Source organism: Setaria viridis, chromosome 5 (assembly GCF_005286985.2).
Source record: "Setaria viridis chromosome 5, Setaria_viridis_v4.0, whole genome shotgun sequence".
NCBI classification, from domain to species: domain Eukaryota; kingdom Viridiplantae; phylum Streptophyta; class Magnoliopsida; order Poales; family Poaceae; genus Setaria; species Setaria viridis.
Window position 1 is genome coordinate 2,442,502 of NC_048267.2, and position 69,568 is coordinate 2,512,069.

Sequence of the window (69,568 nt, forward strand, 5' to 3'; positions counted from 1 at the left end):
AACCTTGGTTTGCACTATAAGAGAAGTACCACCTATAGCTTCGACAACATTTTTGAGCCATCTAATTGGGTTGATAAGCTACATTGTATGGAAGTAAATTTAGAATTTATTCATGTGTAGTAAAAAATCAATTAAAAGAGGAAAAGAATATTACTATGTTGGGAACTCATCCGCTCCTTGGATCGCCTGTTGACAAGTCAATGGCGCCATTAGGGAAGTGAAGTCCTGGATGACTAGCGAGAGGGTCCTCGAATATGTACTGTCTCCTGCCACCTCCACGGCCGCCACCACCACGGTGGCCACCTTCACGACTACCACCTGTCGTTCATACATCTATGGACCCACCATAAGGTTTGGACAGTCTTAGATACGGGGTTGTACATCAAGACGTGTCAGACATGGAGATTACGGTGCAGTACGACGTGGTCTACGTGGAGGAAAAGGACTAGTCGAGGATTAGGAAACTACTCATAGCAAATAGAGTAGGACACCCTAGTCGAATCCGACTAATATTCTTTAAAACAACCGACCTGTAACCCTACCTCCGGCAATATAAGGTGAGGTAGGGACCCCTCCAAACAAGTTCAATCAATACAACACAACCAACACACAGGACGTAGGGTATTACGCGACATAAGTGGCCCGAACCTGTCTAAATTGTGTGTTCGAGTTCACCGTCGAGTTCCTGATCTCGGCGAGCCCCACGCATAAAACACTACCTCGGGTACCCCCTCGGTATGTTCCCAGGTCTAAACACCGACACCACCACCACTTCCACTTGCCATAGTTAGCTAAAACTATCCAAATAAAATTGTAATCAGATAGATTATTTCACAAATATCAACTTCAACGATAATTTAGGCAAGATAGATTTTTCCACAAAAATCAACTTCAATGGTTGTCCAAAATAATGGAAGAAATTTACAATTGTTGGTTTACAAAATAATGGAAGAAATTTACCCGGCAGCGGGTAGGCAGCGGCCCGGCGGGGAGGCGGCGACGCTCGGGGAGGAGGCTGTCTGGCCCCGAGGTGGTGGAGAGGAGGGGAGGAGGCGCGTCTCGTGCTGCATGGCCCGACGGTGGAGAGGCGGCATGGGGAGGTGCTATGACAGGAAAGGCGACGCTATGGCCCGACGGTGGAGGCGGTGGAGCCCACAAGCAAGGGGAGTGGCACCGGTGTGGGGAAGGGAGGGGGGAAATTTTGGCAGCCTATCGGCGTCCCATGGGTTTCTCCAAAAAGTTAGCTAACTCCCTGCAGGCATTACCATATATAGGGTGCCATTAGCAGGCATGGGTGACGCCACCACCCGCCGCTGGAAATGATTTCCAGGGGCGGGTGATGGCATCACCTGCCCCTGGAAATCATTTCTCCATTTTTGTTTTTCTTTTGAAATGTATTTTTGAGCTATTAAATGATCTCAAATGCAAAAGTTGTCAACTACAAAGTTTAATGTCTCATTGAGCTCTGCAATTTTGATATAAAGTTTATATTCATCCGAGATAAACTGTAAAAGTTTGTATTCAAAAATTATATCCACTAAACACATTCACATCTACTCACATATATACTCATACATTCAACTTCAAAAGTTATTGTGCTTCTCAAATGAAAAACATATATGCCAACTTCAAAAGTGTTAGGTAATTTATTCACTTACATGACATAATTGGTTCAAAGTACATGAGATAATTGATTCAAACTACATATTACATGAGTTAAATAGACTCAAAATAGCTATATATATTATGCGGTAACAATTCTTGATTCTTTGTCCTTGCGTGCCCAGATCATTTCATCTTTCTTTATACTTGCTTCTAAAATCATCTTTGGTGGTTGGTCTATGAAGAGGTTCATTTTATTGTACTGATTATATTCTTATTATATTCTTCAACGTCTTCGACACCATCAACTCCTAAGATTTCTTGTTTTCCAGGGACTACAACATGCTTTATCTTTTTTGCAGAATCAACAACATACATAACCTATGCGACCTATGAAGCAAGTACCCAAGGGTCATATTTGTGACCAACATTATTGAGGTCAACAATTGTGAGCTCATAGCCGTCCACTTCAACACCTTTTGGGTGTTTGACCCAACGGCACCGAAAGACCGAGATCTGCATACTGGAACCATAGTGGACTTCCCATATATCATCTATGACACCATAATATGTGGTACTTTAGCGGGTTCTCTTGTCTAAGGCCTCAAGATGAACACCACTATTCTGAGACACAGTCTTCTTGTCCTTCGCGGCAGTATAAAATAGATATCCATTAATTCATAACCTTGCCATAACATGACCTGGCTAGATGGGCCAACTGCCAATCTTTTGATCGTTTGATTTTCCATAGTTTCCCTATCCGGTAGATTTAGGTCTTTCAACCATGTGGTCAAACGATGCTTTTACTTTCTCATGATCCAATCTTCTGAGCGGCCCTTACTTTGAGTGCGAATCACACTCAAGTGTTGACAGACTAAAGATGACATTATTGTGAGGTGTTGCATGATGCTATAATCGGCTTGTTGCACATCTTTGAAGTCGTTGTCGATGAAGGTTTTCCTCCCTACTGTGCTGATGCCTTCCAACCTCCCCATAAATTGTGGAACAGGCAAACCAACTCGTACTTTACCCTTTAGGTAACCTAGGAAAGAGTCAATGATTTCCTCTGTATTGTATCCCTCTATCATGGATCCCTGGGGATAAGCACGATTCAGAACATACCGGTTGAGAACTGACATGAAACGCTCATACGTCCACATTTCGTATAGGTAAAATGGAACCAGTGCCCTCGTCAACACCATCATCTCCATCGGGCCACCACCATCATCATCGCCGCCACCCTCATCAAAACAATCGTAAGCGTCAAACATTCTATCAAACTCGACATCTTCCATGATTTCGTTGAGCGGATTCTGAGGGGGTGCTTTCTCACCATGATATGTCCAGATCATAGTCTTCAATGAAACCTCGAACCATTACATACGATCTTATTATAGTTGTCTCCCCAAATACTCTCATGTTCTTGCAGGTTTTGCACGGACAAGCCACCATCTTTGTCTTCTGAACCATTGCATTATTCTCCGCACCTTTAATGAATTTGTTAAGTTCTCCACGAAAATAGGCATCTATTCTTCGTTCTTGGTACATCCATGTCCTATCCATCTCTCTGAACAGAAAAAAAAATTACACCATATATATACAATTACACACATGTAGTATTTCCTAATAAACAAATAAAAATATAGAAATCTTGAAAAAAATGAAAAACAATTATTCATCATCCATGTCAACTTGTTTTATCCCACACAATCTTGAAAAAAAATAAAAATTATATCATGCATGGGTTAATATAGAAAAAAATCGTCTCCTCTCTACTCCATGGATATCTAGGAAATTCATCATTCATGAATGAGGTTAAAACATCAAAGTTGAGCACAAATGATTAGTTAATCTTGTTCTCCTACCTAAATAACCTAACTTCATCTAAAAGTTTGAGGTAAATGGAGCTCCAAATGGCTAATCCACACCTTGGAGAACTAGATCTATCTAGAGGTATATGGAACTCCATTTGAGCCTAAAACATATGCAATAAGCTTCAAAAAGATAAGGAAATAGCATCAACTTACCTCCTATAAGCTCCAACTCCAAGGAAACAAAGTTGAAAACCTTCCCCCACCTTTTTCGCTTTTTTTTTATTTTTGGGCAACACCTCCCCCGAGCAGTGAGTGTGCTGTCGGGAGGAGGAAGAAGCCCAGCTGACTATTTTGTCGCTCATTTCCAGGGGCGGGTCGTCCCGTGGCCCGCCCCTGGAGAACCATTTGCAGGGGCGGGTGATGGCGTCACCCGCCCCTGCAAATGGGGGCTATTTCCATGGGCGGGTGTGGAAAGATCATTTCCGGGAGCGGGTGCTGCCATCTCCCGCCTCTGAAAATTGCCACCATTTGCAGGGGCGGGTGACGCCATCGCCCACCCCTGCAAATGGTTCTCTAGAGGCGGGCCATATGCTACAGTGCCGCTCCCGTTTTATAGGTGTGGGTGGCAATTTCGTCCGTCCTTAGAAAAAAATGTGACGCCTCTACAAATCGTTTTGTAGTAGTGTGATTCTGCAGCTAATTAGGGTGTGCTCACGAGTCATGACACTTTCTTACGTGTACTCTCATGACTACTCAGCAGGCATGGCATAGAGATTGGTTTAGCTAGCTAGCTCAAATCTTTTTCCCTGTCGCGTCGTTTGTGATCCCCTGGCGTAACAAGATTGGCTTCCTGGGATTCTGCATGGATGGATACAGTACACACGTACGTACGTGCATGTGGGCTAAAATTCCCCGAGTAGGAAAAAAGTATCAATAACATATAGCGCTGGTTGATAGGGACAGCCATCTCCTGCTAGTTATTAAGTGGAGTACTGACGTGTGCCTACAATTAGCTCCACACTGGAGTGATTGGCACTGCACGACAATCTGGTACGGTTACCTTACTACTTTTACTGGGACCACATGACAGATTTTGCATTCGATTTTGCTAAATCAGATAAAGAAAACTACTATTCTTTTTTCCCACCAGTGTATTGAGTATGGATATTCTGTCACATCTTTACATATCCATGTGTACACACCGGGTAGCATTTTAATTTGGGTTCGGGCAATGGATTCACACTTCACACCTCACCAGTCTCAAGCTTCATAGGAAGGTGACCTGGGTGTGCACGTGGTGGCAATGTGCCTTGTGTCCTAATAAAAAAACTTAAGTGTCGGATTGTCGTGGTATATACTAAGTCACGATGATTATTTGCATTATCTCTTTTATTTGGTGCCTCCTTTTATACTTTCTTATCATTCTAATTAATTTGATCCTTTGTCTATGCTTAAACTATACTTAGCTGCTATATGTATGTGATCTTGGCGACTCTTGCCGCGCCCGCCCCATCTCTCTAAATCCGCTAAGTCCATCACTACGCCATATTGGCGGGGTTCGAATTCCCATCCATACACCGCTAGGAGCCCTTCCCATCGCGCATGCCGAGCCGCAGCACAGCACCTCTCACCCCTCCAACGCCCCCCACCCCCCCGGGATCTATGTCGCCACCTTTTTGTTCTTCCAGATCTCGTCCCCCATTTCTTCATATGCTGCCTTAACGGTGTGTGGCATCTTTTGCCGCTGCCTCCATGGCGAGGGGCATGAGGGGCCGGCCTCCGGCTGTGGGCCCTTGGGCTTCGCTGCTGCTACCGGATCTGGAGGCCTCCACCACAGGGTCCGTTGCTGGGTGGTGCCACTGCTTCGGGCGGCCTACGCCCTAACGGCAGCTTGCTATGGCTGGCCCCTTCAAGATCCATGCGCCCCATGCACAGGCCCTGGAGCACGTGGGCCCTGCCTGTGGGTGCGTGTGTGCCCTCAATCTAACCTGGCAGCCTCACCTGCGCTAGTTCTGGAGTCTGGTTGCAGCCTCCAGATCTTGGTTTGAGCTGCTCTAGAGACCTCCCCTATTCTTTCCTGACCAATTCTACACATCCTGGGCACGGCTGTGCTTCGGTCATGGGGGGAGGGCCGGCCATGGCTTGGTGATGTCTTGGTCTCTGGGCGCCAACAGTCGTGTAGCGAGAGCACCGCACCCGGTGTGCGGGGAGGTGCTTCACATTCGCTTGACGTTGGATTTTGGGTGCCATTTGTCGTGCAACAAACTAGAGTGCCATGCTCGGTGCATGGGGAGGTGCTTCTCCTTCGCATGGCTTCGTCGATCTCCATCGTGGCTTGACCATGTATTGTTGTCTTTAATTCCTGCTTCATTCTCGTTTTCTTCACTTGGTTGCGAGTGGTGTCTATTTTTTTTGCAGCACACCCCTTTGGAGCTTCCTTCCCCCGGAGTGCGTCGAGGTGCGCTAAATTGGTTGGCATCTTGGGAAAGCTTTGGCTTAGTGCGGCCGTTCACCATCAACCACATGTCTTGGTTCTGCTTAGTCTCCCGGTACATGGCTATGAAAGTGTTTCGGATCAAGTTTAATACTTGCCCATTTGTTAGCCTCTCTTGCTATGTTTTGGGTTGCCTAGGTGCCTGGTGTTGTTCGTGAAGAGGGTGTCTTTGTTTGGTGACTAGACGGTGGTACTACTCGACAATCGACTGGAGTCCCATATTTGGAGCATGTATTGCTCGACCCCATTAGGCTCTAATTTGTTGGATGTGGTTTCTTTTGGCGTGTGTTTTATGCTGCGATTATAATCCCTTCTAGCTCCCTTCCCCACTTTCTTTCAATACGTATCCTGGTCACCGTACTCGTTATTGAGAACGGTTGCCTGATCTTGTAATTCTGATTTGATAAAATGAATATGTTCAGGTGGGATTTCTTAGCTCCCATTGACTCTTCAAAACAAATCCATATCTTTCTGAAAGTGCATATCTTGTGCTTGAAAACACAACCAGGCATATCACGTGGAACATTCCTCGTGCTATCCAACTAGTCATCATGGAGATCTGCCTCAGGAAATCATCACCATATTTATGCATGCAGATGGGAAGCCAATCCGACTGGAGGCATTTTTTCAGCAGAGTTCTAGAGTAGATCGTTTGAACACATAAGTAGCTTCTTGTTGGGGAGCACCTTCCGGCACTGCCAGCACATGATCTTCCCATCGTAAGCGGGCTAACAGCATGGGTTCCTAGAATGGGTGACCACATGGATTGGAACATCTCCTGCCAAAATCTTGGAACATCCGGTGGTTATAGAGACCATTCTGGAAGTAATCTATGGCATCACGCTCCGTGATGTCCATGATTGTGACCTTCTTGTCAAAGAAACGATGTAGGTAACTGCGCAGGGTCTCGCTTTGTTGTTGTTTGACTTGAGTCAAGTCGATCCTGTTGCCAGGACGCTGCATTGCTCCTGCGAAGTTGTTGGTGAACGCCACCTTGAGATCCTTCCACATGTCGATGGAGTTCTTTTCTAATGACTCGAGGCATATAAGTTACATCGTCTCCATGCAAATGGGGAAGTAGATGACCTTGGTGTCGTCATTCCTCCTGCCGCCTGTACTGACAGTGTGTAGCACCGCAGCCATTGGACTGGGTCCTGCTTGCCATCGTACTTGGTGATGCTCGGAGGTTTGAATTTCTCGGGTAGAATTGTCCTCCTTACTCATCTTGAGAAGGTGGGGAACCCATCAGAATCCTCTCCTAGGTACTCGACTTCTTGCTTACGCTCGCGGCAGTGTCCATCAATGATTGTACGGGCGTCGCGGCCGGTGTTGATCTTGTGATGAAGATCCTATACTAGGTGTTCAGGCTCTGGGTTGGGCCCACGGTGGCCATGGCCTTCCAAGGGTCCCAGTTTGGCGACTCCAGTTTCACTTGGTCTGGATAGAGTACACCTATGGCTATTGCCATGCTGGGATGGGGTGTGTGGAACTGAATGTATTGGGTTTTGCTGATCGAGTTGTTCGTACGCGCGCTCCGCCAGCTCAGCCAATTGCTTGGTGTACTTGTCTTGTGGCATTGCACGGGTAATAAGGTCAATAGATGCGATGGTGGCAAGAGGAGTACGATGTTGACGCGATTGAACTTCTTCAAACACGTGATCCAAGTTCATGATTGGCAAGTTAGCTGCAAGGCGGCAGTGGCGCTCTGCTCTTGCAGAATTTCTTGCTCGTCGTCGAGTTCTTTGAGCTTCAGTTTCTTCTCCGACAACGTTGATGGTGAGCTCATCCTGCGAGACATCATCCGGGTGATGCTCATGCCGCTGATTTCTCTCTGGTTGCTGTTCCTCTTTGCCTTCTTGTGCAGCAATGAGAGCGAAGAGTTTTCATTATGGAGAATAGCTTCCCGAAGTTGACGTGATGACCTCCATGGAGCCACCTTCTTCATAGATGGGCGACAGAGGAGTTCTCTGTTGGTACGGGAGGGTATCAAGGTAGGCAATAAGGCATGAGTCGTCTTTCTTAGCGAGAGCAGGTGGTTTAATGTTGGGCCAGTAGACGAATCTGCCTTGTGGAGTTGATGTGATTACCAGGCCCTACTGCGGACCTGATAAAGGGGTCTCCTCGCCCGAGTCCGAGTAGTAGTTGGGGTCTTCAATTATATCCATGTCAGATTGTGATCTGGACATGGTAGCTTGGTAAATAGCACCCATGTTTCGGAGTCCGAACGGGAGTCGACTTGGGTCGTAGTCCGATTCGCACGTTGGCTTAAACACCGGCTCGTGAAAACCAGTCTGACTAGTGGGAGAAGTCGAGTTGTACTCGGACTTGTCCACCCAGCCTCTGACTAAGTCAGAAATTAAAAATTCGCCAAATTTCTTGAAAAGATCCTCCAGAGCTTGACGCTAGAGCTTCATGGCGTGCAACTTCTTCTCCGAGGCCGGCGCAATGTGGCGGTGGAAGTTTCCAGCATCGTTTATGACACAAACCTAGGAGCCGAAGATGAACGTCGCGCCCGCTTCGAACACGACGATCGGCTTGATGATGACTTGGGCCATCGAGTTCGACAATGGATTCTTAGCGAGATCCCCTACCTGACGCGCCAACTGTCGATGTTTAAACCTGGCAACCTACTGGGGGGTGCCCGAGGTAGTGTTTAGTGCGTGGGGCTCGCCGAGATTAGGAACTCGAAGGTGAACTCGAACACATGATTTAGACAGGTTCGGGCCGCTAGATTGCGTAATACCCTACGTCCTGTATGTTAGTTGGATTGAATTGCTTTGGAGGGGGTCCCTGGCTTGCCTTATACTGTTGGGGTAAGGGTTACAAGTCAGTTGTTTACAAGAATACTAGTCGGTTTCGACTAGATGAGTCCTACTCTAATTGCTACAAGTAGTTTCCTAATCCTCGACTAGTTCATGTTCTGCTACGTAGACTACACTATCCTGCACCGTAGCCTCCATATCTGACACGTCTCGGTGTCCAGCCCTGTATCTAGAACTGTCCAAACCTTTTGATGGGTCCATAGATGTATGTACGACAATGCTGGAAGGTGATGATGATTGACTATATTTTGTTGTCATGGAAAAGAAGTACCTAGCCACCTAGGATTGGGAATACCACGCGCGAGTGGTGTTTTCTACCCTCGTGCATTATTCCTTTAATGGGGACATCTAGGAGCCGATACTCTGAGAGACAGGCATGTTGAAGAATAATATCATCCTATTCAAATACAACAAATGAGGTTTTGTAACTAGAGATGGCACAATGGGTACCCAAAACCGTACGAGTTTCTACACTAGGGCATAGGCGTGGATTAGTTTTTCTACCCATAGGTCTATTAATGTGGAAAAAATCAGATCCATCGGAACCCGTGAACCCATGGGTTATTTAGACCCCGTCATATACCCAAAAATAAGCCCGTCTTCTCATCCCACACTTCAATTTAGATGGCCCAAGCCCAACTCATATATGTATGTGCTGCCACTGCATATCGTGAATTGAATTGTTGAACAATGAACTTGGTAGCTTAAGAGCTATGTCATATGCACTAATGCCACTAATCTATGAATCGATGTGCTACGTGGACATGTGGTATTATGTTGGATAACTCTCATGTCTTGTCTTGCTATATTTCTGTTGATTTACATCAAATGTTGCTTGCATAGATGTTGAACTATGAATATATACGTGTACATAACTGTTGCTTTCAGTTGCCTACTTTGTTGGGCACGGTCGACCCGTGGGTGTCTATTAACCCGATGGACATAGGTTTGAGCATAAGACTGAACTTTTGAGAGGTCATGAGTTTTTTAATTATTGTATATTCGTGGGCATGGGTATGGGTTGGCAAAACCCAACGAGTTTGTCCATTGCCATCTCTAGTCCTAACACGCGAGCATGCCCATGCATATGGTGTCCATGCTAATAACCTATGGGAAAACCACATATGCAAATTATGCCACAGAACAAATGGTCATACTAGATGTACCAAGCACGCAGAAGCAGTGGGGTAGTTGAAGATGGTCCCACGATCCAAATTATGCGGGTTCTCAGAAACTGGAATTTGAGGGACGGAAGATGGTTCCTGGCTTCTTGCCTAGGCCACCAGAGTTATGTATACGCTTGAAGATAAGTATAGTGTGTATATGTAGCGATCTTGAGAAATTAATTTGTGTAACACCGCAATCTCCATTCTTTTATTAATTTGGCAAATTAATAATTGTGTTCTTTTATTGTATGGTTCATATCAAGGAAAGTGTTTGCAAATGCATGTTCAATGGCTCTATTGTCCATTTTGACCATACCACGGGGTAAAGAAAAATCAAACAGTTTATAAACTAATCTACAAAATCAAACAACACTTAGGGTCTCTTTGGCAAGGCTTCAGCTCCTCTGGAAACTGCTCCGGCTCTGATTCCTCTGGTGGAGCGGCTTCTCTGGTGGAGCTGAAGCCGTTTTGGAAAACGTTTGGGAAAACGGCTTCACCATGTTTTTCATGAATGGATTGAAGATGTCAAATATCAAATATGCTCCTTGGTATATGACTTGGTTGTTAAGCTGAATTGTATGTTTCCCTTCAGTTTATAATTTTAGTTCATGTAAATTAAAAAAATAAATAGAAATATTTCTTAACTAATGATCAGTACTTAATAGTAGAGTGGTTTTTACAAGAGATGAGGCATAATCCTCTTATAAACCATACAAGCCAACATACATGCTCATGATGATCTAGAAAGAAAGATCCCCTTGCAAGGTCATCACGAAATCTATCCATTGCCCACTAATTAGATTTTGAAGTTGATGTATCACCTGCATTTTGGGAAGGAAGATGTCTTGCATATCTTGATTCTATAGAATTCATGTGAACAGATGACTCAAGACCATATGTACTCACTAGCAAATCATGCAACTGGTAGAATAGGTGTGGATCCATCCTGAACATCTTGTGGCTTTGTCCTGGAGTGTTAAGTTTTTTCATAGTCCAACCAAAGCCACTCTGTGCTGGAGTTCTAGTCTAATTTTTGTCATGGTATGTCATGAAATATTTGGAGGCAAGAACAGCAGTCATAAATTGAATATTTTGAGCACCCCTTAACAATGCAAGAGTTTTTACAATCCAGCCATCACCATCAAAAGCACTATCATCAGTCTCATGCGAAGAATTATCAGATATGTGCATGAGGCAAACAACAATCAATAAAGTAGTACCATTATTACAAGTCAAAATAGTAGCATTGGAAAGTTATGCAGAGCCTACAAATTATTACAAGCCATTAAAATAGTACCATTGGAAGCAACAAATAAATAACATCCAAAAATAAAAAGTCCTAATTGGAAGGATACACTAGCTGCCAAGACAAATGGAATGGAATTCTATACTTAGGCACATAAATTCTAGTCATCCACTCATACTTTCTAGTTACCAATCAAATCTCTCTTCAGATGTGTCCAACATCATGAACATCTCTCTTTCAGCCTTTTTGGTAAAAACGAGGCATGCAATGATTGTTCATTTGTTCCTGGAACAGCACCACAGTCAAAGCCATGACATCCTGGATCGAACAACCAGATTTGTCCTCCCTCAGTTGTTCGCTCATTCATCTCCACAATCATGCCCATTTGTTCTTGAAATCAATGACCTGCACTTGTCTTAGGTTTCTTTCCCTTGTTGTTATCAACCCCTCTACCTCTCTTCCCTCTCCCACTTGCAGGTGTCACCTCCTCCGGTTCACTATCATCATCATTGTCAGCTTCATCTTCATCATCAAGGTTAATGGGAGAAGTACCACAAGATAGATTTGTTTGAGCAGGTCCTACACCACTAGAAGCACACCAATTATTGTCACCGGTGTTACAAAGATCTTTGAACATGATTCCCAAGGTTTTCTAATTTTGGAGCCCTCTGTTCTTGAATCTGGTACATCTCTTTATTTTATGTAATGTGATAAATAATTTTTAGTATAAAAACAAAGCATGCATCAAGACAATGGATAATTGCTAGCATGAAAAATAACTTGCACTTATTGCTGCCATTTCCTTCCACCAAGTATGTGACATAACAATATTCTTTCCTGTTTCATCCCATCCTATGCCAGTCCCCTTATTGGTCAGTTGCTTCCAAATTTCATAATCAGTTTTCAAGTTATCCCATTTGTTCTTGAACTATTTTCTAGTATACATAATACCAGTCCTCTCCTGTAATCTTTGTATCACATTCTTGTAACTGGTCTTATTCAAATGAGTGTTTGAACGATTTCCTTTTTAAACTTCATCTGTAAAAATCTCATAGACTATTCTAGTGTTCTCATCGCACCAAGCGGCATCTTTGTTGCCAACAAAATCAGTACCATAAGCACCAAACATCAAGTAGCCTACACATTCCAAGCATACTAGAAATTCCATTTTCACACAGAGATGTACGACACGACTCAGCGAATTGCTAGCATGACAAGTATTTCTTACCTTGGATCAGCATTGTTGATATCGATGATTGTAGGGGCAACAGGGACCAGCACTTGTGGCCTAGGTGCCCAGCCACCACGTCCTCCTCCACGATGAGCCAGGGCTCCTCGAACTGGCACCCTTACCTCTCTTTCCTCCTTTGCCTTGGTGTTCTGGTTCCCAGCCAACGCCAGCGTCGGCGCCGACACCAAGATGCTTGAGAGCCAATCTGGCTCGAGAGCCGCGGCCGCTCGCTGCTCCACCACTCCGGCAATACTCCGCTGCCCGCCATGGTCGTCCCTCCGGGAAGCACACCGGTGCCCACACCACAAGGGGCGCCACCGGGCCATGCTCCTACGCCCACGGTCAAGGCAGCCGCCGGACCGCTGGCCCATGAGCCGCTGTCCTGGTGAGCTGCTACCTGGCCGGCCGCCTGCGAAGCCTCGCCTTGGCTGGCCGCCGCCGGTCCGCCCGACCGTAGGGTGCTATCTGGCCCAGATGCAGAGGCTCTAGCGCCCCCAATCCTTGGATCGAGCTCAGCCATGGTGGATCCGCTGTTTTCACCACTGGGAGTGGCCTCCCTGCGTGCGACTGGCGTCGGGCGCTAGAGAGGATTGAAGGCGCTGCCGCCGTTTCTGCGAGAGAGGCAAGTCGTGGTACAGAGAGGATGCCAGTTGGAGATCACATGGCTGTGAAGTTTATGGGCAGTTCCGTAACCATCCAGGCGGGCCTGAGGGAGGAGCCGCATCGGAGCTACAATTTCTGGCTCCGTCTCCCCAGTAGAAAAAAATAAATGGCTTCTCAAGATCTTCTCCTTGGGAGCCATTTTCTTTGAAACGGCTTCTCAAGATCTTCTCCTTGGGAGCCATTTTCTTTGAAGCTCTTTGGCGCAGCTTCATCTAAAATGGCTCCAAGAGCCATTCGCACAGCCCTGCCAAAGGTGCTCTTAGAACTAACTTATCCTTAACCTTTGCACATATCCTTTGCACCAGTGCAATGGAAACCAATAATATAGGCCAAGAATACCACAAAAGCTCATCATGATGATCTAACTTTTAATTGCAGCTGCAAAACACGCGTTAGTCATAATGACATATCATTAATCATGAAAAACCGAATTAGGAGCCTCTATGCTCTTTCAAGAATGATTTTACCAAAAGATACCCTTTAAACATGTTAATTTGCTGGTGGACAGCGTACTCATAGTGAAGCTGGTGGTAACACAACCGGTTTATAACAAAAACCTGGAGAGAATGTTACTTTCACTCCCAGATTCAGGACAGATAGCGATGCGGGTGGGGCGGGTTGCGGACAACCGCGAAGTCATCACACTAGCCGCAACTTAATTAGACGGGTTTGTGACTGTCCACAACTTCAACCTTGCCGCTAGCATGCGTCTCGTGGACTTGATGGCCGATATATATAAACCCGCATGACCCGCATAATAATTAGCTTACCTGCCTGCTACTGCCTGTCTGCCTCGCTAACTGCCATGCATGCAAACCGATTAGCAATGCAAGGCAGCAGGGAGTTGAAGCTAGCAAGCAATTTCGATTGGAAATCAATCTCGCATTGGTGGCAGGTGGCGGAGGAATAAGCTAGCAGCCTCGAGAATAGACATGACGAGCGCAGTTGCCAAAAAAATTGAAGCTGCGGCTTGTCGCGGGTTTCCGCGGGTTTGCTTTATTGTCCGCTGGACTTAGGTTCACTAAAGTTTGATCCATATCACATCGAATATTTAGATACTAATTAGATACTAATTAGGAGTATTAAACATAGACTAATTACAAAATCAATTGCACAGATGGAGGTTAATTCGCGATATGAATCTATTAAGCCTAATTAGTCCATGATTTGACAATGTGTTGCTACAGTAACCATTTGCTAATGATAGATTAATTAGGCTTAATAGATTCGTCTCGTGAATTAGCCTCCATCTGTGTAATTACTTTTATAATTAACTCATGTTTAGTCCTCCTAATTAGCCTCTGAAGATTCGATGTGATACGGACTAAACTTTAGCTCAAGGATCCACACACCCCTTAGCATGTGCGCAAACGTGACCACAAGGGAGTTGCAATTGCGCCACATGCACTGCAAAGCGCAATTTGGCCACATGCGCTGCAAAGCGCAATTTGCCGGGGTGGCCAACCGGGTCAGCCTCTCCAACAGCCTATCTAAACTCATTTGCTATACCTAAAAACTACCAAAAGTCTAAAAAATCTACTCCAACAGATTTGCTATATGGATTGCTATTCCTAAAATTTTTAGACTATGATTTAAATTTCTCTCTCCTTAACCTAAATATACCAATCCAACTCTTGGATTGCTATATTTTCTCCTCTCACGTGGGAAGGTCAACCGCACCTCTAGGGACTTTTCCGACCAGCGCCTGCCGCCGCACACTCCGCCAACTGTGCCACCACCGGCTGCCGGACCTTGCCGCCAAGCTTGCCCCGCCGGTCCTCACCATCATCGCCTCCAATTTGGCCCCGCCACCGGACTTCTCTGCCTCAGATTTGGCCCTGCCAGCGGACTTTGCCGCCGCCGGCGTTGGTGCTCACGGATCTCGATTCGAGGACCCTGAAGCTTGAGGGCGGCGGCCATCCTCCTCACCGCCTCTCACCTCCTTCCCAGGCGCACGCGAAGAACTCCGCCGGCGTAGCCACGGGGTGGGCAGGCGACCAGCGGGCTGAGCTGCAACGGCTCGGCGGTGTGAGAGCGGGCCGGTGCGAGGAGAGCGGCGGGACGGCGCGGTGAGAGCGGCTGCACGGGGAGGAGCATAGGGTGGCGGTGGCTGGAAGCAAAGAGCGATGGGGAAGGATAATGATATGTGGCTGGGGAGGAAGAGGATAAGGAGAGGAGAAACTGATTTTGCAAATTAGCCCCCAGAAAAAGATTTTGTTTGTGGATTAGTCCTTAGGTGAAATATAGGTCACCAATTTTAGATATGCTGTTGGAGAGGGCAACTTTGAAATACCTAAATTTTTCTCTCCTATACCCAAAACTGATTTTAGATCACCAGTTTTACGTATGCTATTAGAGATGCTCTAAGAAGCCGCCCCGCCAGTATCCTAGGACAGACAATGATACCCATGTATGTCACTCCTCAACGCATAGTCCATGTTTTCTCAAAAAATAGTCCATATTTTAATTTTTTGGTTGTGAAGGAAATTTACTAACCGGTCGCTTTACACTAAAACAACGTAGCGGTCGTCCATGTGATGATTTACTTTTTGCTAGATCTTTTTTAAGAAAAAACTCACTTTTATTGACCAAGTATAAACCTTTGGACTATTGACCGAGTATTAACCTTTGTCCAATGCCACATTAGGATTGTCCTAAGTCAAACCTATCAACTTTAACCAAATTTATAGAAAAATACAACAACAACTATACTAATTTGACGAAACAAATTAGGTATTATAGATATTGTTGTATTTTTCTATAAATTTGGTCAAAAAACAAATCTAACCTGACATGTAAAAAAGTTGCAGAGGTAGTACTCAACGTCGTCGGAGAAGTGACAAAGATACTAGGGCTGTTTCACTTAAACCGTGGCAAAAAAAATATATAAATCCAAGCTGGAGACAAGTGTACGAGCAAAGGCTCGTTGAAAACGCGTCGTATAGATACGTACATGTGGGCAACTGGGGCATGCATGCATACGTACAAGGACGGCCAGCTAGCAACCACGCAAGGAACCAAAAAAAAAATCAAGCGACGGCGACCCTCCGCGACTTTATTCGCCTACAGTGACGCGCCTCACATCGTCGTCGTCGTCGTCTTCCTCCTCCCGTCCGTCCGTCGTCCTCTTCGCCCTTCGCCTCCGGCGACGATCATTACATTCACATTCACACCCATGCACCTCGACCACGCAAACAAATTCATTTATATATATGTATATATAATATGATCCGATCAAGCGAAGATTAATTGATTAGCCACTTGCTTAGCGGAGGATTAATGCGGGATGGCGATCCGCCCGCGCGGGATCCTCGGGCCAATAGTTGTCACGCACACGGCACACACAGCTAGCCCAGCTGCGCGCGCCGCGGTCCCCGCCGGAGCTAGCTTTTCTGATTTTCTCCGGCCGGGGGCGTCGCTGTTCGCTGGCCGCCACGGCCCGAGACGGCCGCATACGATACGAGGCCGAGGCCGGCCGTGGGGGCGGATTGGGCGCGCGCGTGCCCTGCCGACGGCGTCGCCACCGCCGATTGGCCGGAGCGTGGCGCCGAGGCGGATCCGTGCGGTCCTGTTTCCGGTGGCTTTTAGGGGTGGTGGCGTGAGGACGGAGCTGTAGGTACTGTTGCTATCGGTCCGTGCTCCTCTGCCCCCACACTTCCAGTACGCGCCATGTGTGTGTGGACCGTGACGGCGTCTGATCGCCATTAACGCTTGATTATTAAGTCTGGCTAGAGATATTATCGACTGATTCATGGTACGTAGGTAATGGTCTGCTAGTTTGAGGTCCCGTGGTGACGTTAAAACATGGGGATGCGAAAAAATCACCAGAATAAGCTAAGGGGCTAAACTCATGCAGTTTTTTGTATTAAGGTCGACTCAATTTTGTGAGAAAAATAGGTGGCAATGTCTGGAAATGATCTATTACTTGTGTTGAGTTAGCTACGTGCAAAAAAAAGAAGAAGCTAAAGTTACCTCCACGCAAAGAAAAGTCCACCCTTCCATTCCATCTAGAATAACTGGAGTTTATATTACAGGTTCCAGACTCTGTTTTTCCTTCAAAACGATCCGATTCCGAGGTCTTTGTTCAAGCTAAATTTAATAGCAAAAAAGTTGAAGAAAAATAATTGCATTTCCCATTTTTACCCCCGCCCCCCCCCCCCCCCAAAAAAAAAACAAAAAAAAAACCTGTGCACCTTTAGAGTCAGTTTAGACGCTAGGAACCAAAATGCTAGCTGATCACAGTAACGGCTGGCTTAATCATTGAAGGTATACGTTGGGGAGGGGTGGGCCCACGAGCAGGACCCCACAAAGATGCCTCGATTGTCAAACCAGCTTTTCCCGTGACCACCACCTTCCAATAGGGGGCCTGCAGGTGGCCTCATTTCTTTTCTCACCCAGTCTATTTATTGTAAGCGCACCTTTAATAATTGACACCCCCTAAATAAACGGGATCCAAGGCGGAAATGATAAATAAAACAAAAGAGCAGAAAAAATTAGAGAAATAATGCAGGTTCTTTCCGTGCAGATATTCTGTTGATTCAATTGTTTCCGATACATGCATCTGGAGCAAGGGGGAAAGGGAACTCATAGAAAATCGCGATAATGAGTGATGGGTAAGTTCACGAATGACTCAAAACCTCCAATTAAAGGGATGCATTGTCAGAATAATGAGCGATTTTCTGCACATCGGTTTTTCCATAATTGTGTGAAGTGGTGACCCTGACAACACTAAAGCACTCAAATCTTCGGGAACACACACGCGTCGCATTTCTACTTGCTCGCTCTGGCAAACTCAAAAGACCATAGAGCCCCAGAAAATCTTGACAAGAGAACAACGGAAGCTTCTGAGCATCAGGAAAAGCCGACTTGTACAGATGATCACCCCGATTATAAAACGTTCAATCAACGATAATCGATTCTGCTTGTTTAATCGCAACAGTATCCACAGGCACATGGGCACTATGAGGATGCCATTGCATCTTCCAATCATCGTGTCATGAATCAAGGCATTTCTTTTAGCAGACAAGCAATGGAGGATAACAAATAAAATGCTAGGGTTTGCCACCTCATTGAGACTATTATACCCCCAGTGTTCTGTCTCCGAACAAAGACAGCGTATGGAAGTTTTCGCACCAGAACCATAAAAAATCCAACAACCAATATACCTCTCTATACTCACCAGACCAAGGTTTACAGAACTTGTGCATGTTGCAGTTGCGCTTCGCTCTGCGTCAGAACACGGCCAATGAAGAAAGCATACCACAGCCGAGGCAATCATCTGTACAGAAGGTCTGATTCTCTCTGACTGATTGCGAACTTCTTCAGAGGTGCCAGCATGCTTTTTCTTTGGATTGGAGCAAAGATTTCTGATTGGAGCCTGGAGGTCCTAAAGAAAATTTGCATTGCTGGCTTGCGGAGACAGAAAAGGAAGATGCTCTCTGTCCTGGAATGCAAATATTTGATGCCGCCTGTTGATGATTGATGGAAGGTTTCTCTGGGTAAGAAATGATCTGGTGGCTTTCCTGCGAAATAAGCATGAAGGATGATACTTATGTCAGGCTCAACATATTAGAAGATAAGAGAGATTAAGAGTATGCAAACATGTGTATATACTGAAATCCTAGTATATATGTTCTGATGAGGGTAAGTCTCCCAGTCCAGCTGTGTACCTTTCCCTGCATGGAATACATGTGACGCAGAGGTTGCCGGGGAAAAAGTTCATAGTAGCAGTGACAGACTAGCAGCTCTCCAGGTCACATTCATTCACTACAGGAGAAAAAACATCAATCCTTTTCCGAATCATGTAACTTTGACAAACCTCTTTTACAACTGACTTGAGTACAAAGTAACAATACTTCTTGATCTAGGAAGGATGAACCATCCAGAGTTTCTTATAATAGTTTGTGGTAATGACAACGCAGTAATAGCATATCAGGGACAAGTGGAGGTACAGACCCTGAAGCCCACCGACGGTTGAAGGGGCATAGATTCTAGGGGCTGATAGGACATAAGGACACACACGCTTACAGAGAAGCAACAAAGGGAAGGGCTAAGAGCCTGAGGCTCCCACAACCACCAGCTTTAAAAGAAGGGGGGCAATTGGGGAGGGAGGCCTGCAAAGAAAAGGAGAAGAGTGCCCTTAAGCCTACCAGTGCCTTCCTCCAAATCCTGATATTAGTAGCCACTAGTTGCTGCCGTTCTCCCACAAGCTCTACTCTATCAGACACCACTATATGAGCCCATATAAGCAGTTCATCCACAATAATCCCACCCTTGAACCACAAATTGTTGAGAGGTGCTCTTAGAACCAGAGGATTACCTGTGAAGAATTCTGTGCTGCTCCTCAAGGTGTGTGCAGATTGCAGAGCTCAGCTTCAGCTTCTGCATTGCTTTCAATGGGGAAGCACTCCTGCTGTTACAAGCAGAAGCTGAGGAAGGGGCTCTGGTCTCCTGAGGAAGACGAGAAGCTCATGAACCACATAACCAAGCATGGGCATGGCTGCTGGAGCACTGTTCCAAAGCTTGCAGGTACAATCAAAATCCTGCACACTTTATTCTTCTCAATTATCCATTCCCACTGTTTCCTATTCATCTCCAAGGCCACTTCTTCTCCCAATCTTCTCATACCTGCCCAATTAATGATTGCAGGGCTTCAAAGGTGTGGCAAGAGCTGCAGGCTGAGGTGGATAAATTACCTGAGGCCTGACCTTAAAAGAGGTGCATTCTCTCAGGAGGAGGAAGACCTTATCATTGAACTTCATGCTGTCTTGGGCAACAGGTAAATTTAATCCCAAATCACACTGTCAGAATTTTGCACCTATTGCTTCAAAGCAAGCTTTCCTTAACTATGCCTTTTTCACGTAAATGAACAGGTGGTCTCAGATTGCAACACGGTTGCCTGGAAGAACTGATAACGAGATCAAGAATCTCTGGAATTCAAGCATCAAGAAGAAGCTCCGGCAGAAAGGCATCGACCCCAACACCCACAAGCCCCTTGCTGAGGTTGATCGCAAAATAGCTCCAACAATCAGTACTGAGAGAACCTCCGAGTCCAGCGATATTGACCCTTCAAGTGGTGGTGCACTTGGCAACTTGAGCCATCTCCTCAGTGAGACAGCACAATCACCAGAGCTGCTGCCAGTGCTCGGTAAGCATCGCAAAGAAACTACTAGTTTGGCACATCTAAGGGTGCCATCGAAGGAGCTATTCCTTGACCAGCTTGTTTCTGGTAATGATAACCTCCCCAGCTGCCGCTCAACAGGCCCAATTCCAAATTTCCCTTTCCAGCAGTTGATGTGTTACAGCAATGAATTTGGCGGCAAGCATGGAGGCAGCACGAATCCACTCTGGTTTAACCAGAATGAGTCAAGCTGCAGCACCATTTCCACTGTGATGCCACCAGTTTCGCCATCAACTCTCTCAACATCAACAGGACTCAATAGGTCACCGGACAATCCACACTCTGGAGGTACTGGCATTCAGAGTAACCAATTCTACTGGGACACCACTAATCCTAGCAGCAGTAGCAATAAAGGAAGCAGTGGAAGCAATAGCTTGGGATTTGAGCTGCAAAGCACAAGCTCAATTCTGGAGAATAGTATCTTCCCATGGACAGATTTATCGCCAGATAAAAATAGCCACCTAGAGGAAGAACTCAAGTGGCCTGACCTGCTCCATGGAACCTTCACAGATACACCAGCAACCATTCAGAATCTTAGCCAATCACTGTATGAAGATGTGGTCAAAGCCGAGAACCAATTCAACATGGAGGGCCTCTGTGCAGCTTGGTCTCAAAATTTGCAGCCACAGCAACATCTGCAGGTAGCATCAGATTTGTATGACAAGGATTTGCAGAGAATGTCCTTGTCTTTCGAGAATATCTAGGCAACATGTTTCAGCATGCATGGAACAGAACAATAGCAGAAAGCTGAGTTAATGAAGCCTAGAAAACACAACATTTCTTCACAGATTTATTTGCAGGCTATGTGGAGGTGTTTGCGTAGGTACATTCTTATGATGATACAGAGATCAACAATGATAACTGTTCATCAGTTAAAGATACTGCAGTACATGAAAAAAAGGAGACAAAGTATGAATTTATATTACAGCATAATGTATAGCCTAGAGAAAAGTATGTCTCGAAGTTTACTTTCCTTTCACTTAAAGTTGCTGTCTTTATCTGTACATGCATGCAGCTCGACTTTTTGTATACGTGAGTCATGGTTGATCTTTTTCTACCAAATAAATGAGGCAAGGATGTGGAACACTGCATTTGTTGGTAGCTCTTAGGAACTATACAAGCAATATTAGATTATTTTTTCAACTGTGACATCTGACATGCATGAGACGCAAAATTCCTGAACGCAAAATGCCTAAGCATGAGACGCATATTCATGGGGCAGGACTAAAGCTATATTGACCTTAGTGCTACTTTTCACTCACCTTTTTCTTTCATTGATCACCTTTTGCAAAAGAGAATCTGGAGCTAGCTGATCACTTTCCACTTGCATACTAAATGGAAAAGGACTGATTGATTTGGTGTTGTCCAAAGAGGCAAAATCCCCAAGGGTAAAAAACAGATACGCATTAAAGAAAATGAGGAAATTTCTCACCACATTGCCATACAAAGTAGATGGATGGACTAGGATAATCTCTCTTACAGGGATGTCTTCTTAAACTAGAAGGTACGGAGGGAGAGGAATCAGCAAGTTATTGAGAATAAGTAGGCAACTGTTTCCATAGTGTTCAGTCCACTAAATACAAAGACAACTTACAGAGAGAAGTGGGATCTGCTATAATTAATTAGGCTACTCAGGAGTTGAATTTACACTTCTTGCTTAAAAAAAAATACAGTTTTCAGGTCTCTTACTTTCTTTTCCCTGCCTAACTCAGGTGCTGTACACTCATATCTACTTCTAATTCAGAATTGCAACTCACCTGCCTGTTTAGGCGTATTTCTAAGTAATTTGATGAGACAGACATTTACTACACAAGGGGGCTAGGCATTTTAGTGCAGAACATTGTCTTGCCTTTTAGTCATTTAAAATGCAAGCATTCACACTAGGCAATAGTTAAATGATTCAATGATGGGGAAATCTTAGAAAATCTGATTAAGAAACAGAAAAGGAAGATAAAACCTCATTCAAGTTAGAAAGGGATGGCTAATGATGATGCTTTGACTGTTACAATTGAGGGACTACCATGTCCGACCAAGCATAGATCATTCTCTAATTTGGTTTTGCCTTCCTACTAGGCTAAGCTTGATTGTATAGATCTAGGCCAAGGTTAGACCAATACTAAAGATGGTTTATTTTCAACATATTTCAACTTTGTTCGCAACTTTCGATCCTTGGCTTCCCACAACCAGCTTCAGATGTTAGAGATTTTCTTTCACATGGTACCAAAAGATAAGGATTCAATCTATTGACGACATAAAGTAAACTGACATTACAGAGTTGACAAATGCAATGGAACTAATAATACCAACAAGTTTCTTTAAAAATAAACAAGTAGGTCAACACTGGAAACTAATTAAACCCAATGGTTATAAAATGCAGCAACCAAAATTCAAAAGCCTACACATCTTCTCACAAAAACAAAAAAAGAGATAACTATAAATGAATAGCTAGCTTCTGGTAAGAAGTTCATGCAATGCAAAAGTTTCCCAATCTAGCATGAATAAGGGAATGTGTACTTAATTTCTATTTTACGAGGTACCTCCATAAATGTGATGTTAAAGATGAGGATACGATATTGCAGCTTATAATATTGAATTGTTGAAGGTATCAGCATGTTTAGAGAAGATTTGGTCAGTGCGAGAGGGAAAATCACATGAAAGGAAATAAGTGGAAATGGGAGAGCACCAAGAGAATGGCGATATTATGTAATAGTTAGTACTCCGTACTGTAATAGAGACCACCTATCATCATCTTTAACAGAGGAAAGATGAAACAAGGGGATGCCCAAAATCACAAGGTTACACATTTGATAGAACTCCAATGGGTGTAGTTATGTAGCAAATGTTAGATTTCAAATGGAAAACATAGTTCGTGTGCTATTGGGTGGTGCGAATCGAATGGGTGGACAGTTTCTAAATGGAGCCTGGATAATAAATGTCAAAATAATCACTGTAATTCAAATGGAAAGTGATAGCGCCCCAGCCTTCTGCCGTTTGCTTCTCAAGCTGGTGGTACAGCGCAAGCAAAGGACTTCGCAAAGACTTCGGAAAAGAGCTCAACTCCCTCATCTTCCTAGTTGCTTGGGAGATTTGGAAACATCGGAATGATTGTGTGTTCAATGGCGCTAGCCTGAGTGTGGCGCTGGTCTTGCAAACAGTGGCAAATGAAAGTGCTATGTGGTGTGAGGCTGGTGCCAGGGGACTCTATGACTTGCTCCCAAGGTTGCTCATCGTGGGTACTTAGTCATAACCTCGGGTGATCTGGTCATGTGCTTCTGGTTGTATGTGGTACTCTTCATCTAGTTTCCTATCAGGGAGTGTGTGGGTGTTTGTGTTTTGAATTATGTCTGGGAGATCACATTTATGCCCTCTCCCTTATACCTTCTTTTTCCCTTGTTAATGAAATGATGCGCAGCTCTCCTGCATGTTTGAGAAAAAAATAGAATATGGTTTCTTGAATTTAGAAATAATTCATGAATCAACTAGGCATAATCAACCATGGGTAGTTGGGTACAAACTTGTTTTGGGAGAATAATTAACTTGTCTCACAAACATATCTTATTTTCGTCATAAGACAGTAAAGTGAGCCTATCTGCAGTTCTGCACATCACTGTGTCAAGACTACAGAGTTAGATATAATTAGCAAGAAATAAGGGGGACATTGAAAAGGATGTCTTCCTGCATGCTCAGTTGTGTCTTAACATTTATTCCACTCTTTCTCTTTTTTGACATGAGCATGACGACGGTATCACGAGAGCATGAGAAAGCAGAATCATTCCTTATATGTTAGAACTTAGACAGCAAGCATTGCCTAGAACAGAACAGCTACAAACTAACTAGAGTCTGCAGTTTAACGCTATACAATAAATGCCACTTCGGCTCAACTATAAATAATCCCATGAATCGATAGAGGTAGCTATTGCTTAATGCAAGTTCCTAGTGATGTCTATAACTTTACATGATCGTATTTAGATGCCTTCATAAGGTTAGCATCAATCTCTTTGTATATACCAATTGGAGTCATGAGAGTTAAACTATTGGTGATAGTTCAATAAACCACATTGAGGAGAAAAACTCAGTAGCCAACACCAGCAGTTTAACACGCTGAAATTCTCCAGTAAATTTCTCACAGGTAGAACCATAAGTAGCTGCTTGGTAAAACAAAAGTACTAAAGGTGAGCTCATATCAGCAACAGTTGCAGTTGTCTGTTGGCAGTGTAACACACCACTTATGAAAAGAGATATAGCTGAACAGGTACGGACAACCAATAAAAACAAGTGACAGCTAACACATTATTACACCCATTACGGCCCATGATAGAACACAACTAACAAGTATTAACAAGGTGCTGATAACATCACAACACACACACACACACAAAAAAAAAGATGGCAATGATGAAACAATTGAAATTGTAGCAAGAAATATGGGAGAGGCATAACAAATCTCCAGCAACTTGTTACTTCAAACTTCAACTTTGTTACTACAGTCTACAGGCACCTGACTTCATCTGTACAGTGATTTTACAGTTCTGCTCTGTAAATATTTTGTTTTTAAAATTTCTGAAATTTGGTGATCCTAAGGCGTAAGGTCTCAATGCTTTGACTTATTCTTTTTCCCCTATAACAGATTAAATCACACGTTTTTGCTTTACTAATCTTCAAAGTTTTCCACTTTAAAGAAAATATCCATTTCGTGTCAAAATAAAACAGCCAAGCTGAAAAGCAAATTTTTACTCATCTTCAAAGTGTAAACTTTCAAAAGTTCGCTTACAACTAAGGATTTCCAGTTTTATAGCAGGCAATGATGAATCTGAAAATCTGCAAGCCTTCTACTGGGAAATTTCAGCAGGGCGGAATGTTTCCAGTTATGTTCCTCAGAAACGAGCTCATCAACTTCACCCAGCCCAAATTAATTTGCAAGCCAACTTTTGGACAAAGTTTGAGACAAGACATATCAATGTGGTCACAATCAACATTGAACATATTCAGGAACCATTATGTTGTCTTTTTTAAGGTGGTTTCAGCGGCTTGTCAACCAAAAACCTGAATAAAATGCAGATTCAGGAACTGCTATTTTGACATGTAAGACGACGGACAATTGGTGATTGACAACTCACTTGATATGACAGGAAGGCCCAGGAAAAGCTGGGGCAAGAGGTAGATGCAGACCTTCAAATAAAACATCTGAATACATAAGTCATAACTCGCAACATTTGTAGTAGGAATGTTCAGAAAATAAAACATCGTATCTGTAAAAAAACAACTCTCCAAAAACGATAAGAGTCCAACTGTTTGAGGAGAACTGGGAGAGAACACGCGCAGTTTCGTCCATACCTGAAGGACTCGCAAAGCCAAGCCGAAGTCAGGGTGTACAAAAGCAACAGCTCATACACAGATGCTTAGTTTTTGATGATGGGTTCGATACTTCTGCCCTAATTCATTTGGCATAGGTGTACAGTACAACCATTTTGGTTCCTGAGCATTGCTAGAAAAAAAAAGAACACCGAGGAAGAGGTAAATACTGAATACAGACACAGACACCCAACCTTCAAGTTACTGTTGCCCAAGTGATTAGCTGAAAAAGGTGATGTGGGCAAGCAATGGCGGGCAACTCGAATGGCACCGCGAGTGGGGTGATTTTGCATGGCGTCGGGACTCGGATAAACTGGCTCTGGCTTCTGGAATGAATCAATCCAATCGGCATCAAAGTCGCGCATCGAACTATCGAAGGGTTCAGGGTTTTTGTGCAAAGGATGCAATGCGGAATGCGAGGAGCGGAAGGAAGGGAGAGGGCGGCGCTCACCTCGGATGAACCAACCCCCAATGGCCGGGGCTGGTGCCTCGGAGCCGAACTGGCGGGGAGTCGGAGAGGACGAGGAAGAGAGGCAGGTTGGGGAAGTGGGGACACGGGGGTTGGCACTTGGCAGCTTTTGTTCGTCGCGGCGCTGCCGGCGCTGCTGGTGGAGCCGAGGCGAGGTCCTCCGGGCCGGCGGCATCGCTTTTGCGCCTCTACGGCCCGCTCCGTGACAGCCCAGAGGCAGCCCGGTTTCTTTCGATCCGCTACCGGCCTGTTGTCTCCGAAACCGGCTGGGTCGGGCCTCACCGACGAGCCATTAAAGAAAGAGTTGGCTATCGGCGAACGGGCTGATTTCCCCCGTAGTAGCGGCGAGCGAAATGGGAGGCGGTGTGGTTTTTTGCTCTGCGTGCACGCTTTGCTGGCTCGCCGCGCCGCCAGTAACCACGGCGGCCGGCATTGCCTTCCGGTGACGCCTGTTAGTCCGTTACTTCTCCCAAAAGATCTGATGAAGAGATGGAGAATCTTGCGTGCCGCGGACTCGCGTTAGTGATGGCCAAAATGTGAACGGCACTCGGGACAGGAAGGAAACATGCAAGCCAACAAAGGGTAGGCACTGATGGATCAAGGGCACGATTAGCATCTACCAAACGGGGCTCGACCACCACTAGTTAGGAAAAATAAACATTGCATGCCTTTGATGCAGAATCATTAGGAGATCGACCCAGCATTTCCTGGCTCTCGCTCTACGGGCGGCCTCCCACCATTCTGAAAAAGAAAAAAAAGGGAAAAAGCACAAGAAACAATTAAAAAAAGTCGAAGTCGGCCAGCATAACCTGGCATTTAATAGTTTTGAAATTTTCTCGCGCAGACCGGTGGCAGTTCCACTCGTTCCCACGTAGCACTCCCCGCAAAATTTCCCAACCCACCCGCTGATCGGAAAAGCAAAGCCCCGAACAGATATCACATTCTTCCGGATTTCAAACCTCCTCGACGAATAGCTAGCCATTTTTCAATGCACGGCATGCGTCGCACTTCGAGTATTATTTCTACACGACTATTTCCTCACGAATATATACTAGACCTCATCAGTGCAGCAGTTAGCTACATTATTGGCTCCGATCCGGGAGAGATCCGAGATGTACAAAACTACAACACGGTGCCGCCGCCGCAACGGAAGATATGGTATAGAAAAAGCAGCGGCTCCGTCCATGCCGATGTGTCGGCGTCGGGATCGTATGAACCTATCGTCAAGAGCTCAAGCAGCAGAGGGCGGCACGGCGTGGCTCTCGGGGCTCGCACGCGCACCTTAGCTTCGTTCAATTCGATTCACAGCAGCTCCCATGGCTCTACCCAATAAGCCCAAGCAAGCGTACGTCACCGCCCGTTTTGAATTAATCAATCATCGTGCAATGGCTTTGTACAGCGACTGCATTAATCGCGAGACGCGAAAACCGTACCAGAAATACCTAATAATCGCCGGGGCTACCCCTAGCGGGAAGTTTCATGGAGTTTCATTCCCATTAATTAGCATGTCATATAGGATTTTTTGATGACATAACATTAAAAGGAGAGAGATGATACCAATTTCATCTAGATGAAACCACCCGTGCACGGATACAACTCTATATGAGTCATGAAACTAAATGTTTATTAGAAGTTTTTGAGACCGGATTTTGGCTGGCAAAATCTTATAGAAGATGACAAGTCTAATTGGAGGGGTCAACCAACAAAGCTGATAGAGCCAATAAAGTTGCAGTACGTATTGGTAGAGTTCTAGTGTAAAGATGGGCTTCATCTGATTGGTCCGCAAGAAAAGAATATTTAAATAAGGGAAGGTTAGCAAGGAAGGACCAGCATGTGTGGGCAAAGGTGATCTATACTATAAGGATTCAAAACTTTTAAAAACAGCGACTGCATTAATCGCGAGACGGGAAAACCGTACCAGAAATACCTAATAATCGCACGTGCAAAGTACTTAGGCTACTCCAATTTCATGGAGTTTCATTCCCATTAATTAGCATGTCACGTAGGATTTTTTGATGACATAGTATTTAATTTAAGAAGAGAGAGAAGATACCAGTTTCATCTAGATGAAACCACCTGTACACGGATACCAACTCTATATGAGTCATGAAACTAAATGTTTATTAGGAGTTTTTGACCCCGGATTTTGACCAGCAAAATCTTATAGAAGATGACAAGTCTAATTGGAGGGGGTCAACCGACAAAGCTGATAGAGCCGATAAAGTTGCAGTGTGTGTTGGTAGAGTTCTAGTGTAAAGATGAGCTTCATGTGATTGGTCGGCCAGAAAAGAATATTTAAATAAGGGAAGGTTAGTGAAGGGCCAGCACGTGTGGGCAAAGGTGATCTATATTCAAAACTTTTAAAAACACTTGGCGCTTAAAAAATTTCTCTCTACCCCTCACATTGGTCCCATTTGCCAGGCTCTAGGGAGGGTAGAGGAGCTGCGAACCCATCAAAATTGATAGAAGGAAAATGAGTCCGCCAAAAAACGAAAAGTTTTCACACCGCCGCGTCCTGCTTACCCGCCGACGTACCCACGTCGCCCAAGAAGGCAAGAATTCTCCATGGAACCTTCAATCAATTGGCAATCATCAATCGAGCAGACAGTAAAAAGGAAAGTCTCGCGATCTCCGAACCAGTCAATCGGCAATAGTCGATCAAGCCAGCGTAAAAACGAAAGTCTCGCGATCTCCAAACCAGTTGCGATTGCGTTCTCCCATCATCCCCTCCCTCTTCAGTGTTCCCATCGTGATAGTCTTTGGCGGATGGAAGAACAAGCCCTCGACAGATCGCAGAGAGTAACAACTCCAAGTCTCGCGTAGACGGCGGCGAGGCCATAATCTCCAAGCTGTTCAGCCCGGCGTGTTCATCACCAAGGTGGCCGGCCTGCGCATATCTGCTCGTTTGGTTCAGTTGTCTCACGTGAGTCTCCGTGTGTTTTATGTATGCATATTGATTTTATTTACAAGGCCTAAGCAGCTCGTGATGGATAAACGCGTTCCGCTCGTGCTCTTTCTTTACTTTTGCGAAGACGGCGAGCTTGTAAGTACCGTCACCCTGTTATTACGATCTCTATCTGAACTTTCTAAGTTAAGTCTTATATTCTGATGTTCGATCGTGTGACTAGTTATCGAGTTAATTTAGATCAAGTAGAACTTTCTAGACTTTATCCAATATTCTGCTTGTCTTCAACATTGCTCATAGTTATCGAGTTGTTTGGTTTTATTAAGTTATATCGTTTCGATCTCTTAGTTTCATCAAGCGCTTATAGTTATCGAACTGCTTAGATCCGATTAGGTTGTCTTTATCGGCTTCTTGATCTTTTTTAAGCGTTTACCAGTTATCTGATCGTATCGGCTGGTAGACTCTGCATGCCTTTTTTGCTTTATATATGCTAGGTCCGATAGATCTTTACCTCTGCCCCTCGTATTGCTAACCGTCAGGCCTTTGACACCAGCATGCTACCATTGAGAGTCAATGTTTCGGACAGATTTTATTCGTATCTCACAGAAGCATGATGATATCATTGAGCCGATAGGGGCGCATGCGAGGCCTTACTGCCGTGAGCCTGCAGGTCGAAGTTAATGTCCTCTTACCGTGTTACCTTATCTAAGTTCAATTACACGGTCATGACATTGATTAGACTTTGTTACCTTAATAGGCTTGTAAGCGATAGGCAAGAGGTCTTTGGTGATTATACTCTAGTCTTTTATATTGTCAGACTGAGGTTAATGCCCTCTCATTCGTGTTGCCCTGTTTAAGTTCAATACACTTATCAAGACATTAATTATTAATTAAGATATGTTAATGTATCTCGCTTGTGTACAGTCAGCATCAGCTGGTCCTTGTTGCTATATTCTAATCTTTTAAGTTGGTAGATTGATGTCAATATCCTCTCATTCGTGTTACATTGTCTAAGTTCAATTACACTTACCAAGACATTGACTAGATCTATTAACCTACCTGATGCGCGCATGGTTAACAAGAGCTCCTTTTTATGGTTGTTGTTTTATAATACTTCTATCTTAGCTCGTCAGCTCATACAGCCGATGGCGCATGCCATTAATATTTTATTTATTTACACCTTAACGGTGTTTATTCAAAGAATGCCTGAACGCCTACCTATGATCTCGAAGGCTTCGCGCGCCTATCGGCTCATGAATTTTACGTTTGTCTTGTCAATTGCAGGTCAAATTGACTGGCACGCCACGCACCTACGAGAGCTGATTTGGAGCCTGCACTGGAGTTAAGTAGATCTCCCAGTTCCTCCGTGTTGTTCAACGAGCAAGCCTGAAGCCTAAATTTTACGTCAACAGGAATATGAAACTACACCATGAAATTTTGTATTGGGAGAGGTAGTTTCAAACACTATTTCATTTTCTTGTTGTTTGTGTGGCTATCAAAATGAAATCCGCATTTCTAGGAGTGTAGGTTGTTGCTAGGTTAGCAATGCTCCACATCTCTCGCAGGCAAGAACAATAATCACAGGCTAACGACGATTGCTCGAGATCGTGCAGCAACTACTAATCGTTGAAATTTGAAAACACCAAGGCCTAACTTTCATATCTTTATCTTCTTCTTTTCTGTACTCTGATGATCACTCGTACGCATTTGGTTCACTCGTTGCCGTTGATGGTACAGCACCACACCAGCTGGTGGGACTGACAAGATCTTCCCAAAACCCTAATTAAACTCCAGATAATCCATTCCAAGCTTCGTTTGCGTTCGAAAAGGCCACCCTTCGCTTTCGCCGCGGGAGCGTCCACGCGGCAGGCGCCGACCGGCCCGACCCCGCACCTCCGCCCGGGGGCCTCGGCCACACAGCCCGGGCATTGACCTGGCCAGGTCCAGGGCGGCGCCACCTGTCGCGGTGGGGCCCGGCTGCCGGCCTCCGACAGGGACGCCTGCCCGCTTGGCGCGCCCGTCGCCGGGCCACGTCGGCGGCGACAGCCGGCCCCGCTCTCAGCCTCAACGCGGCCCGCACGTACTATGCGCTGCAGGGGTTCTGTACTTCTGTTCCTTCTTCGCCAATCCTTATCGAGACCGGTATTTTAATCAAGTTCTCTTAATAATCTCTGAGATTTTTTTTGAAAAAGTTCAAATTACTTCCTCCAGTATAACCAAAGTCTGGATAGCTCTCTAAAATATTTATTGGTTCAATTTAATGTCATTTGGTTCAATTTACCCTCTAAACGCAATTTATCTTTTTTATTTTCCATGCACAAGTGGATTCTTAAGTTCAAATTAAGACATTATAAGATATTTTAGAAAAATATATCATAATTTTTTTATTATTTTGATAGGGTAGGATATTTAATAATAAAATTTATCCCTGAGATACAAAATTATATAAAAATAATGATAAAAAATCCATAACATATTTTTTAATATAGATTGTGATGTCCACTACCACCCTTCCAAGTATCAAATTAAAATTCAGCTTGTATGGAGAAACAAAAATGAAAAATTGTGTTATGGGGTAGGTTGAACCAAATGGTATAGTTTAAGGGGTAAATTGAACCAAAATATTTTTTTAGAAGCAGGGAAAGAGAGTTCATGAGTTATGACGTCTGAGTTAGCCTTTCTGGGGCTTTACTATCCTTATTATTTCCTGCGGTGTAAGGAAATACTTTGGCTGTTTCCAGAAGCAATTTGTTTGCACTCGTGCAGTAACGACAAAAGAGACGTCGGGTTTTACTTTACCCTGTTCAGAGGGGTACTTAACAGATGTTAGCATATGTGTCGTCTGTGCAAACTTTTTAGAATTAATATGGCGGGCATGTGTGGTTGATGCCTTAACGGCAAGCTGTAGAAGAAACAAAAACTTGGGTTATTAGCTTAATTTGAGCTAGCTTTGTGCTGCCGAGTGCGCCACGAGTACCCAGCTGATTTTTTTAGAACATGTGCGTGTGTGAAAAAAAGGACATGGCAAGATTTACTCGGTACTCTCATATATTTAAAGTGAGGCCGTAAACGCATGACTTGTATATATGGTACAAATCCGTTTGCTTCTTTCCCCTTTAATTTTTTTAATACTTGTGATGCTCCATCGATCATTCATTCATGCACAATTTGTTGTATACCATGGGTTTGTGCGTAACCAAAAGCTAGAGTTTCCACGGGCGCTTGAAAAATCTAGAGGTCGTACTAATGAAAACTACTCGTCAAGGGATTTATTTGACAATCATCCCCTGATCCAGAATTTCCAATAATGTAGTATATGCGTGCCGTCCTGCGGTGTGCCGTACCCTTCGTCAATTCGTGTGGTAACATCTGATCGTTACCCTTGCAAGTTGCAATACACTACCACTCCAGAAATCCCAAAGGCGAGTTACAAATTTACCGTGCAATTTTTTTTCTTTGGATTAACAAACTTACAATACTTACCGTGCATTTTTATTGGATTAACAAACTTACAATACTTTTGTGTTTTTATGGCAACCTACAATACTTTGTTACGCGCGCGGGAGGTAATTAATCCTTGACCGTGAAGGCTGAGGAGGAGCTGTTCTTGAGTCCATTCGGATATCCGGCAAATATATAAGACCCATCGGCCATTTGCCTTGGGAATATCGCATATGCTCTCAGTTGCTTCCCTCCACCATCTAGCTTGCAGCAAGCAAACAAACGTTTCGGTTCGAGTCGCTTTGCGGCCGCAAGTCTTCGTTTTCTGATCAGCGACTTCACCCTCTTGTTGGCTCTCTAGCTGCTTGCCCAGCCTCAACCAACCTCTTCGATCTCCAGCTCCATCACAGCTTGCTCCAATCGGAATGGCGTCCCCGTTGACAGAAACCTCGCCTCCCCCGACCCTCCGAGACGTCATCGGCCACGATGACGACGATGACAACTTCATCGCGGAGGAGGAGGAGGAGGAAGATGAGGACGAGGAGGATGAGTGGGACATGAGCAAGCGCCTGTCCCGCCTGTCCATGGAGGGCTCCGACGGCGGCGACGCCGACGACGAGGACGGCGGAGACGGCGAGGATGAAGAGGAGGAGGCGGACGACGACGACGAGTTCGAGGTGCGGTCGGACTTCAACGGCGCGACGTACGGCGGCGGCGCGCACCATCCGTGGCCCCCCTACGACGGGCTGCAGGCGGCCCCGTCGTCGGCGTCGCTCCCCGGCACGCCCGACCGCGGCGCGCAGGCGGCGGGGGCGCGGTCGTCGCCACCGTGGTGGCCCGGTCCGAGCGGCGGCAATAAGGAGTACGCGAGCGAGACGGAGGCGCGGTGGCCGCCCGAGGGCGGGCGCGGCGGGAGGCGGCCGTGGCAGCGGCGCGAGCGGATGGCGCGGGAGGTGTGGCTGGAGCGCGCGTGGCGGATGCGGAAGCAGCGGCGGCAGCTGCAGGAGGCGGCGGTGCCGGTGGTGGTCCTCGGCGGCGGGGGCGGCTCCCCCGCCTCGTTCCGTGGCGGTGGCGTGGCGATGGACATGGAGGAGGTCCGCGCGTGCCGGGACCTGGGGCTGGACCTCCCCTGCGACTGGACCGTGGAGATCCCCTCCCACGCGCTCTCCGGCGTCGACACCGCCAGCAGCGGCGGCAACTCGCCGGCCTCGGGCAGCTGGCGCATCTCCAGCCCCGGTAACGACCCACCGAACCCGTCCCCAATCATTGCCATTATTTACTACTGCAAACGTAAGCTTTGAAGCGAAAAGAATTCTTAGATCGAAGCAAGCGACCAGCATCGGTTGGTTTTGCTTTTGTTGTCGACGGGTGCTCCGAACGGTTTGTCCGTACGCGAGCTCCGTAGGTCCGGCCGGTCGAGCCGCCGACGATCGGATCGCTCACCTCACCCTCGCCGCGCGCGCGTCCATCTGGCAGCAAGGGACAGAACCTGCATGCATTGCACGCACGTCACCTCACGGAATCGCGTTCCACGGCCGCCGGGGGTTGCCCTGCCTTACCAGGCAGTGCAGTGCACACACTCGAATTGAACGAAGCAGGCGGCGCACGCGCCAAGTGTCGTGTTGTTCACCTGTCCAATCACCCAAAAGTATGGAGAGCATGTACATGGTACTACAGGGAGGGAACCCATCCGTGGCGCACGCCTGTGTTTGCTTTTGTGGCCGGGAATTGGGCTCGCGCAACTCGTGGCGACCAGCCGAGGTGGTTGGACTCTGGAGTTCCGGATGCCGACGAGCCGAGCGAGACATCGTGGAGCCTCTTTCATGCTCCCCACGACCCCACCCCGCGCCGGGCCCCCACGGCTTGGTGCTCTGCTCCCTGCTCACCCGATCGTCTGCTCGCCACGTCCGCTTCCCTCTGTTTTCAGGGTCATCAAGGCGTGAGCTTTTTGGGGGTCCGCCGCGATAGCAATGGACGCGGGTTTCACGGTCCCTTTACCGCCACGAATCGCCGATGATCATGTCGCGGGGCGTAGCACCATTAGCGAGCGCATGATTGGACCGAATCGGCCGGGCGCTTTGCTTTGTCGCAAAGCGTTCCCGGTGTTTTTCTTCGCTCCATAAATCTCCCTGTGCGTGGTTTCATTTCATATGGTACTGACGTGGTGTTGGTGCCGTTGTGGGACGGACAGGGGACGACCCCAAGGACGTGAAGGCGCGGCTCAAGGTGTGGGCGCAGGCCGTGGCGCTCGCGTCCGCCTCTCGCCTCGGCTCCTGAAGGCAGTACTACACTACTATATGTGTCCGAGTTCCAACTTCCAAGCGGCAACGGCGGATCAACAACTCACCCATTCAAGCTGTTCCTCCGGCCAATGCGTGCATACCTCCAAGATAGAAACCCCCGTCATCTCCAACAGTAACATACGTAGTCTTCGAATCTCATCATCATCAGGGGAAAAACAAAAAAAAACGAAACAACAGTTGCTTCTGCCAAAGTTTTCGTGTTCCAGTGCTCCAATGTACAAATGCGTCATCAATTGTGTGTGATTATAGCTAGGATCAGCATTCCTATCCAATGGGAAAAAAAACAGAAAATCGAAAGCTATAGGACTAGCATGCATATGGTTTGGTTCGCGCAGGGTGACACGTGCAGCGCCGTGGACCGTGTGTGTGTGTGTGTGTGTGTTTGTGTTTTGCATTGCCTGGTTGTTGTACGAGTATAGTAAGAGCGATAATGCAGGTGAAGAAAACAGAACAAGTTTTTTTTTTTTTTTTGTCATGGATGATGTCTGTTGTTTGGTCTGTGGGGAGCAAGGCGGACCCAACAGCTTTACAGGTGTTCTTCATCCATGTGTTCTAGTAGTACACTAGAAAAGGAGATAACAGATTCATGCAAAAATGGTTTTCTAGAAGGATGCTTGTCATGTAGCTGTAGCAGCTCGAGCTCTTTCCTCTACCTTTTTCTTCGATCAGAAATGCATGTGTTCACCGCTTCACCTGAGGACTGTGTGGTTTATCTGGCGTGAAATGCAAGCGCTGATGCTAACTTGTCTGACATGAAGACAAAGAAGGCTGACCACACCTTATCTGGTACTTACTCATCCCCCATCTTTTTTACGGGACTCTGGCCAACTCATTACTAAATGGCGAAATAGGTAATTTGATCCTGAACTTTGCAAGCGCTGCCATAATTTTTTGAGACAAATGCCGCGATGATATTGCAAATACTACCGCTAATGCCGCTAACTCTACTAAAGCGTGAAAAAGTCCTGCTAAATTCAATAGCATAGCACCGCTAACACCACTATGATTGAGCTACGAACTTATATACTTGTGATTTATGACCTACGAGTTATGATTTATGACTTATTTACTTATGTTTGCACTTATGCCTCCGTATTCTTAGAAAACATGAGCCGAGATTCATGAAATTAATAATGTTTAGGTCTAAATCTTGCTAGTTTTTTTGCATACAACTAAAGGTCATAGCTTCCGCTATAACTGTGCTATAATATCTATAGCTTTTTTGGAAGCACTCCACTAAATTCTATAGCCCGCAATTTGCAACATTGCAAGGGTCAAATTCATCCCTCAACTTTTAGATTGGCAAATTTAGTCCCTTAACTTTTATTTTTAGGTCAAACTCGTCCTTGTGCTGAAGTAGTGCTCTATGTTTGCATAAGACAAATGCAAAAAGTCCCTTTTGCCCTTGGCTCATGTAGGTCAAACATGTATGTGCTCATACTCTTAATACGTGCACACAACAATATGTTGTTTAAATTAACACAAAATATGGTTTGTAAAAAGTGTACCTACTCATACTCTTTAAATTCCTTCATGTGCTCATACAAATTTGATAGGCAAATACTTAGACCCTATTTGGCACGGCTCCACTCCTAAACTCCAGCAACTCCATCAAAAAATTCAGCCAAACACCCCAACTCCAAAACTCCATGGAGTTGGCAACTCCATGGAGCTGTAGTGCAAATGGAGGTGGAGTTTTGGAGCACCTCTTTTGCTGCTCCAGAAACCTCTCTTTTGAACCTCCTCGTGGAGTTGGTGGATAATTACCCACCAATGCCATTGGTTATGAAAAAAAAATGTTTCGTTCTATTCTACCTGTTCCCCGTCCCGCGCCTCCCTCCGTTCTCACGACAGCAGGGCGCCGTTCGGGTCTTGGCCACCGCCGGCCGCCGGCCGCCGTAGCCCCGCCGCCGGCCGCAGATCCCCCCACCACCGGCACCAGCCCCGCCCGTCGCCACCCTGCCCCACTCACCGAGCTCCACCCGTCGCCGCCCCAGCCCCGCCGGCCGCCCAAGCCCCACCGCCGGTCGCCCCCATCGCCGCCCGACCCCACCGCCCGTCGCTGCCCAAGCCGCCCCGCCGCCCGGCCCCATCCCACCGCCTGTCGCCACCCGCCACCCAAGCCCCATCCCCGTCGTTGCCCAGCGCCACCCCCATCACCGCCCATCGCCGCCCGCCACCTAAGCCCCGCGCCCGTCGCTGCCCAGCGCCACGCCCGTCGCCACCCAAGCTGCCTCGCCGCCCGTCGCCACCCAAGCTGCCCCGCCGCCCGTCGCCACCCAGCGCCACCCCCGTCGCCGCCCACCCCGCCGCCCGTCTTGCCCCGACTGCAAAAACTATCCAGGGGAAGAAGAAGATAGGATAGAGAGATGACAAGTGGGGCCTTAATTGGGGGCAACAATGGCAATCCACACTGAAATCGATCTTTTTTTTGGAGCTGAGAGCACCCATCTAGCCAAACACCCCATTTTAGTTCTGGAGTTTTGGAGCAGAGCTGGCTCCATGTGAAGTTCTGGAGTGGAGCAGCTCCACCCGGAGTTGGAGCCATGCCAAACAGGACCTTAAACAAATATTTACTCATACTTGTTTGGTATATATACAACTTAATGTGTACACACATGCTCTAAAATCAACATATGCTCACATACTAGTGGTACACTATACCGTCCTCCTCGGCAACAAACATATGTATCGTTATATTTATTTTGGATCATACATTATTGTAATTCTAAAGGTGAAAAATGAATAGAGAAAATAGATAAGGGTAAAAAGTACTTTTTGTATTAGTTTTATGATAATATGGAGCCACATATCAGCACAACGACGAGTTTGATAAAAACAAAAGTTGAGGGATTAAATTGGTCAATCTGAAAGTTGAGAGATGAAGTTAATCCTCGATGTAAAGTTTAAGGACCAAATTACCTATTTTCCTCACTAAATCGTAACATCTGTCTATTGCTAATTGCTATTAAATTGTAATATTTGTCCACATCTCCGATGAAAGGTTCATCATCACACGTACCCACATAACCCAATGACAGAGCTTCCAGCTTTGCACTTTCAACTCGAATGGTGCGACCAAATGAGCGCTGATGCTCCAATGCAAGCGAAGACTTCGAGTTTCAGTGGACAACAATAGTAACTCATCAATAGGATTTCGCTAAAATAAGAACGCAGCAACATATCATTTCGTCTTTACACTTTTCTATGTTTCGCACGAAACAACATCGCTCGCAAAAACAAAGACCTCAAGAGTTTCCTAAAGTTGACTACCTGAACGGAAATCAAGTAGCCCCCTACCAGAAGGCTCAAGTTTCCGCAGAAGAAAAGGAGGATGTGTCGATTTAAACAAAAAAAAAAACTGAGCTATTGACCTTGCTCAGCCGTCCAAGGGCAACTCGCCACAATTCACGATTCGGCAGGGCTGCTTGGGACTATCAGATCTACTGGTTTCTTGAGATTCAAGCTGCTTCACCACGTCCATTCCCTCCAAGACATGTCCAAACACGACGTGACGGTTGTCCAACCACGGTGTCTGAGAAGCATTCCATTATTTGAGTGTGAGCCAATTAAACCTCAATGGCAGGTTCTTGACGGAGAAAACAAACATGAGAAGTCCAAGGGTATGTTTGAATTGGGGATAGTTTATTCTTGATATATTATCCTACCACATCTAGATGTATATATGCTCCCTTGTATCTTGTCTTGCTCATACATAACTAACAATCCCAATCAATGTAATTGAGTTGAAAATGTCTGGTGCTGACTTATGAAATATAATAAACCAAAGCATATGAATAAACTTTTATACAGAAAATTACCCCGCACGTGGGGATGGGGGGATATGTACGAGTGTAAAAGGTAGGACTGACCATTTCAAAAAAAAAAAAAAAACTGGCCAAACAACTCAACGTTGGCCCAAGGTCCAAACAGAACAGAGACACTATATTTTACAATTTTGTCTGAAGAAAACATTCTACAATTTGAACAATTGAAATGAGTGATGTCATATTAATTCAGAGTACCTTCCAAAAAGGAAGCAGTGGAAATTTGTGTTCAAATTGTTTCGCTCTAGGATATGGGATACATCATTGCTCTAGGAAGTTTGATTCTATGTAAACAGGCAGTTTTGAATGAAACCTCCTCTAGGATGTGGTATATATCATGAGCTGTTCTAGGAATTTTGATTCTATGTAAACAGGCAACATTGAATGGAACTCCTCCCTCCCCCTTTTTTGAGACAAACAGATAGTTCTTAAGGGTGTATATAACTTTTCTGAAGTGCCTGAAGTAACAGATATATCAAAGAACTCTAAGTAGGTATAGAAACATATCACTTGTTCCCCTACATCTTTAAGACTGTATCAATGTAACATCTATTGATCAACATATATATTTGAACATGAATCATTACTTAAAACAGATGCTTAATGCTGTAAAATTTAAGGTGTTCCAGAAGGGACAATATTGAGGAAAAAGAATTACTTTATTGTTAGAGATCATGAATGCCTTACCTTCACAGTGCAAATGAAAAACTGACTTCCGTTTGTGTCAGGGCCAGCATTTGCCATGCTTAGTACACCAGGGCCAACATGCTTCACTGAAAAAAGGTAAGAAAAGAGACTCTCAATTTAAGAACTAGCAAACTGGTACCAAACACCCCCACATTTAGCAATTTAGCAAACATTCATTGAGAGTCAGTGTCCTATAAGCCCTTGTCTGCACTATTTGAATTTGTGTGTTGAAGAGGATTTGTCATCCCTCCTTGTGCTGCCTATTTAAAAAGCAAAAATCTGACCATGTGAGAAGGATTGCCAAAAGCATGCGAAGTCTACTTATTCTCACAATGATAAAAACCATAGGGTTAGTGATGAAAAGCTAGAGAAAGTACAAAAAAAATCTATCTTAATAAGAACAGAATTAATAGCAGTATCAAAATGAAAATGCAACAGTGCAAGGTAATCAAGTAGAAGGCTCACTTGAACAGTATGGAGTCACTTACATGTAAAGTTTTCATCGTCAAAGCTTTCACCATAAATACTTCTCCCACCAGTACCCTGCGGTCACCAGCAATAGTTTAGCTTATGACAGAAACAAGTGCACTAACGAAGCATCATTGATTTTCCTGACAAGACCAGGGTGAAATTTGTTTGGTTTTCATGGGATGCCTTTTCTAACTCTTTGACAATTTGGTTGTAAATTCTTTGAAAAGTATAGTGCTCTCCTTAACTAAAAGGCTGACAGTGGTAGCTTCCATTGTTCCAGAAAAGAGCAGAACACATTTGCGAACCCATAAGGTGATTACCTACCCACCCGTCATCAGCATAATGAATTGTTTTCACATTAACAAAGAGCAGAGAAGTTGGGTCTTCACCTTCAATATTCATGTTTTTACTTCTCATTAATCATAAACTCAAATTAAATTTTGCAAACTAAATGTACTTTGCCCAACTTTGGACCCAGCTATCAATTCTGCGTTATGAGATACACCAATCTGCATTTCCAAGTTCTGTTCAAGCCCTTGCTAGCTTATAAGAAATTTACTACTAAAAAGAAAAGGAAATCAAAGCTTATCTAATGAGATACCTTCACTGGAACAATTTTGCAGGGAAACCCCAATGGATGTATAATGATGAACTAAGGTGGATGATGGAAAGAGAATTTAAAAACTGCATAAAGGGAGGTACATTGCACCATATTATGCAAAATGGTTTTCAACTACTCTCAACACAAGAGAATATGTGTTGGATGGTGCGAATTGCGATGCGGATAGTTGGGCGCCCCTTCAAAGTGCATTTTTAGTACAGAACGGTAATCCTCTGTAGGTATTGCGTCTAATGCTCAATATTACACAGGCCTGCCCATGGACACAATATAAATCACATCCAAGCATGCTCAGTGAATGTCATGGTTGTGGAGGACTCGATGTGCTGGAACTACAGGTATATCTTGGACCCATATGCCAATAAACTTGTGTCTCATTGATGGCCATTTAATGGTCATACTCATCCTAAAATGGTATATTAGTTCAGATAACAGAAAACCATTTTTTTAAAGCAAGGCATGGAACCCAACCATTTGGAGACTTGTAGCAACTATACCAATCAATAGGTGCAATATAAGTCTCTCTGGTCGAACTAAACAGGATCCCGCTTGGCAAACAAAAATGTCAGAACTGATTTTTATTCTTCTTTCGGGCATGGCAGGGGCACGGCTATAACATTCTAACTTGAGCAATGACTTGCTACATTGAATAGGAACCTCAAATTCTGCTCTCCTCTTTAGTTATATGTAGCAAAATAGCTGAGTTGTTCTCAATGGAAAAGGGGAGAAAATTTGTACAAATGCCAGGAATTTTTCTGCAGCAACATTTTTAGGACTTCTTTGATTCCAATCTTAACAGTTTAACTGAAAGCAGTAACTAAAGTCTATTTTGAAAGTTCCGTGAAAAAAAATCTACTGAAACCACAGTGGAACCTACAAGTAAATTGACTGACAAATGCTAGACAAACTGCAAGCACCCAACCAGATCGACTGATAAGCAACCCCCATAACTTCTGCTGTAGCAATTGAGGCAAAATGCAGATCGGTAAATTTGCTTACATTGTTTTCCTGGAAGTCCCCACCCTGGATCATGAAGTCCTTGATGATCCGGTGGAAGGAGCAGCCCTTATAGCCGTACCCTTTCTCACCTGCCCCCAACAAAACGAGCAGCAATGCTGGGTAAATTCGATTCTTAAAGCTACTGCGACTGGTGCTGGTTTGAGTTCGATTCGCAGCGTACGCACCAGTGCAGAGGGCGCGGAAGTTTTCCACTGTCATGGGGACGACCTCCCCGAAGAGCCCGATGACGATGCGGCCCAGGGGCTCCCCGCCGACCTCCACGTCGAAGAAGCACTTGCTGGTCACCTTGGCCTGCAGCTCCACGGCCCCCTGCAGAGGAACACCGAAAGCTCGTCAGAACACGCTCGTGGCTCGGGGAGTGCGGGTAGGCGCCCGTAACCGGCACGTGCCTCTGCGGCGGCGGCGCGGACGACGACGGCGCTGCGGGAGCTGCGGTGGCCGCCGAGGCCGAGCCTCAGAGCGGGGAGAGCGCGGGCGGGGCGGAGGGCGAGCGCGCCGCGCCGCGTCCACGTTGAGTAGCCGAGACGGGTGCCGGTCGGAGCCGGCGCGAGCGCGGAGGGGGCGGAAACGGCCGGCATGCACGCCATGGTGGGGTTTGGCTTTGGCTTATCGGATTGGGGTCGGAGATTTGGAGAGGGCGGGGCGGCGGGCGCCGTCGGGCGGTGTGCGCACGAATGGGGAAGTCTCAGAGAGGCCTCGCGGTATCCCGTGGTCGAGTGTCATTTCGTAACGTTGGTGGATTGGGCTTGTGCCGTCCGCGGTGGTCTGACTTGTTTGCGCTTGGGCTGCAAAAGCCTGTTTCCTACGGAGTGAGGCTCCAGCCCAATAACTGTTGGCCCAGCATATGATCCTCCATTGATCCGGTCCGTTCCTCCTCTGTTCGTCGTCTTCGTTGGGAGTGAAAGCGTCTGCGTGTGACTTGCTGCAAGAACCGCACACACTGCACTGGCAAGATTTGGTCGAAACAACAAAATGAGAACCCCTTGCATTATTGCATATACATACCGTACTGCCAGCCCTCGACTAAATTCCAACCAGAAGCTTGGCTTAATATTTGGCTGGCCATAGCTTGACAGGTTAGTTAAACACAGCCAAAAGTTATTTGTGGTTTAAGGTCCATGAAATTACTCTTCTCGCACCGTCTGAATTACAGAGTTGATATCTCCAACTTTGTTAACGCCAACACGCATGCAATTTCGATTCCATTTGTCTGCTCCCCTTCGAACCTTGATTAAACTTGCCACCCAAGTACCCAACTAGATGCTTTGTCAGGACGCCCAAGCAAGCAAAACCCTCGCTGTTCCGCATTCCAACTAAACCAACCTAAGGGGCTGTTTGGAAGTCCGGTTTTGCATAAAAAACTAGTGTAAAATACCAGCCTAAAAAATTTCCAATCGGATATAAAAAAAACCCGCTTGGATGGCTGTAAAATAAATAGGTCTACACTGGTATTCGGTCCTTACACCCGGAAAAAAATAATCATCCCGGCAGGCGACATTAAAAATAGGGAAAATCTAACTGTTACCTGGGTGTTTTAGAGCTCCTCATCACTCGAATTTATCTTCCTCCCCCATCTGCATGCTCTGCTCCAATTCCGGCTAAATTTTGGCGAGATTAGGGTGCCGGGTTAGGGATTTGGGATTTTCGGGGTGGGTGCTCATCGGCGGTCCTAGAGGGGAGGTTGGCGGCGATAGGCCGGCCTGGCGGAGGTGGCAAGCACGGGGGCGCTGCCGGTCGGGCGGTGGTGGACGGAGGTTAAACGTTGCTAGAGCAGGGAACGATGACGATGGCGGCAGCAGCGGGAGGCGGCGGCGGAGGGGCAAGACTCGCCCGCGTTGGATGGGTGGAGGCACTCGGGGGCGGTGAGCAGAAGAAGCACAGCAGAGAGGGTAGAAAAATCGGGTGACGAGGAATTCTAACACACCAGACACTCGCTGAAAATATGACGGAAGTCGGGCTTCCTCATCCTCTGCTCGTCCGTCTGCTTCACCCGAAACCATAGCGTGCTCTCCTTTTCTCCATGGACCTGGTTCCGTCTCTTCCCCCTCCCTGGCTCCCTCTACCTGGATCTCCATTTCCCCGCCTCAAATTGCACCACCGATGCAGCTACGGTCCTGATTCGTGTCGGCGGCCTCAATCCACACCGCTGCCGGCATGGATCCACATCGGATCGGTCCCGTGAAAAGGAGAAGGCTGTGGCGGCAGCGTCAGAGCTTGTAGTTTGATTCACGATTGAAGAGTCATTGCAGCGTGTAAGCAGTGTGGCTCGTCAGGCCACGCCGCAATGGCGGCAACGACGAGGTCGCCGAGCATGTCAGGGCGACGATCCCGTGCAGCCACTGTCGGCGAGGCCGCATGGAGACAGCTGGCACATCGGGCTGTCGATCTCTTGTCACTGCAGCGTCCAGCAGCGGGCCAGCATTGGAAGCTGCGGTGCGTCGTCGTCCTCCGGCGAGCGGCGGCCTTCTTTGCTTTTGTTCTCTCTTTTCCCCCTTTTGCAGTTCAAATTTTCTTCCCTGGCACACAATCGTATTCAACAAGTAGCAGCAGACAACGGTACGCGAATTTCTAGCAGCAGCAGCAATGGAGAATCACACGATCCTTGCATTGCTGTTGGTTTTTCCTTGTGCCCATATCTATCTTGCCTGTGCTGTCCATTTTAATTCAGAAGCATATCAGATGCTGAGCTGCAGAGTTTGTTTCTATCCAAACAACAAATTACACGCGGGAATAGATACGGGGGGTTTCTAGTGCACATCGAATTACAGATGTTTAATAGGCCCATACCTAAGAATTTGAGGCCCTTGTGCAAAAAAAAAAATGCGGCCCCACTCTGTAATTGGTATGATGAGAACTAGATGGACATAGATTGTTTTTTCACGGTGATTGAGTTCTTTGAATCGGTATTGACTGCCAGTAGTGTAGCACGGGGAGAGATAGAGTTGGAGGGAAGTGGAGAGGAAGAAGCAGTATGCGGAAAGGTAGTCTGCCTGGGAAACAAAACATCGTTGATCTCTCGGAAAGAAGCACGAGAGATGCCGATGCGCATGCTTCAGACGATATATATTTTTTTTCCCTACGTGATCCCATACTGATGTATTTACAGGTGAATTTTTTTTTAAATCACCCAAACAGGGGAACTGTGTACCACGGTTCGAAACAATGGCAAAACTCCCATGGCGATGGCACGAAAGGAAACAGGGCGCCAGGTCGCCGATGAAGCCACCGAGGCGAGAGCGCACCGCAAGACGAAACGCTGGTGGCGAGTGTCTCGGTCTCGGACAAGGAAATGACGCGCGTTGAGACGCCGCGGCCTCGTCACAGCGCATGGTGGCAAGCAGCCAGCAGGTGCCTGATGGCGACGGCCGAATAGATAACGCATCGATCCGGTTGATGATTACAGCATCGTAAGTAGTATAGCTCCCAATTTTGCCGCTGGATCTGAACTGTTAGTCATAGTCTTGTTCAAGTTGGCAACCACCTCATCCGGACATCACTGACGTTGGGAGCTTGGGTTGGTGAAGCCACGAACCAATTTTATTAGCCACTTGGACCGGTAAACGCCAGTACATAACGCGTTTTATTTCTTTTTTTCCCTTCTTCCATCTATCTCGGAAAAAATCTCAGTCTGAACATCCTGCTGCTGCTGCAAGACCAAAACATAGTCAGCAGCTTTATTCCCTGGGTATATCCTTGCCGCCACCCACCCACCTCGCACCATCCGAATTTCTAACGTGGACGTCAGCAGCTTCGTTCCCTGGGTATGTCCTCACCGCCACCCACCCACCTCGCACCATCCGAATTTCTAATGTGGACGTCTGAAGGGTCACGGTTCGGATTATGTGATTAGCGGATTTATTTTCGTATTTGACTGTAGTCAGTTTAGTCCGCCCTATATATACATCTTGTAACCGGCACGGGAAGAGCAAGATGGCTCATTGTATTCCCTGCGTTGTAACTCTTTCATTATAGTAAAGATCGTTGTCTGGAACCGTGATTTTTTCTCGCTAGGGTTTTCCACGTAAAAATCGTGTCTCGTGTTCGATCTTGTTTTCGCATTATTTGCTAACAAGTGGTATCAGAGCAAATGGATTACAAGATCGAACACGAGATACAATTTTTACATAAAAAACCCTTACGGGAAAAAATCACGGAAAACAATCACTGTTGAGGAGAATTTACAAGCAGCAATGATACATGGCTCATCTAAGATGTCTTACTCTGCGGTCTACATAGGGCTTACATATATATAGGGGTGGAACATAACTCACGTGAGAGTAGGACTCTATCTCTAGAGTAGATTTTCTAATAGACTAGGAATAAAATCCGGTAACACAACTAGTACTAGACTAGAGTTTGGATCATATTTTAACACCCTCCCCTCCCCTTGTCGCCGCCTAAGCGTACCGTCGGAAGCTCGTGTGACCGTGAGGACGGCGGCGACGGGGCCCTTCGCTGCCAAGCCTCGTGAGGAAGAGCAGTCCCCTCTCTCCCATGATCGCGTCTTCTGGTGGATGGAGTAGCCAGTGGCATGGCAGGCCAGATCCATGCTAGGGGAGGACGGATCGGTGTGCCAGCGTTCAGATCTGGCCACTTGGGCCTCCGCGGTGATAGCAGCTTAGTGTGCTCGGAGCAGCCTAGCTTGGTGGAGTGCGGAGCAAGGAGGCGCCCAGGCAGCAGGCGCGAGAGGGTGTGGAGGCCATCGTGCAGCGGCGCGAGGTGACGAGGTGGCCCACAGGTAGCGACACGAGCAATAGGCGGCACGGAGGCACACGGCACTGGATCTATGGGGCCACGATGGCGGCGCTCGAACGGCGCAGAGCGAGGAGGAGGCCTAGCGGCCGCGGGCGTGGAGGTGGGCCTGTGGCTCAGCGGCGGCTGGGCGGTCGTGGAAGGCGGCGCGCGGGCCCTGCGACGGCCTCGCGTGGGAACAAAGAAGCCGCGGCCTGTGGCGGTCGTGGGTAGGTGCAGAGGTGCACCGACAACTGTTGAGCACGGCCGCGGACTCGGCGGTGTGGAGGAGCAGCAGGCCAACCCTGCGGTAGCAGTGAGCGGGCTCGGCAACTGGCAATGGTGGTGGTGGCTCAGGGGTGGGAGATCTAGCGGTGAGGCCAGTTTCGGCGTTCCCAGGCCCTAACCTGCAAGCAGTCCCGGTAGCCGGTACGTGGAGATCGGCAAGGCGTGCCGGTGCTCGCGCGCGTGGGTCGGCAAGGAAGCCACGCGGTAGCGGCCTGGCGAAGCGCGTGGATGTCGCGCGGCAGCGGGTCTGGCGTGGTGCGAGGAGGCCGTGGTGACACCCAGTGTGACGCAAGGAGGTTCGGTGGCGCTGGCAAGGACGTGCGGCTAGAGGCCGCGCACGTGAGGAGGTGCGACGGCTCAAAGGCCACAAGACCATGGTGGTGCCGCGGCGGTGCGGGGGCCGCTCACGTGGTGTCGTGTTGGCACGAGCTATGCGGCGGTGTGCGGTGTGGGTCTAGACAACAGCCCGCGATGAGGAGGATCCATGCCGGTGAGTGACGTTGCTATCGGCGTTCAACTATGTGTGAGATGGGCTATGCGCAAACGCTGGGGAATGTATTAATCGGTTTACCTGATTACGACAATGGCGACACCTTTGGGTGTTGTCCGAGGCGTTGTCTGCATTGTATTTGTGTTCTTGCACACCCCCTCCTCTGTCGACATTTGATATGTTTCGCGAAGGTGATGAGGATTTTCTCTAGAAGCTTTGCATCTGCGCACGTGGTGCAGCTGAGATTCCAGCGGCGGCAAGGTGGAGGTGAAGTTATTGGAGTAGCACGGTGGCACCATGTCACCCCTGACAGTAAAGCAAGTCTGAATTAGAGTTTTTTGGAAGCGAAAACAAGGCACGCACGTTGGCGGCGGCTAGGGCAAAGCTTCCCTATCCTCCCAACACCGATCACGGCTGAGCAAAGCGTCTCAGCAAACAACCAAGGGCAAAGTTTCCCTGGTATATGCAGCAATAGGTATCGCCAGATGAATCAAGAAGGGCTATGATGCAAGGCGAAAGCACAAGGCAGCTTGCAACCTATCTAGGGTTTGCGCGGCGAGAATTCACACAAGGCGGCTAGCGGGGCAAGTCAAGTAATGTGATGGCTCAACTTGTTGTATGGGTAAAGGTGGATGGATAGCGAAACAGCGATGGGCGATTAAACTACGACCACAAACACATTAAACCAGCAACAAGACTCTACCACGGACACAAACTCAACGAAGCAAATCTGAAACGAAATTGCAAAGGCTAAAAAAGCGATAGGATAGCGGAAAGTGTATATTTTTTTTGGGCTTTTCGTGGACTATAGGTAATGAAAATGAGATGAATCTAAGGGGGAACATGATAATATACCTCACAGGTAACCTGGAATCCTAATACCACTTGATGTAACACTGGCCCGATCTTCCGATAGGTATGGATAATTCGATTGGTGGAGAACTTGACGTTGACAATCCGAGCTTCTAATCAGACATGATTCAAACCCCTGCAACCGCTACACTGCTGCTCCGTTGATTATCAACCAAGCACAACTCGATTGACCCCACCAAGAAGGCTTTCCCTGCAAGCCAATCGAAGAACACAAGCAAGAAAGTATAAACACGCAATCTGAAATTGCAGATGTATATGAAATAGATCTGAAATAAGAGGTTCAAGTTCTCAATTCGAAAGGACTAATCGATACAGTTGAGAAGAACAAGAACAAGGGTCCTGGACCACAATAAAAAGACTTGTTGCCATAGTTACAATAAATCAATCTCAATTTCTCAATGGAAAACTAGATTAAATAAAATCCGAGTTTTTATGGTGGCAACTACTGAGTTTATATGAAAAAGGGGTGAGCTAAGGTTGGGGGCGACTAGGGGGCGCCCACAACATGGGCTTAAGGCCTGACATGACACAAGGCCAACGTGGCCCAAAACTGGTGACGCAGCACCTTGTCGTGCACAGAATGATCCATAACATTTCTAGAGCTATGACCAGAACCAAGTGAAAGCCTTCGTCGTCTTCTTTCCAATGCATCAAAGAACGTTTCGTTTCGATGTTGTATGAAGGAGATATCGTCGTTTCTGTTTAGGGTGGTCGGCTGAATCCGAACCGAACGTGAAGAACAAGTTGGTGACGACTTGTAACTTGGAGAAGGCCAAAACTCATGCATATCCATCATGGTGATGTCCTCATCAGGATCCTTGGAGTGGAATCCAGCAGCGGAAGCGGTAAGGCCCCCGTTCACTTTAAGGTGATGGTTCCGAGGAGTGGTGTGAGGCGGTGGATGTGGTGAGGCCCCCACGTGTTCAAGTTGCCTTGGTGGGCCAGGATCCGGTACGGTGTTTTGGTCATTTGGTGTGTATGGTGCTGCAATGGTGTTTCGACGTTGGGTCCTGCATAGCATGGCCTTTTCGGTGCAGTGCAGGGTGCTCCTCTTTTGACTTCTACAGACACAAGGCCGTGGTTTGGGAGATCGACGACTGTGTGTGTGACCTGAGGATGATGGAGGCATGGTGGAGGAGTCGTGGTAGCTACACGGCTTGCAGCGGACTGCGGCGACCAGTCCTGCGTGGTAGCGGTTGGTTCGACTTGGGACATCGTCGGGGATGATGACACTGGCGATGAGAGCTACTTGTTGGATTTTTTTCCCAGGTTGTGGTGGTGCGGTGTGGTGGTCGGTACTCAAGCGTTAGCATTGTACGGCTTGTGTCGAAGTTTCAATCTGACTGGCCACGGAGTTTGTTTTATTTTGAGTTGAGTTGAGTTCCGCTATCCGTTGGGAGTTACCTTTGTGGCTTTGTTGTTACTCCGTTGTTGTACTAGTCTAGGCTTATTCTTAATTAATCGGCAGCTCTCTTTGTTTCAAAATTCTTATGTCAAAGAAAACTACCGCATTTGAATGTTACTACCTTTAGCATGATAACAACATTTTATTATCGCCACCTCGCCGGTCACTGGTCAGCTTCATAAGAAGACCGGCGGCTGTTCCCCTGAGCCCCTGACCGGTGCACCACTGCACCGCCAGTTTACTTTTGATTGCAGCATCAGCAAGATCGGAGTCCTCCGGATCAGCCTGGAACCGAGGGGAAAGAACCATATTCTTCTCCCTACTTGGGTGACAGTAGCAAAGGAATGAAAAGATAGACCTCGAGCGGTCATTGACCGGCCGCTGCCGCTTCATTGCCGTCGCTATTGATCTCATCTTTGCTGCAAAAAATATTGAAATACTAATGGATCGGGACTTGAGAGTAGACAGCCAGCTTCTGGGACATAGCTTTAGACTCCTGGACCGCCGCAAAATCTTCACTTGAAAGCAGCATTCTTTAACTCATGCAGAAGACATGGCTTACCGCTTGCAAAGTTGGAACATTAGATTATTAACTCATGTACACGTGCGCTCATCAATATATATCCAATAAATAAGTGATAAAAAACAATAGATGATGTATGAATTGGTGCCCTGGCCTCCTATTTATGCGTGATGCACAGATGTCCTGATGGCCTGATCCCTGATGCCGCTGGGCGCTGGGTGCTGGCCGCTGGGCGATGGCGTGATGCCGCTTTGCCGCATCCGCCAACGCCGTCAGGACTTCGAGACGCGAGAACCAGGAGTGCGTCACGGCCATATGCTCGTGCGATCCAGGCGTCGAACATGATCATCTATGTCATAACTTGTAGTGACGGATCGATCGATTGGGACACAGACGGTGGACGCTTGGACTCATGTGCCGATTCATGTTACCAGCTTGGCCATAGTTATATCCCATCTCGGACGCCGCCCTTGGGGTTTCGACGTGGCCCGGTGCAAAGCGCCTGTCTTAGCGACCGATTAGGCTCGCTAATCTCCCGTCCTACTATAAGTACGGACCCCTCCTCTCTGCTCAATTCCATCACTCATCGCCACCTGCTGATAGCAATCTGCTGGTAGCATCGTCCAGCTCCTGAGCTCCGGCCGGCCGATCATGGCAAGGATCCACCTCTACGTTGCCGCGGCCTGCGCCGTCGTGCTGGTGCTCGCCGCCCCGACCATCGCCGGCGACCCTGACCATCTCCAGGACGTCTGTGTCGCTGACCGCGCCTCCCGTGAGTCATCTATTCATCTCTGTCAAGCTTCCTGGCCCTTGCTGCGCTCTTCTTGCCGCAGGAAGAACTAACTAGCTGCTGATCTGTGCGTGCAGCGATCAAGATCAATGGGTTCACGTGCAAGGCGAACGTGACGGCGGACGACTTCTTCTTCCCGGGTCTGAGGTACCCCGGCAACACCAACAACCCTGCGGGATCGATGGTGACGGCAGCCAACGTGGAGACCTTCCCGGGCGTGAACACGCTGGGCGTCTCCCTGGCGCGCATCGACTTCGCCCCCGGCGGCCAGAACCCGCCGCACACTCACCCGCGCGCCACCGAGATCATCTTCGTCCTCGAGGGCACGCTCGAGGTCGGCTTCATCACCACCGCCAACAAGCTCTTCACCAAGACCGTCAACAAGGGGGACGTCTTCGTCTTCCCCAGGGGGCTCGTGCACTTCCAGCAGAACAGGGGGAACTGCGCCGCCGCGGTCGTCTCCGCCTTCAACAGCCAGCTCCAGGGGACTCAGGCCATCGCCATGACGCTCTTCGGCGCCACGCCACCCGTGTCCACCGACGTCCTGGCCAAGGCCTTCAGGATCGGCAACGGGAAGGTGGCCGCCATCAAGGGCAGGTTTGGGCCCAAGTAGACTGCCTTCGGCCGTCTGCCTTAGTGGATTTCTAAATAAATCGTCCAGACTGCAGGATATGTATCATGACTCATGAGCGCTAGCGATCTCATTACGAGGTTTCAGTGTTTTACAGAAAATCTATTATCTACTCCCTCCATTCCAAATTATAAGTCATTCCAAGAATCTTGGAGAGTCAAAACATCTCAAGTTTGACTAAAATTATAGAGAAAATTATAAAAATTTATGACATCAAATAGGTATACTATGAAAATATAATTGATGAAGAATCTAATGATACTTAGTTGACATCATAAATGTTATTATATTATCATATAAATTTGATCAAACTTGATATACTTTGACTCCAAAATTCTTGAAATGACTTATAATTTGGGATGAAAGGAGTATATCAGTGGCGGGGCCAGCTGAAAATTTTAGCTGGGGCGGAGAACAAAACGGCATACACTACTGCATTATTGACTTTAGCTACACATTTGAGGTTGAGCACCAACAAATATTGTTGACTTTGGCTACACCTTAAAGAAATATAGTAAAATGAGCAGATCAATAAGCATCGAAGGGAATTGAGCTACACTGATATAGAGAGCAATCACGCAAGAAGTAATGAAGGGAATTTAAGAAAAGAGGAGCGTGAGCCTCAGATGGAACCATATGGAAGGGGCTCCACCACGACAAGTTCATGACGCCAAAGAATGGGGGATCGATCTCTATGGCGGTGCGGTTTGCTTGTGCATCTTTGGGCGAGAGCGAGAGTTGGTCTCGATCTGTAGAGCTGCGGTACTGGGTAGTGGCAAAGCTAGAACGAATTGGAGGGCTACGCTTGCCTTGTAGTGCATATAATCAAGTTTCGGAGGGTATATGGTGAAAATTTGAACCTAATCACTAATTTTTCATTTTTATACCTTCACCCCTGGTACTGGGTCATTCTTCACATGATTTAGTTTGGCCCACCAAGTCTACCTCTTTGCCTCTTTTTATTCACAATCTTCCAGAAGCAACAGACTTCTTCTTCACCTCCGATCTGCTTGCAGAGGCAGCCTGATTCGATGTTTCAATGGAGAGGAGAGGGGCTACTAATGCTCAATGGCTGGTAGCTGGGGTGGCTGCCCCACCCTGCCGATAGGGTAGCTCTGCCCCTGATCTATATCGTGCTGGCGTGCTTTTTTTGCGCTCCCACACCATTTTCATCAAGGGTGTCATTGGTCATAAACCCTAAATCCGATGATGCTCCAACTAGAATGATGTCTATAACATTGATTGTTACCATCGAGGATTATTAGGTGATGTGATGCTACATTAAACGAGAGAGAAGTAAGAAAGGAAGAAATATGATTTCATGCAAGATATGGCTTCAACCAAAAACCAATGCACTAGATGTCGGTGTTTAGACCCGGCAACATACCGAGGAGGGTGCCCGAGGTAGTGTTTAGTGCGTGGGGCTCGCTGAGATCAGGAACTTAAAGGTGAACTCGAACACATGATTTAGATAGGTTCGGGCCGCTAGATTGCGTAATACCCTACATCCTGTGTGTTGGTTGTATTGTATTGTTTTGGAGGGAGTCCATGCGTTGCCTTATATTACCGGGGGTAGGGTTACAGGTCGGTTATTTACAAGAATACTAGTCGGATTCGACTAGTGAGTTCTACTCTAATTGCTACGAGTAGTTTCCTAGTCCTCGACTAGTTCCTGTCTTGACACGTAGATCACGCCATCATGCACCGTAGTCTCCATGTCTGACACGTCTCGGTGTCCAACCCTATATCTAGGACTGTCCAAACCTTCTGGTGGGCCTAAATATATATGGACGATACTAGAGACTACCAAATTTTGGATTGGAACATCATAAAACTATGTGCCAATAGCCGTGGTAAGACAGATAATGCAAGCGTTATCTGAAATGATTGGGCATTGTAAAGAGTCTATAGGTGTCTTTTCAAGTCCATCATCAAATCTACAGCTCAACCTTGGATAGACGGTAGAAACTATCAAGCTAGAGTATGGTAAGGGCATAGGGAATTCCTGGTGAAGTGGTGAAATGTATTGAGATCGGAAAGAACACCAACGGATAGAGCGCACTTTGTTAGGCAATACACACATACGAAAGCTACAAGAGCAAATGAGATTAGAGACCCTGATAGTCCTATCTGATGGATACTAGATGTTGTGCCACTCCACTCATGCAAGTGTCTACATGATAGGTGGGAAGGAAAGATGATTGATGGATAAAAAAGACACAATTGAGCATTAATTACACTACAAGAAATTTGGTTATTAATAACGAAAATTTTCAACATCATAAAACATTGCAACTTGACAAATTTATTGACGAAATTAGAAAACGTCATAAATTTTACCTTCGAGGCCAAACAAAAAAGTCACTAATGGTTACACTGTGGTTTTGTCATGAAATAAGGTATGCAAACATATCACAAGCTGACAGGGTCCACATATAAGTATAAGGAGAAAAAGAGAGAGGTAAAATGAAAAGGAAAAGTGATCCTCTAGAAGTCAAACATGTCATCGATCAAATAATATGACTTAGCGCTACCAGCGAGCTTGGATAGATTTTGTATCTGCGCCACTTAAAATTTATTATAATATTATATAGCACTACTAGTAAGTGTGCCCACGTATCGTTGACAGCAGTTAGCATGTCAATTCGTGAACCGCAAGCGCACGAATCAGTTGTAGCTTTTCCCTTAGTGTATTCCCCCAAGGTTTATCAATCCGTGGAACAAGTAGATTGTTGGCTCTCACTTTATACTAATGTTGCTAACGAAATTGAGTGTATTCATTGTGTAGAGAGACAAACTAAACTAGTAACAGAGATTGAGACAATATAGCAAAGGTTGACACAAGATAGGAGATAGAGATAGGTATAAGCGTTCCCTCCCTAAGATCTAAGTTCACAAGAATATGCATCTACTACACAGATGGATGTTGCCCTCACTAGTTATCACAGCGGTTACATGCTCGCTCGATCTTTTCCCTACTGCATACTGTCACTGCGTAGGGATAATCGATCACCTCACTCACACGCGCTATATTGAAGCATCCGTAAAGTTAAGTTAATCACCACGATTACCAGAAACTCTAATGAGAACATATATTGTACATGATAGAGATTTCACATATGTAAACGAAGCATTGCAATGACATAGACCATGATGCATTAATGGGCATAAAGAATATGTAGCAGTTACATATCAAGGACCATATCAACCCTAGGGATTGTAACACCCCATCCTCCAAAGCCGCACCGTCCAGCCCTTCCGAGGGGTGGGCACGTGTACACATAGCACCCTGCTTACACTTTCGTCCTCACTTCATGTAAAGGGTTAACCCGAATATGCTATGGCTAGTGGACAAAGGCTTATAAGTTGACTCCACCCTTGCTCAACTAGCAATGTGGTACTAAACATGCACATCTACGCCATAGGCCACTACTGGACCATCCAAATTCGGGTCGGATGCCACAGGGAGAACAGAGGCTTTACCCCCATGATCTTACACATGTTGACGAATAAAGGGGGTAAGGAGCACTTGGAGAACAGCTTGACCAAAGACGAAGATGAGGGGGGTGGGAGGGCGCGAGGGACTCAGGCCGATCGGCCTGAGCCACCCTAGGCCGATCGGCCTAGGGGTTTCCTCCCTCCTCTGGAGATCCCCTTCGATGACGAAGCTCCTAATCAGATCTAATCCCTATTTCTTCTCTTGTGGCGGTGGCGACTAGGTCTAAACTCGTCGGGATTCTCCTTCTTGTTGGATGTCTTAGGTATTTATAGTTGGCGGCATCGGTTGGGGTGCCTTCAAAGCCAAGTTTCTGTAAAATAACCCTAGAAACGTCGTGGGCAACCTCCTGGTGAAAGAGCACGACGATCAAGGCCAGAAATAGGCTAGGCCGATCAACCTGGACCCCTTGAGCCGATTGGCACACCCTCTATTGGCCTCCAATGCCCGAGTGCTTCATACAAAAGTTGTATGCAATTTTCCTTGTAAATGCGCCGCAATCGGAGTTTGGATGAGGAAGATATGGCCCGTGCAAGTTTCAGCTCCTCCTGCGGGCCTGCAGTTCAATGTTCATGTTTAGACCTTCCAATATCCAAAGTCCAGGCCCAATTCGAACTTGTAGAAAAATCCTTCAATTATGTCATATTTTCTATGATTTTACAATATGGTTCAAAACACAACATATATGCAAATATGGGGTTATTTCAGGTGCCAAGTGGCGGGTTAGTATAAGAATATGCCTGAAAACACTAGTTAAATGGTACTAAAAGTGTGTCAATAACGAACGTCAACGCATATCAGTTGTAGGATAGAGCAACAGGTATATCCTTGATTTTGGACATGCCATACATTGCAATAACCATAAAGGAAGGCGACATGCTCCTATGGCAGAGACTAAGGCATTGGTCTGTAGATCTAAGGTGCCCTGTGGCGGGAACGGCGCATCGGAGCAATGAGCAGAATAAGATGAACTCTAATTAGATGTGAGTTCCGCTATCTTAGGGACAAGGAGTTGTGCAATTGGAAATTTGGCTTGAAGGAAGTAACTTTTGATTTCGTGCTGCAAAGAAAAATAGTCACCTAAATATTAAAGGCTATTGTGATGCCAGTTGAAGCTTCTAGATGTCAAAAGGCCGACGTCTAGCTATTGCACCTTTGTTAGAGGAAATCTAGTACGATGGAGAAAAAGTAATAGGTGGTGTCTAGATCAAGTGTAGAGGCGAAATATAGAATAATGTCTATTTGTACATGTTCTAGTTTGCTCATAGTTTTCAAAACTTTGCTTTATAAGGCTCCACAAAGTTGGTGATTGTAAGTGGTTCCACAATAATATCACACCTGTGTTATTATGCAATTTGTGTGTTCTTCATGAACCTGGGCAATTGTGCGTTCTGCCAACTTGCATATAAGTTATGTAATTTACACCTAAAATTGTGTAAATTTGTGCGATTTTTTGTATCCTTGATGAATCTATGGAGTTTTGTGCAATTTGGGCAACTAGCATATAAGTTCTGTTTTTCACACTTTGTGTCAACTATTTATGTAATTTTTGGGATGTCACCAGCAAGCCCTGCGTGGTTGAAAAGTACCGGTAGATATCATCTTTGCTAGAAAAGGTAAGCGGTGCTACTTGGCATGTTTCTTTATTCCAAAAGTATTGAGGCTGTATGGAAAGATCATTTTACGGCCGACCGGAAAATAGCCGTGTCCCAAGGCATCAGGCAAATATGATTCAAGCTTGGTGATCAGTTTTTTTTCATTCTTCAAGAACTAATTCCGACCTTTCAATCCAATGAATAACAATAAATAATTCAGTGACACTGTGATCAAGAACTAATTCCGACCTTTCAATCCAATGAATAACAAAAAATAATTCAGAGACACTGTGATCACTAGCGTAGACGATGCAACTAGCAGCTATCGGCATGCTCAGTTTTATTCAGAATTCTCTTAATGCCAACGATCGGAGACTTCTTGGCATGAACTCAGTCTTGATGGCGTCCACCTCCCTGTTGCCAATCCGGAAGGCCTTAGCCGGGGTGTCAGTGGACACTGGTGGCATGGCGCCATTGAAGATCACGGTCCTAGTAGATGAGTAAAATCCATAAGCACTAGGATTTGAATCCTAGCTGGTGAAGCCACACCATTTCGCTTTCTGGAGGTGGTTCCAGAGAGCTAAGACATATGGAAAACCATAGGAATCCAAAGCAGAGTAATGTATTTCTTAAAAAAAAGCAGAGTAATGTATAATTGCAAGAAATTAGGATCTCTTGGGGGCAAGAAGCTTTCTTAGCAGTTGACTTCATGTCCTAACTCCTAAGGACAATGAGAACATGCAGAGCAGAGCTGGCTAGGACAGTAGGACCGCGTGAGACAACCAGAGCCAAAGTCGTGCACGTGTTATCGTTGCTAATTCCTTGATGAATTGGAAAGCAAAGAAAATTAAGCACTATTCCGATCATAATCTGGCTGAAAAACCAATTAACTCTAACAAAACTATAGAAGTGATGATCTTATTGGTGTCACACAAATTAAATTAACAACGACAAGCGTGGTCAGCAATCCCTGAAACCGAAGACGAACAAATTCAACCGCACGCAGCAATCACTAGCGTTCACGATACATATCCTGCAAACGACATGCGCGATTTATTCAAAAATCAACGAATGCAGACTGCCAAAGGCTTCCTTCTACTTGGGCGCGAACTTGGCCTTGATGGCGTTGACTTCCCCGTTGCCGATCCGGAAGGCCTTGGCCAGGATGTCGGTGGACACCGGCGGCGTGGCGCCGAAGAGCGTCATGGCGATGGCCTGCGTGCCCTGGAGCTGGCTGTTGAAGGCGGCTATGACGGCGGCAGGGCCGTACCCCCTGTTCTGCTGGAAGTGCACGAGCCCCCTGGGGAAGACGAAGACGTCCCCCTTGGTGACGGTCTTGGTGAAGAGCTTGTTGGCGGTGGTGATGAAGCCGACCTCGAGCGTGCCCTCGAGGACGAAGATGATCTCGGTGGCGCGCGGGTGGGTGTGCGGCGGGTTCTGGCCGCCCGGGGCGTAGTCGATGCGCGCCATGGAGACGCCCAGCGTGTTCACGCCCGGGAAGCTCGCCACGTTGGCCGCCGTCACCAGGGACCCCGCCGGGTTGTTGGTGTTGCCGGGGTTCCTCAGACCGTCGAAGAAGAAGTCGTCCGCGGAGATGTTCGCCTTGCACGGGAACCCGTTCAGCTTGATCGCTGATGACAGCACAAATGGATCGATCAGTCAGCCGCGGCAAGATCAGGCACAAGAATCTTGGCAGAGGTCGAACAAGTCGTCGTTGACTTACGGGATGCGAGGTCCGCGACGCAGACGTCCTGGAGCATGTCGGGGTCGCCGGCGAGGGTCGGGGAGGCGAGCGCGAGCACGACGGCGCAGGCCGCGGCGACGTAGAGGTGGAACCTTGCCATGGCGGGTCGGTCGTTACTGGATGATGCTACCAGCAGATTGCTATCAGCAGGTGCCCGATGAGTGATGGAAAGGAGCAGAGGAGGGGCCCGTACTTATAGGCCGGGAGATTAGGGAGCGGAGCTGTGACGCGCACGGAGGATCGGCAGGTTAGCCGGGGAAGGCGACGACGGGGTGGGTAGGAACGATCGAGCTCGCTCGCGAGGACAAGCAAGCAAGCAAGCGCCTTCTCGCTTCTCGGGCTCGGCTGTTAAGGTGGGAGCGTCGGGATAGAGTTGTTTAAAGCAGCGTAGGCGAACTGCTACACATGCCCGATGATTGGGGCCGCGCGCCGGGCTTGTTGGACGCAGTCGTCGGCACGGCGCGGCCTTGAATTTTCTGCGCGTCGCAGCTTGGCGTACGTGGGTGAAGCGACACCGGAGGATGGGATTGGCCACCGCTTCCGGTTCCGGCGGAGCTCATCTACGCACTTTCCGCTCCGTTTCGTCCTCGCGTCGCACTTGCTGTTGCAGATCGATGCTTCCACAGCCATGTCTGCTAAGATCCGATCGATGACCCATCGCATTTCCATGGATGATGGACTGGTCGGTTAATCGGAAATGGAGGCGATTTTGATTCCTGTGCCGTGGGGAGACAGCGCCCTAATTGCACGGGGCTCACATGTCACCGTGCACCGGGGAGGAAGCACAGGCGAGTAATCGCACATGCGATGCGGTTGGCTCCTAGCACATGGCGGTCGTACTGTTCTTTTCTTCACTCTAGAGATTGTTTCAGAATCACGTTATACAATAGTGGTAGTGGTGCTATTATTGGCAGGGGCGGAGCCAGCATGGTGCCTGGGTATTCGCAGGAATACCCAAGTTTGTTTGCAAAAAACTAAGTATACATCAAGTGTATACATACGTAGATGGTATATTAAGCCTAAAATGCCACCAGGCCGGTGCGGGCTCCGCTTCCAAGTCCTGGAGGCGGCAAGGGGATGACCGGGTGCCGAACAGCACAAATATCCCAAGCGCAGCAGCAGAACAGCACAACTGTGGACGGCAGCAGTAGGGGCGCAGCTCAACTTTGGCAAAAGAGCGACAGCACAAGTTACATGTGAGCACCGATTTTGCATCATAATTGATGGTGCTAATTACTAAATTAGCGTGTACAATTTTCTTTCTATAGATAGTTGAAAACTTTGGAAAAGTAGTGTGGATGGCTTCCTGGTTTTTTTCCATAGAAAATGGGAATACCCAACTTGCAAATGCTGGCTCGGCCACTGCATCAAACTAGTCGAGTTTAGATCTCTGTACACGCGTATAATGGAGTTTTGGTAACCGGATAAGTAAGTAGTAGTACTAATCTAATGATAATCACTATTTAATTTGCCACCATACTGGATGTTTAGTCGTACTGATTTTCTGATGTGTTTTCTGACGAGCAATATGGTAGTACTAAACAGACCAAGTTGCGGTTTTGCAGAAGGCGTATAATCGAGTTTGTTAGTTGACTAAACAAAAAAGAGGTTAGTACACGGTACATTTATACCCGGTCGCCCCAGAAGCTAGCTGTCTCCTCTCCTGTCCCGATCAATACTCTTTGCAGCAAAGATGAGATCGAAAGCGATGGGGATCGAAGCAGCAGCCGCCGGTCAATGGCCGCTCGAAGGTCTCTTTCCTCCTTTCTTTTTTTCTGGCTGACGATCAGAGCAATGAATCAACCAGGGTCTATCTTTTCATTCCTTTGCTCCCGTCACCCAACATGGGAGAAGAATATGGTTGTTTCCCCTCGGTTCTAGTCTAGTATTTTTTTTCTTTTGGTTTTGTTGGAAAGAAACACTTGGTTCCAGGTTGATCTGGAGGAGTCGGATGTTACTGGAATCCAAAGTAAACTGATGGTGCACCGGCAGGGGTGACTGCCGCCGGTTTTCTTGTGAAGCTGACCGGCGATAATAAAATGCCGTTACCACCCTGGAAACAGTATTCATAAAAAACGGTAGTTCCTTCCTTGCAAGTTGCAATATACCCAAGGAATGAAGCTGCATGCTGACAATGTCTTGCAGCAGCAGCAGCAGCGTGTTCAGACTGATACTGTTTTTCTGCAGAAATGCAGAAAAAATAAAAAACAGATTCAGAGCATGTTGTTTTGTTATTTGCTGCCGTTTCCCAGTGCCCAAGCCTGTCTAATAAAATCAGTCGCTGGCTTCACCAACCCAACCTCCCGCGATGCGTCCCGATCGACGAGATGGTGGCCGGCTTGAACAAGACTGTCCATAGTTCCCTACTATCCAGATCCAGCGGCAACTTGGGAACGACACTACTCTCACCATGGCAATTATCTATCGGAGTATCAGACCGCGACGCTGTCCTGTCCTGTCCTGTCCTGTCCCGGTGTAAGCAACCTAGGAGCAGTATAATGATCAGTTCGGCCGTCGCCGTCAGGAACATGCCGCTGTGTGCGTGCTGACGCGCGGCCGCCAGGGAGCGCACGCCGTCCCCTTGTCGTAGACGCTCGCCGGCCGGCGCTCCGTTCTGGAATCTGGAGTGCGCTCGGCTCCCCGTGACCTGCCGCTCTGTTCGTTTCGCCTTGTCGCCGTGGGGATTTCGGGTTTGTTCTCAACGGAGAGGGACGGTTAGTTAGCGCCGGATTACGCAGGAAAAATTATCCTCTGACGCATGCGCATCTCTCGTACAGTCGTTACTCCTTTTAGGTTTGCTTAGTTGGAACGCACAGCAGATCGAAATTGCATGCATGTTGGCGTTAACGAACTTGGAGGTATCAACAACTCCATATTCTGACGACACAAGAAGAGTAATTTTGTGGACCTTAATAAACTAGAAATAAATTTTGGCTGTTTAGGCGGTGGTTTAACTAACCTGCCAAACTTCACTAAGCCAAGCTTCTGGTTAGATTTAGCCAACAGAGCTCGCAATACGTACACCTTTGGGGGCATTTATGGAGTTACAATGGAATATATATATCGGTTATGGGGAAATTTTGTCAAAAGCTACTTGCTCACCCGAACCTACTTATATATATATATATATATAACTCGGTTTGAGTGTTCTTTTGGTTTCGGGCAAACCCAAAACTAAGACAGTATTGAAGACAAACACAGATGAACAAGAGCTTAGTCATTATGACATTACCCTTTGCATCGTGGGGGTGGAGCCATATTTGTAGGAGGGGGGAGAAACTTTTCCCTTCCTTTTTATCTCTTTTTATCTACTATATAGGAATTTTTATCTACGACATAGGAATATGCTTTACACAAATGTCATTAAGATCAACATGTTCAACTTGACTTCCTCTTCCAGATCACGCCATCTTCTAGGAACCATCGTTGGAATCCCTCGAACCGTCTTATCTTGAGTCTATGCCCAAGTAGTGATACTAAATAATTATCTTCGATTGGAGTTTTAGCCCACTGGACGTCGCACTTGGCTTCGCCCTTGGATCGTCACTCTTCCATTTAGCTTAGATGAGAAACCTTCATGCACGCTTACATATGCAAAAGCAAAATAGATGCTACTATCTTCTCGAAGGTCTTTGTCACTCAACACCATAGGTTGTGTTAGAACTCCTCTTCAACAGTAATCATTGCCGATCACCTCCGACACCCTTAGAGGGCTCTACAATAGTGTCTTCATCGCTCAGAGGTGATGTGAGGATCCGATCCCCAACAATAGCCCCTCGTGGGCGAGAGCTGATTTCAACGGACCGAACTCTTAAAAGTTATGGATCACATCATAACGATGTGCTACTAAAACGTCACCCTAAACGTTAGAGAGTTAGCATGAGGCAAAGGTTCATTTTACACGTGCCCTCTCTTGATTGGCTTTCATTTCACGCTATTTGACACCCTTACCTAGGCAATAACCTAGTTTTTTACAGTTGCATTGCTTTGAGACTTGTGCAACAAACTTGATTGATCCTTTATTTCCTTCTCGATCTCCATGCAAGGTAAATACCTTCGACCTGGTATTGATTGTCTTGTTTTTACCTTTGCTCCTCCTCAATCTCCATGGTACTCCCTCCGTCTTGCAGAGAGTATCCATTTAAACTTTAAAATTTGTCCCATAAAGAGTGCCTTTTTATCTCCTAGTAAACCTCATCTAATTAAAACAACACTCACACTAATAAAAAACCATATGGAGAAGCCCGTAGAGCCAATCAAATGATCAATTGATGTTATTTCTCTAGTTCCAATGCAGGTACATTTATTTAGGATCCAGAAAACTAAGCAGATAGCACGATTTTCAATCACGATTAATATTAGTTATTAGTGGCAGTATAGATATTTCTCATCACTACTAGTGTGTCTGAAATTTTCTAAATGGACTCTCTTTGTGGGATGGACGGAGTATATGCCTTCGACCTATTTTTTTATTAACTTGTTTTTTACCTTCGCTTGACACTGTTGTTTTTAATTGCTTGTTTCATCATTTTGTTATAGAAATGGCCCGCAATAGGCAGACTGCTCGCCCTATTGATCAGGATGATCCTTATGCTGACAAGAGCCTTCGTGAAATCCTTCTAGTGAAGAAGCGATTGAGAATCCCTTCGGAGCTGAACATGGCAATGTTTTTTCGTGATGAAGTTGTCCTAGTTCCTAGAAAAGGTGAAGCTGCTATTTTTCGGGATTTCTTTGTTGCCGGGCTCAGATTTCCTTGCGATGAGAACCTCATCCTGATTTTTTACAAGTACAACTTGAAATTCCACCAGCTTACCCCCAATGCCATATATAATCTAACTTTTAAAGTTTATGTGGGCAGTGAAAACATATTAGGGAACCATTGATGCCGATGCTTTCTCTGAATTCCATGAGCTGCATCCGTGAAAAAGGAAAATTACCTTCGATAGTGATGATGAGTCTTTTGATGCTCAGTTCGGGTGTTGCACCTTCATTCCTCACGGAGAGAACAAAAGGCAGAAAATAACTTAGATCCAGCTCTCCTAAGCCCAAAGGAATAAATGGGATGACGATAGTTGCAGTACTGATTCTATGTTACGGTTGCAGTTCTAGATCGCCAAAATCCTTTTGTCGTTACCTATCCCTTCGCGTCAAAGATCGAATGTCCTAGCTTTGTGAAGTGCTGCGAAGCTTTTTGTTTTGCTGTTAGAATCAGTGGTGGTCGCGATGTTATTGAAGAAAGCATTGCTGCTACAATATGCCCTTTGTCTCTATTGGCTGGCAATCAATGAAGTTTGTGCAAAAGATAGTGTGTGGCATATCTCAGAAGGTACCATTTCCCATCTTCGGGCTCACTCACCTTAATGATAAGTAATGAGGTTATTATATAGAAGAAGTCGAAAGGGAGGCCTTTTACCTGCTTGGGCCATACCATGAGAAAAGGAGTACAAATCTTCTGTTGAGATAGTCTCTTATGGCGGTCATGTAAATCGTGTGCTTGATGAGGTGGGTGTTAAATGTCTACCCGTAGGAAACCTAAGAAGCCTATGCACCGAATGTGAGTCATGAGCAACATTATTGGCTTAGAGGTTCATGGATGAAAGGAGCAGAAGTGGAAAGGTTCTACCATCGAGCCCCTACTTTTGAGCTCTAGCAATAAGTTTTTTCACGACCGTATTTTATTAAGAGGAAAGAAGTAGGGTTGCATGTTTGAGCAGTGTCATCTAGGATCGACGACCTGCTTTACAAAAGAGGGTTAAGAGCTCTAGCAATAAGACCAAAATCACTAAAGCTGAGTAGCAAAAAAGAAAATTGGATTCAAGCTTAGATTTGAGCACCTGTGCTGCTTGAAAGTGGTTGTCCTGGCAAGTGAATCCCCAAGGAATGTTGGTAGCACACCGTTCTATCAAGCCAAACCCAAACTCAATCACTTTCCTGACGAGTTGAACCATTTCCATGAACAACCCACCTTGCAGCCTCATACTTTATCTTTGACAAATATACATCATAGTGGAATTTGAATTGTATGTGCACCCAAAGTGTCAAGTTCTTGCAATGAATTAAGCATTCTTAGACTAATTTGCGCCCACTTGTCTATTTACTCTATTATAGAGTTAGGAATTGATCTTACGTATTGAGTATTGAGTAGAGATAGGTTTAAAACCACTTATAGTGAGGTTTACTGCGATATTTCTCAGGAGTGAAGCTATAGTGTAATTAGGGTGCTAATGCATCCCAAAAATGAAAAAAAAACAGTGATAAAGTCTAATTTTTTACCATATATGCACCCAAGACTCAGTTTTATGCATCACAAGGTAAGTGCACATCCCTCCAATTCACTCTAGTTTTGGTTTCGTCACTGATATTTCTTCATTGTATGCTCATGTCTTCTCATTATTGCAATGGATGCAGGGAGAATGTATATTTATACCCTTTCCCGACCTGCCTCGACCTCAAAAGCTCCTAAAGACGAAACAAATAGACCGTCTCTACACCGCGCCATGCCCCACGACTGCGTCCAGTATTAGCTCAATCATCCGGCATGTGTGGCAGTCACCTGCACTGCATAAACAATGCTATGTGGCTGCGCAGCCTCATGCTTGTTTTGTTCTCGCAAGTTCCTTCCCCGTCGTCGCCTTCTCCGTTCTTCGTCTAAGGAACCTGCTCATCCATGCGTCCATATACAAATCTCCTGTCTTTACTGATTAGGCTCGCTAATCTCCCTGCTATAAGTACGGTCTCCTGCTCTGTTCATTAATTTCCATCACTCGTCGGACACCTGCTGTTAGCAATCCCTGCTGGTAGCATCATCCGGTGCCGACCAACCTCGCTCATGGCAAGGATCCACCTCTACGTCGCCGCGGCCTGCGCCGTCGTGCTCGCGCTCGCCTCCCCGACCCTCGCCGGCGACCCCGACATGCTCCAGGACGTCTGCGTCGCGGACCTCGCATCCCGTAAGTCAACGACGACTTGTTCGACCTCTGCCAAGATTCTTGTGCCTGATCTTGCCGCAGCTGATTGATCGATTCATTTGTTGTGCTATCAGCGATCAAGCTGAACGGGTTCCCGTGCAAGGCGAACATCTCGGCGGACGACTTCTTCTTCGACGGTCTGAGGAACCCCGGCAACACCAACAACCCGGCGGGGTCGATGGTGACGGCGGCCAACGTGGCGAGTTTCCCGGGCGTGAACACGCTGGGCGTCTCCATGGCGCGCATCGACTACGCCCCGGGCGGCCAGAACCCGCCGCACACCCACCCGCGCGCCACCGAGATCATCTTCGTCCTCGAGGGCACCCTCGAGGTCGGCTTCATCACCACCGCCAACAAGCTCTTCGCCAAGACCGTCACCAAGGGGGACGTCTTCGTCTTCCCCAGGGGGCTCGTGCACTTCCAGCAGAACAGGGGGTACGGCCCTGCCGCCGTCATCGCCGCCTTCAACAGCCAGCTCCAGGGCACGCAGGCCATCGCCATGACGCTCTTCGGCGCCACGCCGCCGGTGTCCTCCGACATCCTGGCCAAGGCCTTCCGGATCGGCAACGGGGAAGTCGACGCCATCAAGGCCAAGTTCGCGCCCAAGTAGAAGGAAGCCTTTGGCAGTCTGCATTCGTTGATTTTTGAATAAATCGCGCATGCCGTTTGCAGGATATGTATCGTGAACGCTAGTGATTGCTGCGTGCGGTTGAATTTGTTCGTCTTCGGTTTCAGGGATTGCTGACCACGCTTGTCGTTGTTAATTTAATTTGTGTGACACCAATAAGATCATCACTTTTATAGTTTTGTTAGAGTTATAATTGGTTTTTCAGCCAGATTATGATCGGAATAGTGCTTACTCTTCTTTGCTTTCCAATTCATCAAGGAATTAGCAACGATAACACACGTGCCCAGCATTGGCTCTGGTTGTCCCCACACATAAAGTCAACTGCTAAGAGAGCTTCTCGCCCCCAAGAGATTCTAATTTCTTGCGATTATAAATTGCTCTGCTTTGGATTCCGATGATTTTCCATATGTCCTAGCTGACTGGAACCACCTTCTCGCGTGGTGACAGAAAGCGAAATGGTGTGGCTTCACCGGCTAGATAGGATTCAAATCCTAGTACTTACGGATTTTACACATGCTAGGACTGTGATCTTCAATGGCACCATGCTACCAGTGTCCACTGACACCCCAGCTAAGGCCTTCCGGATTGGCAATGAGGAGGTGGATGCCATCAAGACCGAGGCCTCTGACCGTTGGCATTCAGAGAAAATTCTGAATAAAATTGAGCACGCTGATAATTGCTGGTTGCATCGTCCACGCTAGTGATCACAGCGTCACTTGAAATACTTTTCTTCTTCTTTGGATTGAAAGGTCGTTGACCAAGCTTGAATCATATTTGCTTATGAATTTGAAGTGGGAGAAACAGAGATATGGTAACTCAGTTGTTATGATGGTATTTAATTCACTAGTATTTGTTGGCTTGCATAGGATAGAATCCAACGGATGATCACAAAATAATCTATCACACATGATAAATGCTTCCGTCGCTTTTCCCAAAGGAGTTAAATTGTATTTGACAAAACATATTCTCCAAGCTATGATTTAATTTGTTGGCGGCTCTATTTTTAGTGTGTAATTACTTATGTGTAAATCTACCAACAATTTATATCCATAGACCGCTGAAAAAAATTACCTAACATTGTTACCCATAAGTTTTTACATAAGTTGCCAAATAGTCCCTAAATAAATTGATACATTATCCCTTTATAAATTGTTACACTGTCTATATATAAATTGTAACAATATAGAAGTTGTCATGCGTTCTTTGAAACTAGTAAGTTGATACAAATTCATTATATAAGCTAAGGTGGTACTAGACATACATGTTTTACACTGCACAATATAAGTTGCTATGTGTCCATTTATAATTTTGGTGATAGACAAACAAGTCAAGTTGCTATTTTCAAAATACAGTATAAATTGCTACACTGTAAGTTAATACTGTACATTCAAACAAAAAATTATCTAATACGGTTCTTATTTTGTAAATCTCGTCATAACGAATGCAATGGTAAGAACAAATTTGAAAAGTAGATGGTTGATAAAAGAGTAATGCTCGTTTAAAGAAAAACAAACATATTATCTCCGCTTACATTAGCAGTGATGTCATTCCGCAAGTGACGTCTCTGCGTACCTTTCCCGTGCCATGCTTTTGCGCTTTGCTCACACATGATGCACGTGATGGGTAGTAGCATAGCGTGGTCCGGTAGGGGAGAATACAAGGTGCAAAAATGCTTAGCATAGGGCGTCCGGTGGCTAGCATATAAATCGTACGAGGGTCCCACCCACGTGAGCCAGCAGGATCTTTTCTGCATTGATTTTTTCTAGCGTTGATTTTTTTTCCTCGTCCTCTCGCTGACTCGCTCCTTATCCGTTCAGTGTTTGTCTCATCCCCATCGGCCATCGTTGGGCGGAGGCATCGCCATGGCTTGCCGTCCCACCCCCAAGAGCAGTGAGCATGAGGTCGTGGGCTCATGGCGGCCTGCTTTCCTTCCCCTCTCCCCTCCTTCATCCTTCCATTCCACGCCCCATGGAGGTCATGGGCGAGCACTCCTACAACTTCTCCAGTCTCCACATCGGCTGCCCACCCCCATTGCCTCCGCTCTCCGCTTGCCCTCCCTTCACCTCTCCTCTCCACTTCCTAGCGAGTCGGCGTCCGGTGACTCCTCAACCTCCGTGCCGCCAGCATGGACTTGCAGGCACGGTTGATGGAGGAAGGAAGTCACCGACAATCCCTTTTCCCATTCCTGCTTGCCTCTTTCTCTCATCAGGATTTGATGTTTCCGCATCTGATTTTGGTTGTTGAAATAATCAATTTGAGATATTTCAATGGGGATTGCGATGCTATTAGAACTACGTATTTTTAGCATTTTTTCGATTTTTACATCATTTGGGTTGTTCAGATTGTATCCTTTTCATGTTGCAATGATAGTACGTGCAACATCAAATTTTCTTTTAATCTTATTTTTGTTGTTTGGTTTTCTCTCCCATTGGATGGTAGTGAGCTATTTTTTTTGCATATTTTTTGATGTTACAAATTATGTTTTGACGTGTTGTGGAAGAATTTTTCTCTGGTGTTGCATACAATATTTCTATATGTTACAGGAGATCGCTCGGTGAAAAATATTTGAATGTTTTATGCTGTTGCAGCGGACGTTTTGGAGGAAAACTACCGTCGGCGCTAGCAAGTCCCTACAAGGTGAGGCTGGGGACCCAGGGTCAACATTCAACAACGCGTTTTGAGCAACATCTATTTACATTAGTTATAAGTTATATGAACATCATGAGACCTTATCTGCACTGGCACAGGTAAAGTCAATACTCTTTTGTCGACTCCTTCAGGTTGATTCATTGAAACATCAAAAGTCAAGTTTCATTGGCATCGCTCTCGGAGCTGGATGTCGGCTGGGTTCTCAACCTGTCTGAAATCGATGAATCTGCAGGAAGCGTCCTTATCTGGCGGCAGTTCCAATATTTTGCAGATAGCAGCTGGATCCTGGCTCTATACAAGATAAGCGAATCCATCTCTAGTTGCTTTGATGCATGGTGCAGTCAGGAGCAGGATGAAGGTCAAGGAACGAGCAAGCAGCCACTTGAATTTGTTCAGCTTGTTGAAGCAGCTGTGTTGAAAATGCTCACTTTTGTTGACGCCATTATTGCTGCTGCCGCGAGAACCAACGACAGGTCGGGGGCAATGGCACTAGCTGATGAGAAGCTCTGGGTACTGATAGAGGTGCATGACGCTCTATCTATGGCCTTAGAACATATCATGTCACCGTCCCTTTCTTCACCCTTTGGGGAATCCACTGAAGGTACGATGAGAAATCTCTTGTCAGCAGACCTGGCCAAGTTAGATGAGGCCATATGGGACACAATTGTTGAGATCCGGAACAGTATCCTGGCCTGGATGGACGACGATGGTATCCACCCTTACGGCTCAAGCGACATTCACAAGATATCATGTATTCAGTAACAAGGTGCACCAACATTCTGTCGTCCAATGACAAGTCAGTTAATCGCATTTTACATGACGCATTTCTCCGCGTTAAGTATGTGCCTGAGAATGAAAATGTGAGCCTCTTGAGCAGCCTCATCATAGAGTTGGCACGTTCACTAGAGGAAAAGCTTGCCATAATGTCCAGGTCCTGGTTCTCAGATCAGAGCCTCAGGTTCCTATTCTTGATCAACAACTCTGACTTCATAATGCAGCAGCTTCACAGGCACTTGTGTTTTCCATTGCTAACCCTCAGCCACAAAACTGACGGCTACATAAATAGTTATCTCCAAGTGTCTTGGGCACCGGTGTTGAAATGCTTGCAGGATCCTGCTACACCTCATTGCTTCACTCGATGCTCACCGCTCACGAAATTCAAATCAAAGTTTCATAAGACCTACACCGTGCAAAAGCTCTGGAAGGTACCAGATCCTGATATGAGAAAAAGGCTGCGGAAAGCCATCATCGAGAAAGTCATCCCGGTCTTTACACAATTCTTGGAGGATAACAGCATCAGCACCCTAAAAGTCACTACTCCCAGGAAGGTAGAGGAGATGTTGGCAGATCTATTCGAAGGATAAACTAGTGCGCGTACCATAGAAGAAACATGTACGTAGAGAAGAGCAGTTAGTAGTTCTGCTTTCATCTCAGTTTGAAACAAA

At 46.4% G+C, this 69,568-nt stretch overlaps 6 protein-coding genes and 2 long non-coding RNA genes across 9 annotated transcripts in view; 5 read left to right on the forward strand and 3 right to left on the reverse strand.

Annotated features, from left to right (window-relative positions):
• Window positions 1–18,095: 18,095 nt before the first annotated feature.
• On the reverse strand, window positions 18,096–26,134 carry LOC117857044 (uncharacterized). Its single transcript, XR_011898242.1, has 3 exons — window positions 26,022–26,134; window positions 18,708–18,804; window positions 18,096–18,560 (listed from the first exon to the last, which is right to left on the reverse strand). It is a non-coding gene; the product is annotated as an uncharacterized lncRNA (long non-coding RNA).
• LOC140222751 (transcription factor MYB61-like) lies at window positions 19,074–21,304 on the forward strand. Its single transcript, XM_072293834.1, has 3 exons — window positions 19,074–19,566; window positions 19,687–19,816; window positions 19,911–21,304. Exons 1-3 carry the CDS (start codon window positions 19,434–19,436, stop codon window positions 20,920–20,922), a joined length of 1,275 nt encoding a protein of 424 aa, XP_072149935.1. The 5' UTR covers window positions 19,074–19,433; the 3' UTR covers window positions 20,923–21,304.
• A 6,376-nt stretch (window positions 26,135–32,510) lies between the features above and the next one.
• LOC117855450 (uncharacterized) lies at window positions 32,511–35,151 on the forward strand. The gene is made up of 2 exons (XM_034737807.2): window positions 32,511–33,621; window positions 34,577–35,151. The coding sequence occupies exons 1-2, from the start codon at window positions 32,811–32,813 to the stop codon at window positions 34,660–34,662; spliced, it is 897 nt and encodes a 298-aa protein (XP_034593698.1). The 5' UTR covers window positions 32,511–32,810; the 3' UTR covers window positions 34,663–35,151.
• A 2,676-nt stretch (window positions 35,152–37,827) lies between these two features.
• Window positions 37,828–41,997, reverse strand: LOC117854590 (peptidyl-prolyl cis-trans isomerase A1). The gene is made up of 6 exons (XM_034736814.2): window positions 41,702–41,997; window positions 41,477–41,621; window positions 41,292–41,380; window positions 39,691–39,745; window positions 39,203–39,288; window positions 37,828–38,223 (listed from the first exon to the last, which is right to left on the reverse strand). Exons 1-6 carry the CDS (start codon window positions 41,897–41,899, stop codon window positions 38,068–38,070), a joined length of 729 nt encoding a protein of 242 aa, XP_034592705.1. The 5' UTR covers window positions 41,900–41,997; the 3' UTR covers window positions 37,828–38,067.
• A 7,876-nt stretch (window positions 41,998–49,873) lies between these two features.
• LOC117858641 (germin-like protein 1-1) lies at window positions 49,874–51,181 on the forward strand. The gene is made up of 2 exons (XM_034741751.2): window positions 49,874–50,394; window positions 50,490–51,181. The coding sequence occupies exons 1-2, from the start codon at window positions 50,274–50,276 to the stop codon at window positions 51,023–51,025; spliced, it is 657 nt and encodes a 218-aa protein (XP_034597642.1). The 5' UTR covers window positions 49,874–50,273; the 3' UTR covers window positions 51,026–51,181.
• A 5,855-nt stretch (window positions 51,182–57,036) lies between these two features.
• Window positions 57,037–58,265, reverse strand: LOC117854578 (germin-like protein 1-1). Of its 2 annotated transcripts, XM_034736804.2 has the most exons (3): window positions 58,072–58,265; window positions 57,858–58,004; window positions 57,037–57,765 (listed from the first exon to the last, which is right to left on the reverse strand). In XM_034736804.2, exons 2-3 carry the CDS (start codon window positions 57,976–57,978, stop codon window positions 57,230–57,232), a joined length of 657 nt encoding a protein of 218 aa, XP_034592695.1. In that variant the 5' UTR covers window positions 57,979–58,004; window positions 58,072–58,265; the 3' UTR covers window positions 57,037–57,229. The 2 variants fall into 2 exon arrangements, with proteins under 2 accessions (XP_034592695.1, XP_034592694.1); XM_034736803.2 differs by having other exon boundaries at window positions 57,858–58,263.
• Window positions 58,266–64,331: 6,066 nt separating this feature from the next.
• LOC117854858 (germin-like protein 1-1) lies at window positions 64,332–65,649 on the forward strand. Its single transcript, XM_034737114.2, has 2 exons — window positions 64,332–64,828; window positions 64,921–65,649. The coding sequence occupies exons 1-2, from the start codon at window positions 64,708–64,710 to the stop codon at window positions 65,454–65,456; spliced, it is 657 nt and encodes a 218-aa protein (XP_034593005.1). The 5' UTR covers window positions 64,332–64,707; the 3' UTR covers window positions 65,457–65,649.
• A 1,644-nt stretch (window positions 65,650–67,293) lies between these two features.
• The window catches only part of LOC117854860 (uncharacterized), a 2,290-nt gene continuing 15 nt past the window's right edge, over window positions 67,294–69,568 (forward strand). Inside the window, exons 1-2 of the long non-coding RNA XR_004640386.2 lie at window positions 67,294–68,221; window positions 68,356–69,568. The exon at window positions 68,356–69,568 is cut by the window's right edge and continues 15 nt beyond it. This is a non-coding gene — a long non-coding RNA (uncharacterized lncRNA). The remainder of the gene's footprint in view (window positions 68,222–68,355) is intronic.

What these genes read in the sequence shown, in the direction of transcription:
- LOC140222751 (XM_072293834.1), top strand. Translation starts at nt 19,434, where the DNA reads ATGGGGAAGCACTCCTGCTGTTACAAGCAGAAGCTGAGGAAGGGGCTC. An exon ending in CACTGTTCCAAAGCTTGCAG is followed by an intron (nt 19,567 to 19,686) that starts GTACAATCAAAA and finishes TAATGATTGCAG; the next exon opens with GGCTTCAAAGGTGTGGCAAG. An exon ending in CATGCTGTCTTGGGCAACAG is followed by an intron (nt 19,817 to 19,910) that starts GTAAATTTAATC and finishes GTAAATGAACAG; the next exon opens with GTGGTCTCAGATTGCAACAC.
- LOC117855450 (XM_034737807.2), top strand. Translation starts at nt 32,811, where the DNA reads ATGGCGTCCCCGTTGACAGAAACCTCGCCTCCCCCGACCCTCCGAGAC. An exon ending in CTGGCGCATCTCCAGCCCCG is followed by an intron (nt 33,622 to 34,576) that starts GTAACGACCCAC and finishes TGGGACGGACAG; the next exon opens with GGGACGACCCCAAGGACGTG.
- LOC117854590 (XM_034736814.2), bottom strand. Translation starts at nt 41,899, where the DNA reads ATGGCGTGCATGCCGGCCGTTTCCGCCCCCTCCGCGCTCGCGCCGGCT. An exon ending in CTTCCGCGCCCTCTGCACTG is followed by an intron (nt 41,381 to 41,476) that starts GTGCGTACGCTG and finishes TGTTGGGGGCAG; the next exon opens with GTGAGAAAGGGTACGGCTAT. An exon ending in TTTTCATTTGCACTGTGAAG is followed by an intron (nt 38,224 to 39,202) that starts GTAAGGCATTCA and finishes AATGCTTCTCAG; the next exon opens with ACACCGTGGTTGGACAACCG.
- LOC117858641 (XM_034741751.2), top strand. Translation starts at nt 50,274, where the DNA reads ATGGCAAGGATCCACCTCTACGTTGCCGCGGCCTGCGCCGTCGTGCTG. An exon ending in TGTCGCTGACCGCGCCTCCC is followed by an intron (nt 50,395 to 50,489) that starts GTGAGTCATCTA and finishes CTGTGCGTGCAG; the next exon opens with CGATCAAGATCAATGGGTTC.
- LOC117854578 (XM_034736804.2), bottom strand. Translation starts at nt 57,978, where the DNA reads ATGGCAAGGTTCCACCTCTACGTCGCCGCGGCCTGCGCCGTCGTGCTC. An exon ending in CGTCGCGGACCTCGCATCCC is followed by an intron (nt 57,766 to 57,857) that starts GTAAGTCAACGA and finishes TGCTGTCATCAG; the next exon opens with CGATCAAGCTGAACGGGTTC.
- LOC117854858 (XM_034737114.2), top strand. Translation starts at nt 64,708, where the DNA reads ATGGCAAGGATCCACCTCTACGTCGCCGCGGCCTGCGCCGTCGTGCTC. An exon ending in CGTCGCGGACCTCGCATCCC is followed by an intron (nt 64,829 to 64,920) that starts GTAAGTCAACGA and finishes TTGTGCTATCAG; the next exon opens with CGATCAAGCTGAACGGGTTC.